This window comes from Nycticebus coucang, chromosome 10 (genome assembly GCF_027406575.1).
Source record: "Nycticebus coucang isolate mNycCou1 chromosome 10, mNycCou1.pri, whole genome shotgun sequence".
Taxonomy (NCBI): domain Eukaryota; kingdom Metazoa; phylum Chordata; class Mammalia; order Primates; family Lorisidae; genus Nycticebus; species Nycticebus coucang.
Genome location: NC_069789.1, coordinates 111,431,980 through 111,504,068, shown reverse-complemented (window position 1 = coordinate 111,504,068; position 72,089 = coordinate 111,431,980). Strand labels below are relative to the sequence as shown.

Below are 72,089 nucleotides of genomic sequence, written 5' to 3'. Positions count from 1 at the left end.
ACTTTTTTTTTGCAGTTTTTGGCCGGGGCTGAATTTGAACCTGCCACCTCCAGCATATGGGGCCAGCACCCTACCCCTTTGAGCCACATGCACTGCCCTGAACAATTCTTTGTCCAGATAAAATTTGTTTTGGTTGATCTACTGAAATCATAATTTGTATGAGATGTTAAACTGCTTCTGCCTAATAATAAGTCGACTGAATCAGGAGGTATAGGGCCATAAATGCCTATTTTTAGCCATTTCACTCCCATTTTAGGAAATAGTAAAACATTATCACAGGCTGGAAGATCTAAAGTGGCACTTCCTGGTGTGGTGTGTAAAAGGGATTGGACAGGTTTAACTTGCTGGTCAGTGGGTACATCCCCATACCCATATTGTTTGTCTGAGGGCCCCAGGTTGGGCCCAACTGATAGTTTCCCTGCTGGAGGGGTGTCCCTTTGAGATGGGATTGAGAGTGGCATTCGTTTGCCCAATGAAATCCTTTTTTTACACCTAGGACAAACACCTGGAAGCTTGCGTCCACCCTGTCTTTGTTGGTTATTGGTAGTAAAGCTTCTCTTATTGCTATCATTATTACTCTTTCCTTTATGGCACTTCTTCCTGACATGGCCTAATTTTCCACAATTGTGACACTTGATAAAATTTGATTTGAATCCATCCTTCAAGGCAGCAGCAAGATTAGCTTTATATGGTTCAGTCCCAACATCTGAACATACCCTTATATATTCTTCTAAAGGGGCATTCTGGGCCTTTAAAGGACATAAAACCTTTTGGCATTCTGAATTGGCATTTTCAAAAGCTAAGTTTGAAAAAGCATATCCCTAAGTTCAGGTTGTGCCATAGCCTTAGCGACTGAAGTTTTCAGTTGTGCCAAGAAATCAGTATAAGGTTCATTCCTTGATTGCATTACCTTAATAAAAGACTTAGAAATATCTCCGGGAGCCTGAACTTTCTCCCATGCTCTAAGGCAGCATGAACTGGTTTGTACTATGGCTGTATCATCATATTGTACTTGTCATGGTATTCCCATCCATTGTCCAGACCCAGTGAGTTGTTCCAATGTTATAGGAACATTTCTTTGCTGGTTCTGTCTACTCATTAAATCAGCCTCTTCTCTCCACCATGTTTTAAATTGTAAATATTGCCTTGATTGTAGGCGGAGCCTGTGGCCCAGTGAGCAGGGCTTTGGCCCCATATACCAAGGGTGGCAGGTTCAAGCCCAGCCGCAGCCAAACTGGAACCAAAAATCGCCAGGCCTTGTGGCAGGCATCTGTGGTCCCAGCTACTCGGGAGGCTGAGGCAAGAGAATCACCTAAGCCCAAGAGCTGGAGGTTGCTGTGAGCTATGACAATATACCACAGCACTCTACCAAGGGCGACAAAGTGAAACTCTGCCACTACAAAAAAAAAAAAAATTGCCCTCATTCTAGAATTGTTCTGGCTATCATATTACAATCATAGGGAATAAGATGCTATTCTTGCACTAGTCCTTGTAATATGCCTCTAGAAAAAGGGGATTGCATGCCATATTGTGTTACAGCCTGTCTTTTTTTTTTTTTATTTGCAGTTTTTGGCCAGGGCTGGGTTTGAATCCACCACCTCTGGCATACAGGGCCAGTGCCCCACTCCTTTGAGCCACAGGTGCCGCCCCAGCCCGTTTTAAGTCCTTTAAGTTTTTAAAAGTAATCATATGATGGTCATATTGTTGTCTCTCTTGGGGAGACTGTGGACTGGGTGAAATATCAGTCACAACAGAAAAAGTCCCAAAGTGTCCTCAAAAGTAAAATCTCCTGTTTTCCTGCCTTCTAGTAAAGCCTTCATGACAGATGTTGTAGAGGAATTATCCCGGTTTGAAGGCTTGTCTGGATGTGAAGGCACTGGAGGAGTCGTGTTTTTTATTGTTAGGTTATTTAATCGACTTTCTAACTGTTTGATTTGAGTGGCCATAATGGCAACAGCTGTGTTTTCCCTTTTCCTTATGTTTCTGCTACTTAATGCTTTCCTGAGGAGGAATCAGAGGAGTTTTCATTACATCTATGGTCCTCCTTTTCTGTTGCATTCTCCTCATCCCCTAGTTTCTTATTAACAGATGGAAGAGGCAACAGGTGAGAAGGCACAGGGTCAGTAGGCTCATAGCCTCTTAGAGTTTTTTCTTGCTTTTTACTGTCTTCCTCTGAGTGAGTTTTATGCACTATAACATTCCCTTCTTCATCAGTTTCTGACTGAAGAGGTTGCAATGCTAAAGTAATTAAGTTACATAGGGACCATACCTGTAATGGTATCATGTCCCCTAATTGATGAGCTCTACAGAGAGCTCTCTCACAACCTGTTTCCAGACCTTTACATTAAGAACTGCCCTTCCTGTAGGCTAGAACCAATAACAATGTTTCTTAACATGTTTAAATAATTCTTCAAAAAAAATTTTGTTTCACTTTCACTCCCTTCGACTTCAATAATGTTTTTAAAAGCCAGAGATGTTGTGATTCAATGGATGGGGACTTACCCATTGCTTCCCCGTAATCTCCCTCTTGTGTTTGCCAAAGGCTTCACTTACCCACAAGTGTTTATTCCCTTTTGGTCCATAGCCCGATTCAGGTCCTGCCGACTGCGCCAGATGTTGAGACAGCATAAATAATCATGCAAGACACAGATTGACAGTACACGCTGCAAGAGGTGAGGCTAACCATAGGTGCAGGATAGCCCCAAGCACTTCTCACAGAGTCCTTTTATTGAGAAGATACATAATGGGCAGAAAGATTACTAAGCAAACACATGCAGGGGCATGTGCTCAGGGAAATGTTCTCATAGATGGCAAAAGAGTATGTACTCAAGGAAATGATCTTCAAGGGTGGTAAGAGAAATGATCTCCAAAATACTACATGCAATTTTTCTCTACTAATCCTTCAAGGAACTGCCATAAAATGCTTAATATTTAACATTAGCCTTACTACTACAGGACTGAACTTTGCTCCTCCGGGATTACTGAGTCACTTGGTGGCTTGCCTTCCAAGTCACAAGATATTTCCAGGCTTGCCAGGAGAATGTCTTGTTCTCAGTAATTCCTCAGATGAGTTATGATATTGGTAGCTATTATAGTAAGTATGATGTTTAATCCTCTATATAGAAATCAGTTTCAGGTAGTAGGTATATTGGAGACCAAATGATTAAATCTGTATATTACATTCTTACAGAGCCAGTGGTCATTTGAAATATGATGCTATGGAGACGGTAGGCATATTCAAAATATTTTCATATAGAAATGGCCAGATTACTGGAGTAAGAAAAAAGAGAACACAAAAATGTTTTAGATAATTTCATAAAAACAAAAATGTTGACAATTTAAAAGGATAGGATGTCTGGGACAAAATAGCATGGCTTTGGCATCTATAGAAGGCAGAATTCTTTGTATAATGTAAAGATGCCAGTCGACCATGTTGGAAGGAAAGATATTTGTGAAAGAATCTAGCATCTCATAGGTGAGGAATTATGTGGATCCTTCATTACACTCAGAGCAGTAGAGGAATAACCATTGGAAGGTGGAAGTTTGAAACCTATTTGCACAAGTAATTTCCACAGGAGCAAAATAGTTCTTAAATATTTTGATATACTTATCTGTGCAATTACATTACAAAGCTGATGCAAAGTATTAAGGAGTCCATAAATAGAAAAGTAAAAGATATGATAAACATACAAATATGTATACATATGGGGGTTTGTATATATCTCTCTAAATTTAGATATAAACTTTGTGGCACAATAACAGAAAAACATATTTTTAGCTTCCTAAAATACACTTAGAAATACTTACAGACTTTTTGGACCATAAATCAAAATTATACACAAACACACACACACACACATAGGGTGTGTAATAAGTTAGATTGTGTTTATTATCCATCAAGTAATAGTATTAGAAAATTGTACCTTACTAAATACAATAATAGTACTACTTACTTGTAATAATTACAATAATGAAAACCTACTTTAAATTTAAAGTCTATTTTATCTGATATTTACATTACCATATTAGGGTTTTGTTTTTTTTTTTTTTTTTGGAGACAGAGTCTCATTTTCTTGCCCCTGGTAAAATGCTATGGCATCATAGTTCACAATAATCTCAAACTCTTGGGCTCAAGCATCCTCTTGCCTCAGCCTCCCAAGTAGCTGGGACCTGCTGCAACACCCAGTTATATATCTATATCTATCTATCTATCTATATATATATATATATTTTTTTTTTTTTTTTTTTTTTTTGTAGAGACACAGTCGCACTTTATAACCCTCAGTAGAGTGCCATGGTGTCACACAGCTCACAGCAACCTCCAACTCCTAGGCTTAGGTTGATTCTCTTGCCTCAGCCTCCTGAGTAGCTGGGACCACAGGTGCCCACCACAACGTCCAGCTATTTTTTGTTGCAGTTTGGCTGGGCCAGGTTTGAACTCGCCACCCTCGGTATATTGGGCTGGCGCCCTACTCACTGAGCCACAGGCGCCACTCAGCATCCTGCTATTTTTTTAGAGACAGGGTCTCCATCTTGTTTAGGCTAGTCTGGAACTCCTAAACTCAAGCAATCCACTTGCCTTGGCCTCCCAGAGTGCTGGGATTATAGGTGTGAACCACCTCGCCCAGCCTATATTAGTTGTTTAATAAGATAGCTTGGAATGTAAATTTCACCACTCTTTAATCCTAATGTTTTAACTGTATTTCTTGGAAAAAAAATTCAGTTGAATAGGGTCAATGTTAGACCTTAACAGGAGAAATCAGTCTACTTATGTTTAGTGATAGATATACTTGGGGTTAGGTTTACCAATTTGTTACATGTACTTCATTACCCCAGTATATTTCCTTATTCTTTCCATGTTAATTTATTTTTTTTATTTTTGTTTTGTAGAGACAGAGTCTCACTTTATCACCCTCAGAAGAGTGCCGTGGTGTCACAGCAACCTCCAACTCCTGGACTTAGGCTATTCTCTTGCCTCAGCCTCCCGAGCAGCCAGGACCACAGGCGCTGGCCACCACGCCCGGCTGTTTTTTTGTTGCAGTTTGGCCAAGGCTGGGCTCGAACCCGCTACCCTCGATATATGGGGCCGGCTCCCTACCTACTGAGCCACAGGTACCGCCCTCCATGTTAATTTTTAATAATTACGTTTTTAAATTATATTATCCCTTTACTTACAAGCCTTCATAGTCAATATACCTTAGTTTTTAACCTAGAAATTACAGCATATTTTTAAAAATAAATTACAATCCAAAGATACGTAATATGTTTAACCTCTACCTTGACAACATAAAAACATTAAAGCCCAGTTCCGGGACGGCGTTCAAAATTAGCCCCGCAGAGAGAGAGAAAGAGAGACAGAGACGAAGGGTGGAGCATGTGCATAGACAGCCCCTCCCGCACCAGGGAGCCAGGGAGACTGCGCAGGCGTGGTCCCACAGTTGCCAGGAATTCCTTCTCACCCTCCCTATTGCTGGGCCTGCAGTTACAGGAGTAGAAAAGAAAGACCTCACTATCTCTTCCCCATCTTCATTTATGGATACCCACTTACCTGATAACCACTGTTCTGGTTAACAACATTGGATACTATATGGTTTTCGGTACAACCTTTCTGAGGAAATGTAGAAATGTCGCAGAGTTTCCTGAACTATAAATGAGTCTGTGACATCTATGATTATCACCTATATGAAACACTTTATCCTAAAACTGTTAGATAGTGAAGGGTTAACTCAAGATGTCTAGGAAATTCAAACCCTGCAGCTTCCACAGTAGCTAGCTTGTTACCAGCCCCAGGGAGATAACCTGTAACCCACTGGAATGCCCTTCCTGATTAGAGTGTCCTTGTATACCTAGTGTCCTTGGACCCCACCAGCTGGCTTATATTAACAGTATAATGTACGGTGAGTGGCCACACTTGAGCCACACTGTATCCGTTTGAGCTATGGAGGGCTAAAGACTGGGTGCTACATACCTCCATGACTAACCCGCAATATAAACCTTGAACACCAATGGTCAGATGAGCCTTCCTGGTTGGCAATACTGTGTACATATTGTCATACATCATTGCTGAGAGAATTAAATGCCATCCATACAACTACGCTGGAAGTGGACATCTGGCAGCTTGCACCTGGTCTCTCCTGGATTTTCCACCATGTGCCTTTGCTATGCTAATTTGAAACTGTATTCTCTCACTATAACCAAGAATTAAAAAAAAAAAACATTAAAGCCCAGCTCAGTGCCCATAGCACAGTGGTTACGCTGCCAGCCACATACACTGAGGCTGGCGGGTTCGAACCTGGCCCCGGCCAGTTAAACAATAATGACAATTGCAACAAAAAAATAGCTGGGCATTGTGGCAGGCACCTGTAGTCCCAGCTACTCGGGAGGCTGAGCAAGAGAATCAGTTGAGCCCAAGAGTTTGAGGTTGCTGTGAGCTGTGAGGCCACAGCACTCTACTCAGGGCAACATAGTGAGACTCTGTTTCTAAAACAAAGAATCGACAACAACAAAAAACCCATTAAAGCCTTGATCTACATATCATTTCCAACTTTTTTAAAATTGCTGACTGGTATGAGAAAATATTAAAAGTAAATGTGTATTTAAAAGAAATAACTGCTCAAAAATAACATTTGATACCCCCAAATTCAGGAGTATTTGAGGTATACTCTCAATGTTTTTTATGCAAGACTATCTTTGAGTTTGATATGAGCTCAATTTGAAGATCTGAAGAAATAAAAGGTTTTCTTTGTAAACTTGAAAGAAATAATTATACAATTTTTGTATGCTATGAAATCTGAAAAGAGCTGAATAAATTCTATAAAGACACATACAAATTCACTTAGAAGAATAGGGAAAAACCTACTACGAACCTAGAATTCTATTGTTGCTGGACCGGTGAATCAAAACCAACCCTCACACCAAGAGTAGCAGTAATTCTCAACCTTCCTAATGCCATGGCCCTTTAATACAGTTCCTGTGGGTCGCAATCCACAGGATGAGAACCACTGGTATAGAGGAAGGAATTTTGTTAGCTGGTGGGGACTTAACAGACCATGAGCTTTAAAGCACTGATCCCCCTGTATTTCTTTCCTACAAAACTCTTTTGTATTATTCCAGCTCAGTTATAGTTACAGAATTACAGTTACGTATGTTATGTCATGGAAAATTTTTAGTTAGTAGGCAACAAAAGTTATAAAGTTAATGATTATATTTCTCAAGAAACTAGAAAGATATTTGTTACATAGTTTCTTTCAAGGTTATTCTTCTTTAGTGTATTTCTTAAAGTTCTTTATCTTTGGAGACTGAGTTCTTCTGCAGCTGTTTTGCTGCACTCTCATGACCACCAGGAAGTGTAAGATTTATTTCTCCTTTCCCTCATTATGAGAGGCCACCCTGCATTAATATTCTACTATCAGGGTAACAGCAGCCTCAGTCATGTACAGAATTTGTTTACTTTGTGAATAAAAGATGTGTTTCCTGTAAATCAATTTTTAAGTCTCAAATGACAATAATGGCTTTAGTGATACTGATGAAAGCAATGCTATTGAATTCGAAGACCAATGAAGAGTTTCGGGTAGGATTAATTCTGAAGAAGCCATTTACAGTGAATCAATGAGAACATTTTATAGAAAAAAGAACTAAACAAATATTAGAAAAATTCTTCCATATGAACATCTGATGCTGGCTCAGCACCCGTAGCACAGTGATTATGGCGCCAGTCACATACACCAAAGGTGGCGGGTTTGAGCTTGGCCTGGGCCAGCTAACCAACAATGACAACTGCAACAAAAAATAGTCAGACGTGGCAGGCACCTGTGGTCCCAGCTGCTTGGGAGGCTGAGGCAAGAGAATCGCTTAAGCCCAAAAGTTGGAGATTGCCGTGAGCTGTGATGCCATGGCACTCTACCAAGAGTGACATGGCAAGATTCTGTCTCAAAAAGATCTGATGCCTTTCTTGGAACTAATGTTTTGCTAACTACCATTCTACAGTGAAAAGAAATTCTTTCAGGGTGGGACCCATAGCTCAGTGGTTAGGATACCAACCACATACACCGGGGCTGGCCCGTTCAAACCCGGCCCAGCCTGATAAATAACAATGACAACTACAACAAAAAAATAGCCTTGATGTTTTGGCGGGCACTATTGTGTAGTCCCAGCTACTTGGGAGGCTGAGGCAAGAGAATCCCTTAAGCCCAAGAGTTGGAGGTTGCTGTGAGCTGTGACACCACAGCACTCTACCGAGGGTGACATAGGGAAACTCTGTCTCAAAAAAAAGAAGAAAGAAAAGAAATTCTTTTAGAGTAAACAAAGAGTGTGTAAATATTCAAAGTATTGCAATGTGGAAGTAAGGTCCTTACTAAGATGTGGAAAGCTAATTCTGCATTTTAGACTGTTCATAACAGTGTTAACTGCCTAGGGTTTTAGAAATGCAAGTCCAAACACAAATATTGTAACCTCTTTATACCCTCAAATTCACCTGAAACAATAAAAACGCAAGTAGTTCTCTGAAAGATGAACTGTAGAGTATTAAACAGAGTACTTGAATTTTTCTGAATCAAACTGTTATACCTGAAGGGAGTGGAATAGAGAAATGCCAGCACACTGAGTTCAAATTAAGCAAGGGTTCTTTTTTTTTTTCTTTGAAACAGAGTCTCACTATGTGACCCTCGGTAGAATGCTGTGGCTTCACAGCTCATAGCAACCTCAAACTCTTGGGCTTAAGCGATTCTTTTGGCTCAGCCTCCCAAGTAGCTGGGACTACAGGCGCCCACTGCAACGCCCGGCTATTTTTTGTTGCAGTTTGGCCAGGGCCAGATTCAAACCCACCATCCTCGGTACATCGGGCCGGTGCCCTACTCACTGAGCCACAGGCATTGCCCGGAAAGTTACTTCTTCAATCCAGAGCTTTTTTTTTCTTTTGAGACAGAGTGTCACTACGTCACCCTTGGTATAGTGCGGTGGCCTCAAAGCTCATAGCAACCTCAAACTCTTGGACTTAAGAGATTCTCTTGCCTCAGCCTCCCCAGTAGCTGGGACTACAGGTGCCTGCCACAACGCCTGGCTATTTTTTGGTTGTAGTTGTTGTTGTTTGGCAGGCCTGGGCTGGGTTTGAACCTGCCAACTCTGGTATATGTGGCTGGCGCCCTAGCTACTGAGCTACAGGTGCAGAGCCTAATCCAGAGCTTTTCATACTTACCCTGGCCTCTCAACAGCACAATGTGTGATAGAGGTAAGGCAGCTGCTGCTCTTTACTACTTACTTTGGATTACCTACAGTGTTACTACTTATTGAAAATTTTTAAAATAATTTATTTGATTCAATATGACATATCTACATTAGTATCAGATAAATTAAAAAATTTGTACATCTACAGTTTTTTTTTTTTTTGTAGAGACAGAGTCTCACTGTACCGCCCTCGGGTAGAGTGCCGTGGCGTCACACGGCTCACAGCAACCTCTAACTCTTGGGCTTACGCTATTCTCTTGCCTCAGCCTCCCCAGCAGCTGGGACTACAGGCGCCCGCCACAACGCCCGGCTATTTTTTTGTTGCAGTTTGGCCGGGGCTGGGTTTGAACCTGCCACCCTCGGCATATGGGGCCGGCGCCCTACTCACTGAGCCACAGGCGCCGCCCTGTACATCTACAATTTTTAACAAATTTTATGTTCTCAAAAGAAACAGCATCGGCTCGGTGCCCATGCTGAGTGAGTAGGGTGCCCATAGCTCAGTGAGTAGGGTGCAGGCCACATACACCGAAGGTGGCAGGTTGGAGCTCTGCCCGGGCCGCCAAACAACAATGACGACTGCAACCAAAAAATAGCTGGGCATGGCGGTGGGCGCCTATAGTCCCAGCTACTTGGAAGGCTGAGGCAAGAGAATCGCCTAAGCCCAAGAGTTGCTGTGAGCTGTGATGCCACAACACTCTACTGAGTGCGACATAGTGAGATTCTGTCTCAAAAAAAAAAAAAGAAAACAGCATCATTCTATTCTTATCAGATGAGAATTACAATTACACATACATAGAGACAGAATTTCACAAGCACACGTGGTAGTTTATGATCATCACAATTGCTCCTCCCCAGCTACAGGCACTCATGACTCAGTTGCCATTTGACAAACCGGCTCACGGGCTCCACGTGTGTAACTGCCAGAAAATGCACACTACAGCACAACAATCAAAACGAAAACACATTCAGAGACATACAATCTCACCTGTGTCATCGTCCAGGTCAAAACCTCCCAGGCGCCCTCAGTGCCTTAAGGCTCCCTAATGATTCCACACACAATCAAAAATCCAGTCGCCGCCACTAATTGTTCTCTCCCAACAAACACGTATACGTGTCTTTTCTAAGACAAAGCATCTCATGCCCAACACAACAAAAGAATCTCACAGGCAGACAAACACACCACCGCAGGCAACCTCCCGGTCACAAAGTCAGTCTCCAGGTTAACACTCAAACAGAGCTGAAGCAGCATCAGGGAACAAAACACAAAGAAGTCGGATCCTGGTCACAAACCCAATCACCTCCCACAGTCTCTCCACAGGATCCCACCACCTGCGAGCCTTGAGCTCGGGAATCTACTTAACGCGGGATGAAACTCCCTCAAATCTCAAAGCACCAATGGCAAACTGTGAGTTCTCCGATCAGCCTAGCTTACATTTCCTGAAGATGTTTTCGGCTGTGGCCTGCATTTCCAAGAATTGTCTGGAGCCACAACTCTTTTAGAAGTAGGCCCGTCTGGCATGCTGGGAAAATTTTGAACTGTCCCAAATCAGAGCCTAGAAGCCTGGGAGTTTTGACTCCTTTTCCCAGAAGGCAAGGGGACAGACACACGTCCCTTTACGACGGGGTCCGTAGTGCAAGTTGGGAACAATCAGGTCTGTTGCCTCCCTGACTCTGAACTACAGCTCTCAGGAGTGTGTGGCGTGTCCTAAGCAGTTAGCCAAGTATCAAACTGGGAGAAATCTGAAGGGCCGACAGGGCTTCTAGTATTTAAGGATTCTCCTGCCCTGAAATATATTTCCCTGTAGTCTCCGGAAAACATCTCCTTTAGCAGTGGTACCAGGCGCATACGAAGGGCGTTTCCAGTGCCAAGAATTCCCGCAACTTGGACTACATTTCCCAGAGGCCTCTGAGGCATGGCTCCCTTCGGACCGTGTAGAGTTGCATGCTGGGAAACACGGCCGGGAGCTCTTTTTTTTTTTTTTTTGCCAGGGCTGGGTTTGAACCCACCACCTCTGGTATATGGGGCCAGCACCCTACTCCTTGAGCCACATGAGCTGCCCCTGGCCGGGACCTCTTAAGGCCTGGCGGATTCTTGGGGCAAAGGACTACATTTCCCAGAGGTCTCTGGGGCACAGTAGAATGAGGAATGTGCCGGCTTGCGCGCTCAGAGCCGTGCTTCCTGCTGGCGGAATTTTTAAAAGTGGTTTTGCGTGAACGTCGTCCTAAAGTACTCCTGGAAGCATGCTTCTCCTCCTGGTGTCCTGGGTGTTGTTAGGCCTTGAGAGGAGCGTTGTTCGCTTTCCAGGAAGAAGCCAGCACGAAGATCCTCGAGGAATGGTGGTGAGGGAGTCACCCAGACGAGGAGACCCTAAACGAAGTCTCCTCCTGAGGCTTTGGGAGCCGCGAAGAGAGAAGTGAGTGTGTGTGTGTGCCCGCGCGCGCGCGCGTGAAAGAGAGACTGTCTGCCTGACGGGGTCCCTCCACATCCCCGTGACTGAGATATGATCATGTGAGCATCTCTTAAGTATAAGTACGTGTGCGGGGCCGACGCGGCCGGGTTCTATCCCCATGATTGCGACACAGGTGTGTACGATGGCCCCGGGCTGTGTGAGCATCTGTAGGGATAAGGCAGCCGGGCTGTGTCAGCACTTCTGCTCTAGTGAGGTAGTGCTGTGGACTCTGCGGAGCGGCACCGCCAGAATGCATCTCCCTGTCAGTGAACTTGGCTTTTATCTGAGTTCCTAGCTTCCTCTTTTGAAGGTTGCTCATTTCACCCCATCCCTCATACCCCGTGACCTGAGGTGTCATCCAGATTTTCTTGGTTCTGTTCCTTTGTCCCTGTTCAGCTCCCCCATGGAGGCCTTTCCTTGGTGGCAGTTCATGCTATCTGGTTTCGTTACCCTCTTCCCATACTTTTTGCTGAATATTTGCTCTCACTGTTTGAGGATGTTTCTTAACTCACCTTGCAATCCTTTCTTACTTTGGCAGCAGAAGCCACCCTGGCTGAGAGTGAGATTTCCAGTCACTCACAATTGACTAAGCGGCCTGGTACCAGCTGAGCGGCTTTAAGCAGTTCACTTCATCTCTCAATCCTTCAGTTTCTTTTTCTTTCTTTATTTATTTTTTTTTCCTCGTAGAGACAGACTCTCACTTTATCACCCTCAGTAGAGTGCCGTGGCATCACAGCTCACCCTCCAACTCCTGGGTTTAGGCGGTTCTCTTTCCTCAGCCTCCCGAGTAGCTGGGACTACAGGCCGGTCACAAGGCCCAGCCATTTTTTTGTTGCAGTTTGGCTGGGGCTGGGTTTGAACCCGCCACCCTGGATATATAGGGCTGAGCCACAGGAACCGCCCAATCCTTCAGTTTCTTTATTTTGTATGATGGGGATACTAGCAACTCTTCTGAAAATAAAGTGAGATAATATATAAAGTACTTAGCACCTTTATAATACAATCTTAAATGGATGGTTTATAATTGTTTTTTTTTTGTTTGTTTGTTTGTTTTTGAGACAGAGCCTTAAGCTGTTGCCCTGGGTAGAGTGCCGTGGCATCACAGGTCACAGCAACCTCCAGCTCCTGGGCTCAAGCTATCCTCCTGCCTCCACCTCCCAAATAGCTGGGACTACGGGTGCCCACCACAATGCCCAGCTATTTTTTGGTTGCCGCCATCATTGTTGTTTGGCAGGCCCGGGCCAGATTCGAACCCGCCAGCTCAGGTGTATGTGGCTGGCGCCTTAGCTGTTTGAGCCACAGGCGCGGAGCCAATGGTTTATAATCTTAAACAATAATAAATTCCCCATCCTCACTGCTACCTTCACAACTATTGCTTTTCTTAATATTCCTTGACTTCTTTAACTTAGGCATTCCAAACCCATATTCCCTTCCTGCCATTCATAAGCATAGTAAAACCTTTGACTTTTCATATGGGAACTAGCCAGTTTCTGAAGTCTTAAACTTGGATATAGCTGTCTAGCATCATAACTTCCTATTCTTTCCATTTCACTTTTTGTACACCACTGCTTATGCTGTAGAACCTCTCCGGTGCTTCTGGCCTCTTTCAGGCCAGCATGGATTTATTCCTTGTTAAACTAGTCAAGGCCTCAGGTTATATTCTTTTGGGGATTTGTTTTTAGGTGGAATCAAAGACCAAGTATCTCTGGTCTTTGCCAGGGACCTGATTTTCAGAACACAGCAGGAAAGGAGATAATTTGATTGTTTTTGTTAGCAAACGACACAGTTGTCAGCTTTTAAGAGTGGGATCTGAGCAGGAGGCAGGGATTTTTTTTTTCCTAGTGACGAATAAAGAGCAATTTATTTATTTATTTTGAGACAGAGCCTCAAGCTGTCACCCTGGGTAGATTGTCGTGGCATCACATTTCACAGCAACCTCCAACTCCTGGGCTTAAGCAATTCTCTTGCCTCAGCCTCCCAAGTAGCTGGGACTACAGACTCCCACCACAACATACAGCTATTTTTTGGTTGTAGTTGTCATTGTTTGGCAGGCCCAGGCTGGATTCAAACTGGCCAACTCTGGTGTATGTGGCTGGCACCTTAGGCGCTTGAGCTGCAGGCACTGAGCCAAAAGAAATTTATTCTGATAACCAAGTCTTCTTTGAGGCAGACTGCCTCAGACTTTTTCATTTGTTTCTTTGTATGAAGTCTGAGAAGCAATATGGTTTGATGCTGAATATTAATTCTGGATCTAGGACAAGGCAAGTTTTTCTGTAAAGATTCAGGTGGTGGACATTTATGATCTGTACACCCTGTATGCTTGCATAGTTTTGTTCTTTTTAAAGATTTTTTTTTTTAAGTTTTAGATTTACAGGAAAAGATAGTACACAGAGTTCCCAGATACCCTGCACCCAGTTTTCTCTGTTAATTTCTTAAATTAGTACAGGGCATTTGTTACAATTAATGAACCATTTTTAATGTATTAAATCTATGCTTTATGCTGTTCTCCTTAATTTTTAGTTAATTTTATTCAGGATGCTATTGAGGATACTACATTACATTTTGTTGTAATGTCTCCTTAAATTCCTTTTGGCTGGACAATTTCTGAGACTTACCTTGCTTTTGATGACCTTGACAGTTTGAGAGGTTATTTTGCAGGCTGTCTTGCTTTTGGAATTTGTCTGATATTTTTGTCAGGATTACACTGGATCTATATAAGTTTGAGGAATGGTGATCACAGAGGTAAATTACTTTCACCACATCATAAAAAGGACACATACTGTCAACACAATTTATGGCATTTATTACCTAGCAGAGCCAGTGTTAATCAGCATTCTCCACTGTGCAATTACTCCTTTTTACCTTCTTTGGCAGAAAGTGACAACACTAGCTCACAGTTGCCGACTGGGGAGTTAAGATCCTTCCTTGTTTCTTTGTTTCTTGTTCTTTGTTTCTTTTAAATGTTTCTTTTAAAACATTTATAAAACTATTTAAAAATGTAAAAAATATTCATGGCTCTTTGGCATAGAAAACAGGCCTCAGGCTAGATTTGGCGTGTGATCCATAGTTTGCTGAGCCTGATCTGCAGGTCAGGATTTCAATGCTGTTTCTGCCTGCTAGCTTTTTGGACTTCTATAATAAATAAGCAGAGATTTTGGTGGTTTAAAAACAACACAAGTTGGCTTGGCACCCATAGCACAGTGGTTATGGTGCCAGCCACATAACACCGAGGCTGGCAGATTCAAATCTAGCCCGGGCCAGCTAAAACAACAAAGATAACTGCAACAAAAAATAGCGGGGCACTGTGGCAAGTGCCTGTAGTCCTAGCTACTAGGAGGCTGAGGCAAGAGAATTGCTTAAGCCTGGGAGTTTGAGGTTGCTGTGATCTGTGACACCATGGCACTCTACCTAGGGTGACATAGTGAGACTGTCTCAAAAAAAAAAAAAAAATACCCACAAGTTTATTGTCTTACAGTCCTAAAGATCCAAAATCTGAAGTGATTCTCTAGGCTGACACAACACTATTGGAGGCTGGAGGAGGCATTCTTTTCCCTGTCTTGCCCAGCTTCACTCCTCCTTCTACCTTTAAAGCTGGCAAAATCAAGTCTAGTCCTTATCACATCTCTAACTTGACCCCGCTTCTATCATCACATCCTTCTTTCTCTTCTTAGGAGCCATCTCATCTACTTTTTTTCTAATTGGACAAAACAGGTAGTATTTACTGTGTACAACACGTCCCCTAGCCTACTTTCAAGGACCCCAGCCTGCCTGGATAATTCAGAGAAATCGCTCTATCTTTAAGGTCAGCTGATTAGCTAACTGATCACGTAAAAGAGCTGAAAACTCTCCAAATCTTAGCTTGTACAAGGAATCTGTTCCAGCCATGAGTCACTTAACATCTGTGTATATATGGGGTAAGAGAGAGTATACCAATGATATAAAATTTCTGACATACAGAGAGGTTGCCCAAAAAATGTGTACACATTTTAAGAAAGGAAAAAACTGCATTGAAATCGCATGACCACATTTATTGAACACATTCTTTGTATCAAATACTATTCTGTCTGCTTTGCCTGATTTCAGTCTTCACAGGCAACTTAGCCAAGTTATTGTGCTCTGGGGTTTATTGTATTGCTGAGACACACCTAACAATAGAGAGGTGACATTTGTTTCAATCACACTGTTTTTCAATAGCATGGCTTGTGTCTGTTTCCTTTTGCTACTGTTAATTAAGCCCATTACAGGGGCAGTGCCTGTGGCTCAGTGAGTATGGCACCGGCCCCATATACCAAGGGTGGCTGGTTTGAACCTGGTCCCAGCCAAACTGTAACAACAACAACAAAAGCCCATTACAAATTTAGTGGTTTAAAACAATATAAATTTATTGTCTTGCAGGCCTATAAGTCAAAAATCTAAACCAGCCTCACTAAGCTAAAACTGAGATGTTTGTGACTGCATTCCTTTTTGGAGACCTTGGAAGGCATTCTGTTTCCTTTCTAGTTCTAGAGCAGTGATTTTCAAATTTTTTTATGTGACAGCAGACTTGAACCTTAATTATAGATTAAGTTCCATAACACATTTATGTTGATAAAATAAAAAAAGAGAGAGAGAGTAAAAACAAGAATGTACTTACTATTCTTTGAACTTCTCTCAAATAATTTAATTATCTTTAAGAATTTTCATGGCACACTTGTTCAAAATCACTAGAGGCTACAAGCATTCCTTGACTCATGACCCTTCTCTACATCATCAAAGTCAGCAAAGACAAGTCCTTCCCACATCACCTCACTCTGTTCCTGCTTATGTCATAACATCTATCTCTTCTTCTGACCCCCACCCAATCCACTTTTTTTTGGTGGGGGGACAGAGTCTAACTACGTTGCCCTTGGCAGAGTGCCATGGCGTCACAGCTCACAGCAACTCCAACTCTTAGGCTTTTAGCAATTCTCTTGCCTCAGGCTCCCCAGTAGATGGAACTACAGGCTAGTTTTTGGTTGTAGTTGTCGTTGTTTGGCAGGCCTGGGCTGCAGTTGAACCTGCCAGCTCTGGTGTATGTGGCAGGTGCCTTAGCTGCTGAGCTACAGGCACTGAGTCCACTTTTTTTTTTAATTGTTTGGGATTCATCGGGGGTACAAAAGGTTAGGTTACACTGATTGCATTTGTTAGGTAAAGTCCCTCTTATAATTGTATCCCACTTCTAAGAGGTGCACCATACACTGTGACTGCCCCGCTTCTCTTCCCTTCTCTTTTGTTCCCACTCCCTCACTCTTCTACCCCCCACCTTGTATTAGATCATCTCCTGCCTTCATATTAGAATTGAGTACACTGGATTCTTGCTTCTCCATTCCTATGATGCTTTACTAAGAAGAATATGTTTCACCCCAATCCAGGTTAATACAAAAGATGTAAAGTCTCCATCTTTTTTTTTGATGGCTAAATAGTATTTCATGGTACACATCTACCACAGCTTGTTAATCCATTCCTGGGTTGGTGGGCATTTAGGTTGTTTCTACATTTTGGCAATTGTAAATTGAGCTTTGATAAATAGTCTACTGTAAATGTCCTTGTGATAAAAGGGTTTTTTTTCTTCTCAGTAGATGCCTAGTAATGGGATTGCAGGATCAAATGGGAGGTCTAATTTGAGTTCTTTAAGAATTTTCTATACTTCCTTCCTAAAAGGTTGTACTAGTTTGCAGTCCCACCAGCAGTATAAAAGTGATCCCTTCTTTCCACATCCATGCCAGCATCTGCAGTTTTGAGATGTTGTAATGTGGACCATTCATACCTGTGTTAGGGGATAGCTCAGGGTGGTTTTGATTTGCATTTCTCTGATGAGTAGGGACCATGAGCTTTTTTTCATGTGTTTGTTAGCCATTTTTTTTTTTTTTTTTTAAATAGAGTTTCACTTTGGCGTTACAGCTCACAGCAACCTCCAGCTCTCGGGCTTAGGCAATTCTCTTGCCTCAGCCTCCTGAGTAGCTGGGACTACAGGTGCCCGCCACAACTCCCAGCTAGCCATTTGTCTTCTTTTTTTTTTTTTTTTTGTAGAGACAGAGTCTCACGGCACCGCCCTCGGGTAGAGGGCCATGGCGTCACATGGCTCACAGCAACCTCCAACTCTTGGGCTTAGGCGATTCTCTTGCCTCAGCCTCACCGAGCAGCTGGGACCACAGGCGCCCGCCACAACGCCCGGCCATTTTTCTGTTGCAGTTTGGCAGGGGCTGGGTCTGAACCCGCCACCCTCGGCATATGGGGCCGGCGCCCTGCTCACTGAGCCACAGGTGCCGCCCAGCCATTTGTCTTCTTTAGAGAAGGTTCTCTTCATGTCTTTTGCCAAGTGATATGTGAAATTGTTGGCTCTTTCTTTGTTGATTAATTTGAGTCCTCTGTAGATCTTAGGTATCAAGCTTTTGTCTGATTCATAATATGCAAATATCTTTTCCGTTCTGAAGGTTGTCTGTTTGCTTTGGTGGTTGTTTCCTTAGTTGTACAGAAGCTTTTCAGTTTAACTAAGTCCCATTTGTTTATTTTTGTTATTGCTTTTTTTTTTTTTTTTGTAGAGACAGAGTCTCACTTTATGGCCCTCGGTAGAGTGCCGTGGTCTCACACAGCTCACAGCAACCTCCAACTCCTGGGCTTAAGCGATGCTCTTGCCTCAGCCTCCCGAGTAGCTGGGACTACAGGCGCCCGCCACAACGCCCGGCTATTTTTTGGTTGCAGTTCGGCCGGGGCCGGGTTTGAACCCGCCACCCTTGGTATATGGGGCCGGCACCTTACTGACTGAGCCATAGGCGCCGCCCTATTTTTGTTATTGCAATAGCCATGGAAGTCTTCTTCATAAAGTCTTTCCCTTGGCCGATATCTTCAAGTGTTTTCCCCACACTTTCTTCTAGAATTTTTATTGTTTCATGCCTTAGATTTAAATCTTTTATCCATCTTGATCAATTTTTGTAAGTGGCGAAAGGTGCAGGTCCAGATGCAGTCTTTTAGATGTGGCCATCCAGTTCTCCCAGCATGATTTATTGGAATTCTTTTCCCCAGCGTATGTTCTTCTTTGGTTTATCAAAGATTAGGTGGCTGTAAGAAGTTAGTTTCATCTCAAGGTTTTCTCTTTGGTTCCAAATGTTTATGCCTCTATTTTTGTGCCAATCCTGTTTTGATCACTATGGCCTTGTAGTATAGCCTAGCAGGGGTCCTCAAACTTTTTAAACAGAGGGCCAGTTCACTGTCCGTCACACTGTTGGAGGGCCGGACCGTAGTATAAAAAAAAACAAACTATGAACAAATTCCTATGCACACTGCACATATCTTATTTTGAAGTAAAAAAACAAAACGGGAACAAATATAATCGCACCACCTCATGTGGTCCGCGGGCCATAGTTTGAGGACCCCTGAAGTCTGGTAGGGTGATACCCTTAGCTTTGTTTTTATTACTAAGAATTGCGTGGGCTATATAGGGTCTTGTCTGGTTCTATACAAAATAAAGAATTATTTTTTCCAAATCCTAAAAGTACTATGTTGGTTTTTTAATGGGGATTGCATTGAATCTGTAGGTTACTTTGGGAAGTATAGACATTTTCATAATGTTGATTCTTCCTCATAATGAGCATGGTATATTTTTCCATTTGTTAATATCATCTGCTATTTCTTTTCTTAGGATTTGGTAATTTTATTTGTAGAGTTCCTTCACCGCTTTTGTTAGATATATTCCTAGGTATTTCATTTTTTTAAGATATTATGAAGGGAATTGTGTCCTTGATCAACTTCCCATCTTGGCCGTTACTGGCGTGTACAAAGACTACTGATTTGTGCACATTGATTTTATATCCTGAGACATTACTGTATTTTTGATCACTTCCAGGAGTCTTGTGGTTGAGTCTTTGGGTTTCTCTAAGTAAAAGATGATGTCATGGGCAAAGAGCGAGAGTTTGATCTCCTCTGCCCCCATTTGGATGCCTTTTTTTTCCTTCTTTTGCCTGATTGTATTGGCTAGAACTTCCACCACTATGTTGAATAATAGTGGTGATAGAGGACAACTTTGGTTCCAGTTCTAAGTGGAAAAGCTTTCAGTTTTACCTCATTTATTATAATATTAGCTGTGGGGTTGTTGTAGATGGCTTCAATCAGTTTCAGAAATGTGCCACTTATGGCTATATTCTTAAGTGTTCTAATTAGAAAAGGATGGTGGCTCCTGCCTATAATCCTAGCACTCTCAGACGCCAAGGTGGGTGGATTGCCTGAGCTCACAGTTTCAAGACTAGTCTGAGCCAGAGCAAGACTTCATCTCTAAAAAATAGCCAGGCATTGTGGTGGGTGCCTATAGTCCCAGCTACTTGGAAGGTTAAGGCAAAAGAATCACTTGAGCCCAAGAATTTGAGGTTACTGTGAGCTATGACGCCACAGCACTCTACCAAGGGTGACAAAGTGAGACTCTGTCTCAAAAAAAAAAAACAAAAAACAAAGAAAAAGCAGAAAAGGATGCTGAATTTTATTGAATGCTTTTTCTGCATCTATTGAGAGGATCATGGATCATATGGTCTCTGTTTTCACTTCCGTTGATATGATGAATTATGTTTATGGACTTATATTTGTTAAATTAGCCTTGCATCCAAAAGATATTTGTACCAGATTATTCATTGCAGCTCAATTTGTAATAGCCAAGTCATGGAAGAAGCCCAACTGCCCATTGACCCATGAATGGATTAATAAATTGTAGTATATGTATACCATGGAATACTATGCAGCCTTTAACTCTTTTATGTTTACATGGAGAGACCTGTAACATATTCTCCTGAGTAAAGTATCTCAAGGGAAAAAGTATCTAATGTACTCAGTACTTCTATGAAACCAACTTACATTTACTCACACTTTCTTATGAAAGATAGAACACAACTATAGCCCAGGATGAAGGAGAGAAATGGAGTAGGAAGTCGGGGGTGAGGTTTGATGGAGGATAAAAGGCGGGACCACACCTCTGGAGCATATTACAAGGAAGTCAAATCTGTCAAGTGTAGAACATAAATGTCTTAACACAGTAATCAAGTAAATGAGGCAAAAGCTATGTTGATTGGTTTGATATAAGCATGTCAGATTGTATAAAAAAATCAACACATTGTACCCCACATATGCATAAATGTATTCATGATTTAAAAAATAAAAAAAAATAGCCTTGCATCCATGGGGTAAAAAATACTTGATCGTGATTAATTATTTTCTTTTTTTAGAGGGATAATCACAAACTTGCGATTATCTTTTTTTTTTTTTTTGCTGCTTTTGTCCGGGGCTGGGTTTGAACCCGCCACCTCCGGTACATGGGGCTGGCACCCTACTCCTTTGAACCACAGGTGCCACGCTGAATGATTTTTTTTAATGTGTAGCTGTAATCCAGCAATTCTCAACCTGTGGGTCACAACCCCTTTGGACTGTATTAAAGATTCCCAGCATTAGGAAGGTTGAGAACCACTGCTGTAATCTATTGGCCAGGATTTTATTGAGAATTTTTGCATCTATATTCATTAGTGAAATTGGCCTGAAGTTCCCCTGTTTGGTTGGATCTTTTCCTGGTTTTGGTATCAGAGTGATATTTGCTTTGTAGAATGTGTTGGGGAACATTTCTTCTCAATATTTTTATTTTTTATTTTTTTTTTAGAGACAGAGTCTCACTTTGTCACCCTCCGTAGAGTGCTGTGGCATCACCACTCATAGCAACCTCCAGCTCTTGGGCTTAGGCAAGTCTCTTGCCTCAGCCTCCTGAGTAGCTGGGACTACAGGCACTTGCCACAATGCCTGGCTATTTTTGTTGTTGTTGTTGCAGTTTGGCCGGGGCCAGGTTTGAACCTGCCACCCTTGGTATATGGGGCTGGTGCCCTACTCATTGAGCCACAGGCACCGCCCCATTCCTTTTCAATTTTTTGAAATAATTTCTGCACTACAGGTATAAGCTCTTCTTTGAATGTTTGATGGAATTCTGGTATGAAGCCATGTAGGGCACAGCACAGTCGTTGTGGTGCCAGCCACATACACCAAGGCTGGTGGGTTCAAGCCTGGCCCAGGCCAGCTAAACAACAATGACAGCTGCAACAAGAAAATAGCCAGGTGTTGTGGCAAGTGCCTGTAGTCCCAGCTATTTGGGAGGCTGAGGCAGGAGAATTGCTTACGCCCAAGAATTTGAGGAGGCTGTGAGCTACAATGCCACGGCACTATACTGAGGGTGACAAAGTGAGATTCTGTCTCAAACAAAAAATAAATAAATAAAAATGCCATGTGGATCAGGGCATTTTTTTGTTGGGAGATTTTTTTTTTTTTATTGTTTCTTCGATCTCAGTGCTTGTAATCAATCTGTTCAAGAGACCTATTTCTTCTTGATTAAGTCTAGGGAGAGGGTGTGATTCCAGGTATTGGTCCATTTCCTCCACATTGTCAAAGGTCTGGGCATAGAGTTTCTTGTAGTACTCAGAGATAATCTCTTGTATCTCTATTGTTATTTCCCCTTTATCATTTCTGATTCAGGTTATTAGAGATTTTACTTTTCTGTTTCTAGTTAAAATGGCCAAAGTTTTATAGATTTTATTTTTTCGAAAACCCAACTTTTTGTTTTGTTTATTTTCTGAATGATCCTTTTCTTTTCAGTTTCATTCATCTCTGGTTTAATTTTAGTTATTTCTACTGCTATGTTTGGGATTAGATTGTTCTTTTTCCAACTCCATAAGATAATTCATGAGTTTGTTGATGCACTCTCTGTTTTTTGAGTGTAGGCATCTAAAGCAATAAATGACCCTGTTGGGTCTTCATTGTTGTTATGTTTGAGGAATTTACCAATTTCCTCTTTTATCTCTTGCGGAACCCAACTATCATTCAGTGTAAGGTTGTTTAATTTCCATGCCTTTGTGTAGGGATAGATTTTTTTTTTTGGAGTTGAGTTCTATCTTAGTTGCCTTTTAGTCTGAGAAGATACAAGGTATAATTTCTGTTTTTTAAATTTTGCTGAGATTTGATGTGTATCCTAGGATGTGATATATTTGGAGTATGTGCGATGGGCTGACAAAAAAAAATAAATGTCATTAGTACATTTGTTCTAGGGTCAAAGTCCTTTGTATCTTTGTTTAGTTTCTGTTTAGAGAAGCGGTTCTCAACCTGTGGGTTGTGAACCCTTTTGGGGGGGGTCAAACGACCCTTTCACAGGGGTCACCTAAATATATCCTGCATATCAGATATTTACATTATAATTCATAACAGTAGCAAAATTACAGTTATGAAGTAACAATGAAAATAATTTTATGGTTGGGGATTACCACTACATGAGGAACTGTATTAAAGGGTCGTGGCATTAGGAAGATTGAGAACCACTGGTTTAGAGGATCTGTCCAGTTCTGTCAGAGGGGTGTTAAAGTCCCTGACTATTATGGTGTTATGTGTTAAAGTCCCCGACTATTATGATGTTATGGGATATCATATTGCTCAGACCAATCAAAGTTTCATAAATCTGGAAGCATTGAAGTTTCAGGCATAAATATTTAAAATTGAAATGACTTCTTGTTGTATTCTTCTCTTGGCCGGTATAAAGTGTCCATCTTTGCTACTTGAGAGGCTGAGGCCAGAAGATCACTTGAACCCAGGAGTTTGAGGTTGCTATTAGCTATGCTGATGCCATGGCACTCTACCCAGGGTGACACAGTGAAAAAAATAAAAAAGTGTCCATCTTTGTCTTTCTTAACTTTTGTTGCTTTAAGTCCACTTTTATTTAAAAATAAAATTGCAACCCCTCCTTTCTTCTTAGTTCCATTTGCTTGAAATACTGTTTTCCATTCCTTTACCCTGAATCTTGATTTGTCCTTCAAGGCTAGGTGCATTTCCTACAGACAGCATATGGGTGGCTTGTGCTGTTTGTTATACAGTCAATCAGCTTGTGCCTCTTCAATCCATTGACATTTAGTAAGAGTACTGATAAGTGTGGTGGAATTCTATTCATCTTATTTTGTTAAAATCTGTTGTGTAGTGTTATCCTTTGCACCATTGTGGAAGCTAAATTTTGACTTTTAGCTTCTGTTGGGCCATTGTGATGGTCAGTGTTGAGAATAAATCTAAGTATTTCCTATAGAGCTGGTCTTGTTGTGGAGAATTTCCTCACTGTTTGTATATCTGCAAAAGATTTGATTTCTTAATCAATTTTGAAGCTTAGTTTAGCAGGATACAAAATTCTGTGTGTGGGGTGGCACCTATGGCTTAGTGACCGGGACACTGGCCCCATATACCAAGGGTGGCTGGTTCAAACTTGGCCCCAGCCAAACTGCAACAAAAAAATAGCCAGATGTTGCGGTCACCTGTAGTCCAGCTACTCGGAAGGCTGAGGCAAGAAAATCACCTAAGCCCAACAGCTGGAGGTTGCTGTGAGCTGTGATGCCACAGCATTCTACCGAGGGGGACAAAATGAAACTCTGTCTCTTTAAAAAAAAAAAAAAAAAAAATTCTGGGGTGAAAATTGTTTTTTTTTAAGAATGTTGAAGGTAGGCTCAGCACCTGTAGCACAGCCACATACGCCAAGGCTGGTGGGTTTGAACCCAGCCTGGGTCTGCCAAACAACAATGACAACTACAACAAAAAAATAGCCAGGCATTGTGGCAGGCACCTGTAGTCCCAGCTACTTGGGAACCTGAGGCAAGAGAATTGCTTAAGCCCAAGAGTTGGAGATTGCTATGAGCTATGATGCCACACTATTCTACTGAGGACAACATAATGAGACTCTGTCTCAGAAAAAAAAAAAAGGTTGAAGGCAGATGACCATTCTCTTCTGGCTTTGTAAGTTTCTTTTTTTTAAATTGCATGCAATTGCTTATTAACTTTTTTTTTTTTTGAGACAGAGCCTCAAAAAGGTTGCCCTGGGTAGAGTACTGTGGTGTCACAGCTCACAGCAACCTCCAATTCCTGGGCTTAAGTGATTCTCTTGCCTCAGCCTCCCAAGTAGTTGAGACTACAGGTGCCTGCCACAACGCCCAGCTATTTTTAGGTTGTAGTTGTCATTGTTGTTTGGCAGGCCTGGGCTGGATTTGTTTGGCAGCTCTGGTGTATGTGGCTGGCGCCTTAGCCACTTGAGGTACAGGTGCCTAGCCTGCTTATTAACATTTAGAAATTTCACTAAGTTCATAGCATTACTCACAAATAAGCTTTAATAATTAACTATGCCTTATGAAAATGCATCAAATCACTAAAATTTGTTATAGCCATTTTTCAGGGTCCTTAACAACTTCAGCATCTGTAAGGCTCGTAAAATGGCTTTACTATTGCCATTTTTTTCTTTTTTGCAGTTTTTGGCCAGGGCCGGGTTTGAACCCGCCACCTCTGGTATATGGGGCCGATACCCTACTCCTTTGAGCCACAGGTACCGCCCCTATTGCCAGCTTTTAAAATTTTTCTGCAAAGGGCGGCGCCTGTGGCTCAGTCGGTGGGGCGCTGGCCCCATATACCGAGGGTGGCGGGTTCAAACCCAGCCCCGGCCAAACTGCAACCAAAAAATAGCCGGGCGTTGTGGCGGGCGCCTGTAGTCCCAGCTACTCGGGAGGCTGAGGCAAGAGAATCGCTTAAGCCCAGGAGTTGGAGGTTGCTGTAAGCTGTGTGAGGCCACGGCACTCTACCGAGGGCCATAAAGTGAAACTCTGTCTCTACAAAAAAAAAAAAAAAATTTCTGCAGAAACACATTCAGGGAAGCAGATTATTTGGCAGGCTTGGCTTTGTAAGTTTTGGTTGAAAAGTCTGCTGTCATCCTAATGGCTCTGCTTCTGTATGTCAGTTAGCACTTACTCCTGGCTGCTTGCAGAATTTCTTCTTTTGTCTTGACTTTGGATAGATTCATTACAATGTGTCTTGGAGAAGTTCTGTTTGAGTTGAGATGACTTGATATCCATCTGAAAGGAGTGTGTCAGGGTCTTTAGTGAAACTTGGGAAGTTTTCATTTATGACAGTCTCCAGTAGGGCCTCCATTCCTTTGGGACAATCTTCCCCTTCAGGGATCTCTATTATTCATATGTTTGAATGCTTCATGGACTCCTGTAGTTCTCTGAGTGACTGTTCTGCTTTTTGTTCTTTCCTACCTTTTTAGCTACCCAAGTTAATTCAAATATTTTATTCTCTAGTTCTGAGGTTCTTTCTTCTCCATGGTCTAATCTATTTTTGATACTTTCTACTGCCTCTTTACATTCACTGATTGTCTCCTTCATTTCCTTAAGCTCTACCATATCCTTTCTTGACCCGGCCCGCAGGTCAGTCGACCGGGATACCTGGAGGAGGGGGTGAGAATGAAAAGGGGCAAGGGGCGCAAAGAATGGAGACAAGACAGGAGTCTGATCAAGTCTCATTTATTGCAAAGTTCTTCCAGGGTATATAAGGGTAGGTGAAGGAGGAGGTTTACATCACCAGGTATCCAAGCAACCTGGCCTAGGTGGAGATAAGTTCCAAACGGCAAGCTTCCAAATTTCGCTCACGTGATTTACGAGAAGAGGCCTGGCGTTTGCAGGGAAATAGAAACTTAGGCCTAGCATTTGTAGGGAAATAGAAACTTAAGTCTGTTAGTACCAGAAATAGCACTTGGCCTACAAAATAGATGCTGTGGTGTCAGCCTTCCACACTTTCTATATTCTTTTTTTTTGTGTGTGTGTGTAGAGACAGAGTCTCACTTTATGGCCCTCAGTAGAGTGCCATGGCATCACACAGCTCACAGCAACCTCCAACTCCTGGGCTTAAGTGATTCTCTTGCCTCAGCCTCCCGAGTAGCTGGGACTACAGGCGCCTGCCACAACGCCTGGCTATTTTTTGGTTGCAGTTCAGCCGGGGCCGGATTTGAACCCGCTACCCTTGGTATATGGGACCGGCGCCTTACCGACTGAGCCACAGGCGCTGCCCTCTTTCTATATTTTACGTATCTCTTGTCCAGCTTTTGGGTCTGTCTTTCCATTTTCTCACCCATTCCCTTTATTGTCTTTATCATCCATATTTTAAATTCCCTTTCTGTCAAATCCATTCATTCTTTATAGATGGAGTCTTTGGAGTCTTCTGTAGTAGCTGCCTCATGGTTCTTTAAGGGAATTACTCTGTTTGGGTTTCTCATGTTGCCCCAGTTTTTCTGTTGGTTCCTCGTGTGTGTGTGTTTTTTGTTTTGGGGGGTTTTTTCGAGGAATAAAAACACTTCATCTATGTATTCAGAATCACACAGTTACCTTTACAGTTCAATTTACTATGTAGAAATCACTTGGGTTTTATATTTTCAGTTAAATTTTGAACTGAGATTACAATATTGTAACAAAATTTATATTAGTTCAGTACTTTTTAGCATACCAAATTGAAATACATAGGTCTCGTGTTTTTTTGTTGTTGTTGTTGTTGTTCAACTCCTTGGCCTCTTTACTTTTCACTTCCTCCTTTGCTTCAAATTACCTTATATCAGAGCTTAGGTCTTGAAGTGGCCTGTTGGTATAAGGCCAAAAAAAGAGAAGGGTAAAGAGAAAGCAGGGAGAAACCAGAGGAAAAGAAAGAAAGAAGGAAAAAGAAGGAAAGAGAAAAAGGAAACAAAAAAGTGGAAGGAGTAAGAAAGAAAAGAATAGGAGGGAAGGAAGACAGAAAGGAGAATGAGAATGATAAAAGAGATGGTATTCATTGGCACAGTGCTAAGGCCACACCTGTAATTCAGGAATTTTGAGAGGCTGGGCTGGGTGGGTTCCTCAAAATCAAGAGTTCTTTACCAGCCTGAGCAAAGCTGAACTTTTCCTGTGCCAAAAATAGGCAGAGAAAGAAAAGAGTAAAAACCAAAAAAGTGGAAAAAATAAATAAAGATGAAAAAGAACTAAAAAAATTCTACAGTGTGGACTTGCCAATACTGTCTTCCCAGGCTCAAAGGTAGAAGGGCTCTGTAGACAAATGATCTCTTGGCCTCCTTGAGCCAGACTGCTTCCATGATTTCCCTGCTAGACCACAACTGTGCCACTAAGCTCTCAGCAAAAAGAGAAAAAAAGAAGAAAATAATAATAATAAAAAACAAGATGAGATAAAGGAAATTAAAAATATAGTTGTATCAAATAAAAGTGAGAGAGGGAAGAAGAAAAAGGAAAGACAGAAGGAACAAAGAAAGGAGAGGATATCTTAGCTATTGCATGAACGATTTATGTGGGAAAGATGAGAAAAGTAGAAGAGTCTCTATTAAGAAAGAATGAAGAGAGTGAAATAGAGAATAAATGAAGCTAAAATACCATAACCAAAAATACAGGAGCCTTTGCTCTTGATGAAAGTAAAAATGGGAAATTAAGAATAGAACCAACCAAACAAATTAACAAAAAGAAAACACAACAACATAAAGCAAAAAAAGGTCAAAGAGCTAAAAATAGCAGCAACATTAGCATAGCAAATAAGAAATAAAAATACTTAAAAAATGGAATATATTGCCTCAGCACCTGTAGCTCAAGCAGCTAAGGCACCAGCCACATACACTGAAGCTGGTGGTTCAAATCCAGCCCAGGCCCACCAACGACAATGACAACTATAACCAAATAATAGCTAGACATTGTGGTGGGCACTTGTAGTCCCAGCTACTTGAGAGGCTGAGGCAAGAGGATTGCTTAAGCCCAAGGGTTTGAGATTGCTGTGAGCAGTAACTCCACGGCACTCTACCCAGGGCAACAGCTTGATACTCTGTCTCAAAAAAAGTGGGGGAGAAATATTTTATATATATATGCACACATATATATAGAGAGAGAGCATGGAAGGGACCAACTTTAATAGTGATATATATTGTAATCCAGGGACACCAGGGGGCACTGTGGTTTTTAAGAGACGGAAAACATAGCTGGCAACCTTTATGGTCCTTATTCCTACCTTAGTTGCTCTCTATGTTCACCTGATTGTTTCCTGAGCATTCAGACCCTGCTAGGCTGGGATCTTTTTTTGTTTGTTTGTTTTAACTTTATTCAAATTAATATTAGGGTACAATATTTACATTACATTGTTCTCACTTTCAGGGCAAAGTTCCAATTGTAGAAAAGCCCTTCACCCAGGAGGCATGTTATACACCCTCACAATGTGCACATTAGGTGAGATCCCACTTCATGCCTTCCTTCCCTCTGCCATATTTCCTCCCCCGACCCCCTACCACCTGGATTGAAATCTTAAAGCTCTCCAGAACTCTTCAGTGGCAAGTCTCATAGCAGCCCCTGACAGTAGTTCCCACAGGGTGCAGGAATCACTCAGCCTGTCCCAGGAGTGGAGGTCTGATACTGGCAGGTGGAACTAAGACAGCCGTGCTTTAGGACTCTGATAAATGGCCCACCCTCATGACCTTCTCAAGACCTTCCCACAGTGTCAGCCCCCTGGCAGCTGTGACCTTCCCAGTATGGCTACTTCACCAGCCACCACACTGATATAAAATCCACTCCAACCAGTACTCAAATCTGGCTGCTATATCCTGTTCAAGTCTGCTCACTCTTTCAAGCTTTCCACTTAATGCACAGCTTCCCCCTAAACCATAAGCTGCAGAAAGGCTTCCTCCCATTCCTCAGACCTGGGGGGCATGGGAGGGGGGTGCTGGCTATTCCTGCCAGCTCCCAATTACTTGACTAATGAGTCATATCTCCACTGTTCTGGATCACATGTGGTATCCTCCACTCCACCACCATGTTGTGCTCCCTGAGCTACTATGCCAGGTATGGCTGGGTTCTCTATTTTTTCTCCAGTCATACTAGGAAAGCTCATCTGAAGGATCCTTCTGGTCTGCCATCTTGCTCTGCCCCCTTGAACTGAATTCCCTCCATCCACTTTTAATGACTTCTGTGATTACACTGGGCTACAGGGATAATTTAGGATAATATCCCTTTCTTAAGATTAGCTGATTATCAACTTAAGTCCATCTACAACCAAAATCCCCTTTGCCTTGTTACATAACATATTCCCAAGGTCATGAATTAGGATATGGGCATTTTTGAGGTACGGTTATTACGACAACCATAGACCTATTCAGTTCGAACATTCCATAATGGCCACAAGGTTCCAGCTTCCCCATAACTGTGGTCCTTTTTCTTGTAATCATTTTGTTAAATATAGGTCTCCCTTAAGTTGTATTTCTTATAATAGAATTAAGGCAGCCCCAAGGAGCTCATAAGAAGAAACTTAAAATTATTCATAATATCTGGATGTAATTACTTTAATATTTCACATGATGTCTCCAGTTCTCCACTGCCCCATTAAATGTGTGTTTTTCTTTCTGGAATATTAAATCCTGCTAATTGATCATGTAAACAAGTTAAAGACACTTCAGGCTCGGTGCCTATAGCACAGTGGTTATGGTGCCAGCCACATACACCGAAGGTGGCAGGTTTGAACGTGGCCCAGGCCTGCTAAACAACTGCAACAAAAAAATAGCCAGACATTGTGGCAGGTACCTGTAGTACCAGCTACTTGGGAGGCTGAGTCAAGAGAATCACTTAAGCCCAAGAGTTGGAGGTTGCTGTGGGCTGTGACACCACTATACTCTACTAAGGGCAACAACGTGAGACTATGTCTCCCTCCCCCCCCAAAAAAAGACTCTTCAAATCTTAGTTGTAAAAGGAATCCAACCAAGCCATGGGTCACATTATACTTCTACACATGTGGGGAGAAGAGGGGTATGCCAACGACCTTTCTTGTGCTTTGAAAAATCTCATGTTTATAACTTGTAAAATGAGAGAGCCAGCATTTAAAACCAATCCCATGACAGCAATTAACAAGAGAAACAGCATCTAAGAATTAGATTTTCTATAAATTTAATGTTTCTTTTTTTTTTTTTTTTTTAAGGAATTTATTTCTTACAGTTGCAGAGGTCGAGAAGTCCAGGGTTGAAGGGCCATATCTGGTAAGGCCTTCTTGATGACGGGAACTGTCTGCAAAGTCCTGAGGCAGTTCAGGGCATCAGATGGTGAGGGGGGCTGAGAGGGTTAGTTCAGGTCTCTCTTCCTGTTTTTTTTTTTTTTTGAGACAGAGTCTTACTTTGTCATTCTTGGTAGGGTGCCATGGCATCATAGCTCACAGCAACCTCAAACTCCTGGGCTAAAGAGATTCTCTTGCCTCAGCCTCCCGAGTAGCTGAGACTACAGGTGCCCACCACAATGCCTGGCTATTTTTTTTTGTAGAGACAGAGTCTCACTGTACTGCCCTCGGGTAGAGTGTCGTGGCGTCACATGGCTCACAGCAACCTCTAACTCTTGGGCTTACGCAATTCTCTTGCCTCAGCCTCCCAAGCAGCTGGGACTACAGGCGCCTGGCTATTTTTTGTTGCAGTTTGGCCGGGGCTGGGTTTGAACCCGCCACCCTCGGCATATGGGGCCGGTTCCCTACTCACTGAACCACAGGCGCCACCCAAATTTAATGTTTCTTTCATAGAAAACAGTAATAATCACTGATGTCTGATGCCTTACAAATATGTACTACATAAATAACATTTCTATGATTATAAGAGATGGGGGTCATTTCTATGATTATACAAGTAGCAAATACTATGCAAGTAACAAATACAAGTTATATAAAAATGATTCAGATGGTAATAATTTAAAATATTAACATAAATTTCTCATATCACATAGAACACACAATTCGCCCTCTTGCTAATATCCTCAGTTTAGCATCTTCTCAGATTAGACTCTTTGAGCTTAATTTTTTATGCAGAATCACATCTCTGTTTCTCTAGTTACTAGTAGAGAGGGAACATTTCCTCCTTCTGTGTCTTAGAATCTTTTTTGCTAATTAAATTCACTCTGAACATCAGGCTTGGAAAGTTGTTTTTTAGTTAGCATTAATGATATTGGCATCTGATTCAAGGAACATTTTAGCATAAGAAAAAATGGTAGACTAGAGTTACTTTTATAAAAATGGATTAAGGGATATGTAAGGTTATTGATCTTCAATAATAACTAATTTACATTAAGTAATTGTTATATGTTACTGTGTGTTTTATATAGATTAACATAATAGCTGAGACCATTATGTCTTGTATTTTTATTCTAGTTTTACCAGTGAGTAAGCAGCCACTGATTTTAGAGCTCAGATACACATCCTGAAACACACCACAGAGTTTGTGTTGTTAATTTCACCAAAAACACCTTTGCCCAGCCAGGCCTAGTGGCTCACAACTATAATCCTAGAGCTCTGGGAGACTGAGACAGGCAGATTGCTTGAACTCAGGAGTTTGAGATGAGCCTGAGCAAGAGTGACACTCCCATCTCTTAACAAACAAACAAAAATCTGGGTGTTGTGGCTGGTGCCTATAGTCCCAGCTACTTGGGAGGCTGAGGCAAGAGAATTGCTTGAGCCCAAGTGTTTAAGATTGCTATGAGCTGTGACACCACTACATTCTACTAAGGGTGACAAAGTGAGACTATGTCTCAAAAAAAAAAAAAAAAAAATCTCTGCCCAAATTGTACATACCTTTTTTTTGTGTGATTTTTTTGGCCGGGGCTGGGTTTGAACCCGCCACCTCCAGCATATGGGACCGGCGCCCTACTCCTTGAGCCACAGGCGCCGCCCTGTACATACCTTTTTAAACAAACCTCCTTCACTTGAGAATTCATCATAAATTCTTTCTTTAATATGAATCAGTATCATTATTAAATGCACTCTATGCCATTATACAGTGGACCATAATTGATTTAATCTGACCTCTACTGTGAGCTATTTCTTTTTGTTGTTGTTGTTTTTGTTTTTTGTTTTTTGAGACAGAGCCTCAACCTGTCTTCCTGAGTAGAGTGCTCTGACATCACAGCTCACAGCAACTTCCAACTCCAGGGCTCAAGCGATTCTCCTGCCTCCACCTCCCCAAGTAGCTGGGACTACAGGCACCCGCCACAATGCCCAGCTGTTTTTTGGTTGCAGTCATCATTGTTGTTTGGCAGGCCCAGGCCAGATTCGAACCTGCCAGCTGAGGTGTATGTGGCTGGCGCCTTAGCCACTTGAGCCACAGGTGCCGAGCCAACTGTGAGCTAATTCTATTTTATTTTTTTTAATTATTATCTAAGCTCAGCACCTGTAGTACAATGGTTACAACACCAGCCACACACACCGAAGTTGGCCAGGTGGCCAGCTAACCAACAATGGCAACTGCAACAAAAAGTAGCCAGGTATTATGGCGGGCACTTGTAGTCCCAGCTACTTGGGAGGCTGAGGCAAGAGAATCACTTGAGCCCAAGAGTTTGAGGTTGCTGTGAGCTGTGATGCCATGGTACTCTACTGAGGATGACTTAGTGAGACTCTGTCTCAAATAAATTATTATCTAGAGAATTGGGTTGTATCAGGGATTATATAAGTGTCAGATCCTTATGTTAAGGTCCTATAGTTTTGCAGTGATGACCCTTGGTATAAATAGGGTATTTCTTGTAATTATATGTGAATCTGTAACTATCTCAATTTTTTTAAAATCCAATAAAAATATATACTCTGAATATTCTTCTATAAACATTTATGTATTATTATACATAAGTCCTTTAGATAAATTCTGAAAAGTGAAATTTTGAGCCAAAATCAGACTTTTTTGTTAAGTGCCTGCAATATATGAAACCCTACAATACTAGTACTTGAGATGAAAGTTAATTAAAAGGACAACTGCGATCTGTACATTGTTTATAATATAGCAAGGAGAGGAAACTGACTAGAGGAAGCTCAAGACAACCTGTGATCTAGGCCTGTAGAGCATTGCAAGTGGCACACCTGAGATGCTAGAAAGGAGAAAGCATTCTGACAACACCTACTTGGTCAGGTCACAACAATATAATTCTGAATTTACAAGTTCTTTGTGGAGTAAATGGAATTTATTTTCTAAGTTTCATACTTTGTATTTTTCTTTCTTTCTTTCTTTCTTTTTTTTTTTTATTTGAGACAGAACCTCAATCTGTCCCTTTGGGTAGGGTACCATGGCATCACAGCTCACAGCAACCTCCAACTCCTGGGCTCAAGCAATTCTCCTGCCTCCATCTCCCAAGTAGCTGGGACTATAGGCGCCCATCACAATGCCCAGCTATTTTTTGGTTGCAGCCATCATTGTTTGGCGGGCCCAGGCTGGATTCGAACCCGCCAGCTCAGGTGTCTGTGGCTGGCGCCTTAGCCACTTGAGCCACAGGCACTGAGCCATCCTTGTATTTTTCTAATAATGTTTGATGCAAAGTAAAGACTAGTAGGTAAATTAGCCCTTGTCTGCAGACCATCGAGGCTTAAAGTTCACAAGTAAAATTGACACTCCCAATCAAGACATAAAAGAAAGTAGCTTTCAGATGACTTTCAGTATTTACAGGCATCATGTAGAATTTTAGCCATTTTTGTCAATCAGTGCTGCAATACTTGTGGGCATATGTGTGTCTGTGATGAGGGAGGGCACACTCCCTCTGCTTATTGACTCTGGGACTGAGATGTGTGCTCAGGCACATTAGTGTCCGTAGGAATGATGGGGACTGGGCATGTGCAAGCTTGATGCAGCTGGCTCTGTCTCTGTGTGCATGTGAGTGTCATTGGGGGCAATAGAGGCAGTACAGGGTGAGCATCAGTATGAGGGGAAAAGGACATACATAACACACCCTAGACCCAAGTAAATCTCTGAAACATGCAGATCTCAGTAGCCTCTTTATTTCTGATTGTAACAGATAATGATTGGGGGCAGGTATGTCTTGTTTTTTGTTTGTTTGTTTTTCTTTTAAACAGAGTCTCACTAGGTCGCCCTCAGTAGATTGCTGTGCCATCACAGCTCACAACAACCTCCAACTCTTGGGCTTAAGCAATTCTCTTGCCTCAGCCTCTCAAGTAGCTGGGACTACAGGAGGCTGCCACAACGCCTGGCTTTTTTTTTGTTGCAGTTGTTTACGTGGCCCAGCCAGGTTCAAACCTGCCACTTTCTGTGTATGTGGCTGGCACTGTAACCACTGTGCTATAGGCGCCAAGCCTGGTAACAGTCTCACTCTGTTACCCTGGGTAGAATCCCATGGCGTCATAGCACACAGCAACCTCAAACTCCTGGGCTCAAGTGATCCTCTTCCCTCAACCTCCTAAGTAGCTGGGACTACTGGTACCTGCCATAATGCTCAGCTAGTTTTTCTACTTTTAGTAAAGACAGGGTCTTAATCTCTTGGTCAGGTTGGTCTTGAACTGTTACTGAGCTCAAGCAGTTCCCCCACCTAGGCCTCCCAAGCTTGCTAGGATTACAGTGTGAGCCACTACACTCAGTCTTCTAATGTGACCTGAGCTCCTGAGAGACCCCCTCGTGTCTTCCTCTTTCCCCCAGGCTAGTTGTCCTTAAGAGATGCATCCTTGAAGAATTGTTGTGGGCGGTGCCTGTGGCTCAGTGAGTAGGACACCGGCCCTTATACCCAGGGTGGTGGGTTTGAACCCAGCTCCATCCAAACTGCAACAAAAAATAGCTGGACATTGTGGCTAGCACCTGTAGTCCCAGCTACTCCGGAGACTGAAGCAAGACAATCGCCTAAACCCAAGAGCTAGAGGTTGCTGTGAGCTATTACATCAGCACTATACTGAGGTTGGCAAAGTAAGACTCTCTCTCTTAAAAAAAAAAAAAAAAAAAAAAGAATTGTTACACATCTTAAAAATCAAAGTTCAGGTGAGTTGCATTTTTGTTTGTTAAATAGTTTGTCTTTAGAAGACTTAAAACTATTTTCCTTGTCCCTAAATATTTTCACTAATAGCAGTTTATCCCATTAATTCCTCCCTGAGGGATGTGACAGGGTCGTACAGGCCTGTTCTTCAGTGTACTACTAAGCCTCTCCTCTGAGTGTTATTTATAGATACATTTGGGAAACTGTTTAAGTCCTTCTATCTGCTCTGCATATCTCCTGGGGTTAATATTAGTGCATTGTAATATATTAAAGTGTTCACATAGAGTGTAATTTGCTAAGGACGAGATAAGTTTTTTTTGTTTGTTTGTTTTTGTTTTGTTTTGTTTTATTTTTGAGCCTAAGAGCTTCAGTATCTCTCAGTTGCTTTGAACTGTGAAAAGCAATGTGGTTGGACATTGGGTATGGATTTTGGGTCTACAACACAGGCTGACAGACTTTCTCTGTAAAAGATAAGGTAGTAAATATCTTGTGATTTATGAATGAGCTATGTTTCCACATTTTCTTTCTTTCTTTGGATTATGTGATCCTCCTACTTCAGCATTCCAAAGTGCTAGGATTACAGGTGTGAGCCATCAGATGGCAAGGGCAGTATTTCAAAGACGACTATTGTGATATTCAGCAGTGAGGTATGTACCACTTTTTCTAGGATGAGTTTGCAAACTTAATTGTCCAATATAGTATATCTCCCATATGATAAAGAGGACAAGTTTTAGGCTCCTGTTAATGTTCTGAATTTTTATGCAGAATCCTGTCTCAGTCCCTGTCCTTACTGCGGGATGGGGAACATTTCCTATTCCTATGTCTTAGAATCCTTTTGCAGACAAACAAAAAGAATTTCATTCAAACATCATGACATTGACAGATGATATGAAACTGACGTGTTTTGGAGAAGAAAGAAAGGAAATGTAAGACTTCAGATACTTTTATACAGATAGGTTAAGGAATGTATAATGTTACTGATTTTTAATACTAACAGCTGACTCATACTAAGTCATTGTTACAGAGTGCTGCATGTTTTATGTAGACTTTTATGTAGATCGTCAGACTTGCTTACACAGTCATATGTTACACCATTTTTATTCCAATTTTGCCAGTAAGGAAACAGTGAGATTAATAACTGTCAAGAGTTGAGAATCACATCTTGAAGGTAGAACACAGAGCCTGGGTTTGTAACTTCACCAAAACATCTATGTGTATTATACAGATCTTTTAACTTTACTGTCATTTATCATGGTAATTCGTCATAAATTATTTCTCAATTCATATGAATTTCATTCCAAGTATTCTATTCCCTGATGTACCATACTACAATTTATTTCATTTGTCCTCTACTGTGAAATTTATAGTCATTCTTAAAATTTACTCTCTGGAAATACAGGATAATGTCAATGGATTCTATCATTGTTAGTGTCCCGGCTGTGACATGACACTACGCTGTTACCTGATCACCAGTGAGGGTGACCGGGTGGACAGTACGCGGGATCTCTTGGTATTAGTTCTCGAAGGGAAATATGAACCTACCGTTTTATCAATTTAGAAGAGTAAAACTTTCATATGGAAATGTTCTGTGAACGTACTTTGGGCGTGTGTTTGTGTCTTACATAGGATGTCCTTCACGTGGAATTTTGAGTCAAAATCGGACTTTTATGCCGTGTGTACATAAGTGTTATCAATTAGCGAGTGAGTGGCCTGACCGGGCAGCGACCTGGGCCTCGTTTCCATGCAGCGAGGAGGGTGAGCGCCTGAGCACAGTGTGTCCTCCCCAAGTGCTCAGGCCAGGGGTCACGCGAGTGCGACTTGGGTGACACAGGACCTGCTCTGTAGGACCCGTCCACCCAGCAGCCTTCCACTCTGGGGCCGGCGCCCGAAGAACCTTCTGGACTCCATTTCCCAGGGGCCTGCGGGCCCCGTGCCTGCGGAGAGCCGGGTTGCATGCCGGGACAGGCGGGGGCTTCCGGCAGGTGTCCCAGGACACCATCCGGGGTCTTCCAGCACTTGTGTCCCCTGCCCAAGTCTGGGTGGTGGTGGGGCCTCAGGGAAATCGTCCGCATCCCCAGAGGGGACCAGAACCCGTGGTGTGGTGACATGGCGGTGAGGGAGCTGCCCGGGTGAGGGGGGACGACACAGAGCCTCAACCTGCAGCCTCGAGGTGGGGGCGCGTACGAGTTTGTGTATATCCGTGTGTGAGTGTATCTGTGTGTCCATGTAACGTATCTGTGTCTGTGCGCGCATGTATCTGCGTGTACCTTTGTGTCTCGCTATCTGTGTGTGCCATGCAGACTTGCGTATGTCTGCGCGCAGCTGTGAGGAGATTCTGCGCGTGCGCGGTGGCGGTGTCGGGGGTCCGGGTTTTGAGAGGCCAGACCGTGCTGCAGGGCCTGTGTGCATGCGCATTAGTCGCAGTGGGGGCTAGCCGGAGCTGGTGTGTATGACGCACTTGCGTGGGAGTGTGCGAGCTCGACGTAGCAGCCTGTGTCCCCGTAATTGTGACACAGATGTGTGCGTGAGCGTCATTAGGGGTGATGAGGGCCGTGCTGCGTGAGTATCTGCAGCGGTGACGCAGCCACTGAGTCTCCGCGACTCCGAGCTGGGCGAGATACGTGTGTATGAGCTGTTTGGGGGCTGGGGGCGCAGGACGTGTGGCCGAGTGACGCAGTTGCTGAAGAGGTGCGGGGGAGGTGATGCGACTGGGCCTTGTCTCCATAGCTGTGACGCAGTGGTGCTCCAGAGGCCTTGAGGCTGCGGGGCCGGCGCTTGTGAGCATCTGCGGATTGGACGTGGCTGGCAGCGTCTCCGGATTCTGCTCCTGAAGGTGTGTTTCTGCGGGGTGGCACAGCCGGGACGTGTCCGGGTGGCCGCCAGTTGAGTCTTTTCACTTATGTGGGGTGACAGGACGGGTGTCTCGAGAGGCCGTGGGTTGTACCAGGTTGTACTTGAGCAACCGAGTAACGAGTGGTGGCCTCGCGTGTGAGCACAGGTGTTGGGAGGGTGTGACCCGCATCTCAAGCGTCTCTATTGCCTCCCTTCTTTGTCTCCTAACCGAGTGGTGCCTCCTGGAGAAGGTGGCTGCAGAGGGGCAAGAGGGCCTGGCCGGTGTTGTGAAAATGATTGACAAGAAAGGCAAAGGCTTGGGCTTGAGGGGGGCAGTTTAAAGGTCCGAAGTGCGGTCCACTCGGGCCACTTGAATGGCAGGAGGGGGCCCGGGTAGAATTGCTTAGTAGAGAGAGGGTAGGAGGTGGGTGGTCCAGAATCTCGGAGTCATAACTTAGTCTGCAGGATTCTTCCTGCAGCCCCAGATCTGGGGCCAGAGCGTCCTAGAGACCCTTTTCTAATGCTGCCTGCATTCCAGAAAGGCCCTGATGACTCTTTCCCTTCCTTTTCCCCAGGTCAGCGTTGTTCAGAGCAGGCAGCCCTGCATAGGAAGCATCATCACTGGACGTGTTAAAGACTCAAGTGAGTTTCCTGTTCTGTTACCTGATTTGTGATTAGGAGATTAACCCAGACCCCAGCTGTAGATCACCAGGCTTTTCTTCTCTCTCTGCCTTTACCTGGCTTTTTGCATTTTCTGAATATAGGGCTCATGAGAGTGAAGTGCCTTAATATATGAAAAGCCCTCCTAGGGCAGCCCTGTGAATTTTGGCTGCAGGTATGTGGTCAGTCTGGCTGTCTCTACTCTGGGAACATAACATATGAAGGTAGCTGTGATGGGTACTTGGAAGTTCACAAAGTGAACCAGAGCCTCATATGGTCTAGAACAGGACTCTTTAACCTGTGTTTCTTCTTTTAACTATGTGTGTTACTTTCCAGGGGGAAATGTACAACACTCAGTGTACATGTTCCACAGTGGGGTTTGTTTTTTCCCCCAAGGACATGCTCCTTTGTTACCTCGCATAAAGAATCGTGTACATACCCCAAAGACTTTTAAACCCATTGGTCTTGTCTGCTGGAATCAAAGACTTTTTCCTTGACCAAGGTTAGTTTTCAGGATGATGGAAATGTTGAAGTCATCATACTACATTCATTTGATGGAATAACGCAGGTTCAGAGAAGTATGTTTAGAGATAGAAGATATAAAAATGCATGGGAGACTCAAGAATGGAAGAAAAAGTATCCAATGGACTCAGCCCTACTATGAAACTAATTTATAGCTTTCATATGAAAGTTATAACCCAATTATAGCCTAAGAATATGGGGAAAGGGGAGAAAGAGGGGAGGGGAGGAGGGGGGAGGGAAGGTAATTGGTGGGACCACACCTATGGTTCATCTTACAAGGGTACATGTGAAACTTAATAAATTTAGAATGTAATTGTTTAACAATAACTAAGAAAAAGCCAGAAAGGCTATGTTAACCAGTATGGTAAAAATATTTCCAATTGTATATAAAATCAGCGCATGATACCCCCTGATTGCATTAATGCACACAGCTATGATTTACTAAAAAAAAATGTATGGGACATAGTATTAAGTACTCCTGATAGTTATCAACACATATGTGGGAAATGTTTTATTTACCTAGAAATCTCATTTAAGAAGACACTTTTTAAATATCCAATCCAACATGACAATTCATTGGTTATTCAATGGAAGAAAGGAGGAATGTGGCTATATTTATTGAGCACATTCTGTATCAGACTCTCTCCTGTATGAGAGAGAGTATGTGGCACATACTTGTTCATTTATTCTTGTCTTAGTCATTTTGGGCTGCTGTAAGAAAGTACTGTCAACTGGGTGACTGAAACAAAGATATATTTTTCCTAGTTCTAGAGGATGGAAGTTCCAAAGTCAGGGTGCTAGCATGGTCAGAATCTGGTGAGGATCCTCTTCCACGTTGCACATTGCCACATTCTTGTGGTGTCTTCACTGTTGGAAAGGGAACTGAGAGCTCCCTGGAATCATTTGCATAAGGCACAATCCCATTCATGAGGACTCTGCCTTCAAAAACCATATTTCTTAATACCATCACATTGAGGGCTAGCATTTTGAAATAGGAATTGGGGGAAAACAAAGCATTTAGTTGATTGGGACTCTGCAGAGGTAATTTACCTACTTTATTATGTTCTGGATCACATTGTATTACTGAAACCCAGTGAAAGGCTGTTTCAGAATGGGAAATTAATACTTGTTTCAGTGACTTTTTTTTTTTTTTTTTTTCATTTTAGTCCTGTCTCAGTTTCCTTTTTATTGCTATAAGAAATCACAGATTGGGGTGGCACCTGTGGCTCAGTGAGTAGGGCGCCAGCCCCATAAAGCAAGGTTGGCTGGTTCAAACCCGGCCCTGGCCAAACTGCAGCAAAAAAATAGCTGAGTGTTGTGGCGGGCACCCATAGTCCCAGCTACTCAGGATGCTGAAGCAAGAGGATCGCCTAAGCCCAAGAAGTGGAGGTTGCTGTGAGCTGTGATGCTATGGCACTCTGCCGAGGGCGACAAAATGAAACTCTGTCTCAAAACAAAAATAAGAAAGAAATCATAGATTTATTGGCTTGACGCAACACAAAGGTATTGTGTTACAATCCTAGAGGTCAGAAATCTGAAGTGGGTTTCACTGGGCTAAAACCAAGGTGCTGGTAGGGCTTTAGTAGGTGTTCCTTCTTAGTGACTTAAAAGCCTCCTATTTACTTGTCTTTCCCAGTTTCTAGATGCTGCCGTACACCTCGGCCGATAACCCTTTCTTCCATCTTCACAGCCAGCAAAGACAAGTCCTATTTTGATCACACCACTTTAACCTGGCTTCTGTCTTCAAATCTTTCTCTTCTTCCAACCCTTTTCTAATTTTATGGACCCAAGTGACTACATTGGGCCCACTGGGATAATTCAGGATAATCTTCCCTATGTAAAGTCAGCTGATAAACAATTTTCAGGTCCATGTACAACCTTAAGTCCTCTTTGCCATGTAAAAGGAATATATTCCAGGTGCCAGAATTCTCATACGATCATATTAATTTGTTACCACAAGCCTATTCATTCAGAGTTTCCTAAATAACAACAATATACCTCCTCCCCCATAACTATAGTACTTTTTGTTGTTTAATTATTTAATTTTGGACTGTCTTGTTTTATTTCTTAGAATGATACTAATACAGGACTGCTGAAAGAAAAAAAATCAGTCCCTGAGTAGCTCTTAGAGAAGAATCCCTAAATGACCCATAATCATAACTATTCAGAGATAATTATTGTTAACATTTTGGTATGTATGTTCTCTTCATCTCTACGCATACGTGTGTGTTGTTTCTGGAACATTGAATCTTAATAATTGTGTAAAAGAACCAAAACCCTCTTGCCCATCTTAGTTTGTCAAAGGAATCTAACCCAGTGATAGATCACATAATACCTGTGTGGATGTTGGTAGTGAGGAGTGGGCAGGTGGTCTTTGTCTTCCTCACATATTTCCACCTTGCAAGATTAGATATACTTCATGCTTGGCGCCCGTTGCACGATGGTTATAGCACCAGCCACATACACTGAGGCTGGTGGGTTTGAATCTGGCCCAGGCTAGCTAAACAGCAATGGCAACTGCAACAAAACATAGCCAGGCACCTCATAACCTCTCACTCAGAGGTTAGGGCGCCAATCACATACACTGGAGTTGGTGGCTTTGAGCCCAGCGTGAGCCTGCAAAACAACAATGACAACTTCAACCAAAACATAGCCAGCAGTTGTAGCGGACACCTGTAGTCCCAGCTAATTAAGAGGTTGAGGCAAGAGAATCCCTTAAGCCCAAGAGTTTGAGGTTGCTGTGAGCTGTGATGCCACAGCATTCTACTGGGGCAACATAGTAAGACACCATCTGGAAAAAAAGAAAAAAAATAGCCGGGAATGGTGGCAGGCACCTATAGTCCCAGCTACTTGGGAGGCTGAGGCAAGAGACTCACATAAGCCCAGGAATACGAGGTTGCTGTGCACTCTACCAAGGGCGACAAAAAACAAACAAACAAAAAAAAAGATTAGAGATACTTCATTGGAATCTAATCCATGGCAACAGATTATCAAGAAAAATAGCCATTGCTAGACCCGTAGCTCAGTGGTTAGGACACCAGCCACATACACTGAGGCTGGCAGTTCAGTCCTGTCTCGGGCTAGCTAAATGACAAGTGCAACAAAAAAATAGCTGAGCGGGCGCCGCCTGTGGCTCAGTCTATAGGGCACTGGCCCCGTATACCGAGGGTGGTGGGTTCAAACCTGGCCTTGGCCAAACTGCAACCAAAAAATAACCGGGCGTTGTGGCGGGTGCCTGTAGTCCCAGCTACTCGGGAGGCTGAGGCAAGAGAATCGCTTGAGCCCAGGAGTTGGAGGTTGCTGTGAGCTGTGTGAGGCCACGACACTCTACCGAGGGCCATAAAGTGAGACTCTGTCTCTACAAAAAAAGAAAATTCCCACCAGATAATCAAGCCTGCGGTGGCGCCTGTGGCTCAGTGAGTAGGGCACCGGCCCCATATACCAAGGGTGGCAGGTTCAAACCCATCCCCAGTTGAACTGCAACAAAAAAATAGCCAGGCGTTGTGGCGGGTGCCTGTAGTCCCAGCTGCTCAGGAGGCTGAGGCAGGAGAATCGCAGAAGCCCAAGAGCTAGAGGTTGCTGTGAGTCCTGTGATGCTATGGCACTCTACCGAGGGCGGTAAAGTAAGACTCTGTGTCTACCAAAAAAAAAAAAAAAAAGCTGAGCATGCGGCTCCTGTGGCTCAGTGAGCAGGGTACTGGCCCCATATACTGAGGGTGGTGAGTTCGAACCTGGCCACAGCCAGACTGCAGCAAAAAAAATAGCCAGGCATTGGGACTGTGCCTGTGGCTCAAAGGAGTGGGGCGCCAGCTCCATATGCTGGAGGTGGCAGGTTCAAACCAAGCCCTGGCCAAAAAAAAAAAAAGCCAGGCATTATGATGGGTGCCTGTAGTCTCAGCTACTCGGGAGGCTGAGGCAAGAGAATCACCTAAGCCCAGGAGTTGGAGGTTGGTGTAAACTGTGATGCCAATGCCATAAAGTGAGACTCTTGTCCTTTTTTTTTTTTTTTTTTGCAGTTTTTGGCCGGGGCTGGGTTTGAGCCCACCACCTCCGGCATATGGGGCCAGCGCCCTAATCCATTGAGCCACGGGCGCCGCTGAGACTCTGTCTCTAAAATATATATATATAAATAAATATATAGATAGATATAGTTGGGTGTTGTGGTGGGCACTACTAGTCACAGTTACTTGGGAGGCTGAGGTAAGAAAATTGCTTAAGCCCAAGAGTTTCAGGTTGCTGTGAGCTGTGATGCTACAACACTCTACCCAGGGCAACAGCTTAAGACTCTGTCTCAAATGAAAAAAAAAAAAGTGATTTAGAATTAGAGATTCTAGGATTTTAATGTTTGTTTCACAGGACATGGCAGTAATTACTGATGAACACTGCAGTGATCACTGGTGCCTTAAGTATGAACTTTTCAAATAACATTAGCATGGATATATACGTAAGTGACACGTATGAAGTGTATTAAGTAACATTTCCAATATACAAGAAAAAGAATAAGATGGCAGTAGTTTAAAATGTTAACAAGTATCTCCCATTTCATATAGAATACAAAATTCAGCCACATTAGCCTCTTGATAATGTTCTCAAAGTGGCATCTTCTCCAATTAGATTTGTTAAGTTAGATTTCTTTCTTTTTTTTTTTTTTTTTTTTTTGCAGTTTTTGGCTGGGGCTGGGTTTGAACCCACCACCTCCAGCGTAGGGGGGGCTAGTACCCTACTCTGTTGAGCCACAGGTACCACCCAAGTTAGATTTCTTTTTGAGACACTCTCACTATGTCACCCTCCGTAGAGTGCCTTGGCATCACAACTCAGAGCAACCTCCAACTCTTGGGCTTAAGTGATTCTCTTGCCTCAGCCTCCCTAGTAGCTGGGATTACAGGCGCCTGCCACAATGCCTGGCCATTTTTTTGTTGCAGTTATTTAGCTGGCCTAGCCAGCTTCGAACCATCCACCCTTAGTGTTTGTGGCTTGGTACCATGACTACTGTGCTATGGGCGCTGAGGCTGGATTTCTTGTTTGTTTGTTTTGTTTTGTGACAGTCTCACTCTGTTACTCTGGGTAGAATCCCATGGCATCATATACACAGCAATTTCAAACTCCTGGCCTCAAGTGATCCTCTTGCCTCAGCCTCATGAGTAGCTGGGACTATTGGTGCCTGACATAACACTCAGCTAGTTTTTCTACTTTTAGTAGAGACGGGGTCCTAATCTCTTGGTCAGGTTGGTCTCGAAGTATTACTGAGCTCAAGCAATCCCTCTACCTAGGCCTCCCAGATTGCTAGGATTACAGTGTGAGCCGCTACACTCAGTCTTCTAATGTGACCTGAACTCCTGAGAGACCCCCTAGTATCTTCCTCTTTCCCCCAGGCCAGTTGTCCTTCAGAGATGCATCCTTGAAGAAGAATTGTTATATGGGTGGTGCCTGTGGCTCAGTGAGTAGGGTGCCAGCCCCTTAAACCCAGGATGGCAGGTTTGAACCCAACAAAAAATAGCCAGGCATTATGGCAAACACCTGTAGTCCCAGCTACTCAGGAACTGAGGCAAGACAATCGCCTAAGCCCAAGAGCTAGAGTTTGCTGTGAGCTGTGACATCATAGCACTCTACCGAGGGTGACAAAGTAAGACTCTCTCCTAAAAAAAAAGAAAAAAGAAACGGCTCAGCGCCTCTGGCTCACGTGGCTAAGGCGCCAGCCACATGCACCTGAGCTGGCAGGTTGGAATGCAGCCTGAGCCTGCCACACAACAATGAGGGCTGTAACCAAAGAATAGCGGGGCCTTGTGGCAAGCGCCTGTAGTCCCAGCTACTTGGGAGGCGAAGGCAGGAAAATGGCTTGAGCCCAGGAGTTGGAGGTTGCCGTGAGCTCTGATGCTACAGCACTCTACCCAGGGCGACAGCTTGAGACTCTGTCTCAAAAAAAAAAAAAAGTTAATATTAAAAATCAAGGTTCAGGTGAGTTACATTTTTGTTTGTTAAATACTTTGTCTTTAGAAGACTTAAAACCATTTCCCTGGTCCCTAAATATTTTCATTAATAGCAGGTTATCCCCGTAATTCCTCCCTGAGGGATGTGACAGGGTCACACAGGCCTGTTCTGCAATGTACTCCCCAGTGACTAAACCTCTCCTCTGAGTGTTATTTATAGATGCATTCGGGAAACTGTTCAAGTCCTTCCATCTGCTCTGCTTTCCTAAGTATCTCTTGGTATAGAAAAATATCTCCTGGTGTTAATATTAGAGTGTTGATATAGAGTGTAATTTGTTAAGGAGGAGATACGGTTATTTTGTTTTTGTTTTTGTTTTGTTTTTGAGCCTGAGCTTCAGTATCTCTCAGTTGCTTTGTTTCAACTGTGAAAAGCAGTGTGGTTGGATATTGGGTATGGATTTTGGGTCTACAACACAGGCTGACAGACTTTCTCTGTAAAAGATAAGATAATAAATACCTTGTGATTTATGAACCAGCTATGTTTCCACATTTTCTTTCTTTGGATTAAGTGATCCTGCTTCAGCATTCCAAAGTGCTAGGATTACAGGTGTGAGCCACCACCTTGTTTGTTTTTGTTTTGTTTTTGAGACAATCTCACTTACTGTTTAACCCTCGGTAGAGTGCTATGATGTCACAGCTCACAGCAACCTCCAAATCCTTGGGCTTAGGGGATTCTCTTGCCTCAGCCTCTGGAGTAGCTGGGACTACAGGCGCCTGCCACAACGCCGGGCTTTTTATTTGTTGCAGTTAGACTGGAGCGAGGTTTGAGCCACCACCTTCAGTATATGGGCCCTGCACCCTACTCACTGAGGCACAGGCGCCACCCGGCAAGGGTAGTATTTCAAAGACAACTATAGTGACATTCAGCAGTGAGGTATGTACCACTTTTTCTAGGATGAGTTTGCAAACTTAATCGTCCAATATCGTGTATCTCCCATATAAAGAGGATAAGTTTTAGGCTCCTGTTAATGTTCTGAATTTTTAAGCAGAATCCTGTCTCAGTCCCTGTCCTTACTGCGGGATGGGGAACATTTCCTGTTTCTATGTCTTAGAATCCTTTTGCAGACAAACAAAAAGAATTTCATTCAAACATCATGACATTGACAGATGATATGAAACTGACGTGTTTTGGAGAAGAAAGAAAGGAAATGTAAGACTTCAGATACTTTTATACAGATAGGTTAAGGAATGTATAATGTTACTGATTTTTAATACTAACAGCTGACTCATACTAAGTCATTGTTACAGAGTGCTGCATGTTTTATGTAGACTTTTATGTAGATCGTCAGACTTGCTTACACAGTCATATGTTACACCATTTTTATTCCAATTTTGCCAGTAAGGAAACAGTGAGATTAATAACTGTCAAAAGTTGAGAATCACATCGTGAAGGTAGAACACAGAGCCTGGGTTTGTAACTTCACCAAAACATCTATGTGTATTATACAGATCTTTTAACTTTACTGTCATTTATCATGGTAATTCGTCATAAATTATTTCTCAATTCATATGAATTTCATTCCAAGTATTCTATTCCCTGATGTACCATACTACAATTTATTTCATTTGTCCTCTACTGTGAAATTTATAGTCATTCTTAAAATTTACTCTCTGGAAATACAGGATAATGTCAATGGATTCTATCATTGTTAGTGTCCCGGCTGTGACATGACACTACGCTGTTACCTGATCACCAGTGAGGGTGACCGGGTGGACAGTACGCGGGATCTCTTGGTATTAGTTCTCGAAGGGAAATATGAACCTACCGTTTTATCAATTTAGAAGAGTAAAACTTTCATATGGAAATGTTCTGTGAACGTACTTTGGGCGTGTGTTTGTGTCTTACATAGGATGTCCTTCACGTGGAATTTTGAGTCAAAATCGGACTTTTATGCCGTGTGTACATAAGTGTTATCAATTAGCGAGTGAGTGGCCTGACCGGGCAGCGACCTGGGCCTCGTTTCCATGCAGCGAGGAGGGTGAGCGCCTGAGCACAGTGTGTCCTCCCCAAGTGCTCAGGCCAGGGGTCACGCGAGTGCGACTTGGGTGACACAGGACCTGCTCTGTAGGACCCGTCCACCGAGCAGCCTTCCACTCTGGGGCCGGCGCCCGAAGAACCTTCTGGACTCCATTTCCCAGGGGCCTGCGGGCCCCGTGCCTGCGGAGAGCCGGGTTGCATGCCGGGACAGGCGGGGGCTTCCGGCAGGTGTCCCAGGACACCATCCGGGGTCTTCCAGCACTTGTGTCCTCTGCCCAAGTCTGGGTGGTGGTGGGGCCTCAGGGAAATCGTCCGCATCCCCAGAGGGGACCAGAACCCGTGGTGTGGTGACATGGCGGTGAGGGAGCTGCCCGGGTGAGGGGGGACGACACAGAGCCTCAACCTGCAGCCTCGAGGTGGGGGCGCGTACGAGTTTGTGTATATCCGTGTGTGAGTGTATCTGTGTGTCCATGTAACGTATCTGTGTCTGTGCGCGTGTGTATTTGTATCTGCGTGTACCTTTGTGTCTCGCTATCTGTGTGTGCCATGCAGACTTGCGTATGTCTGCGCGCAGCTGTGAGGAGATTCTGCGCGTGCGCGGTGGCGGTGTCGGGGGTCCGGGTTTTGAGAGGCCAGACCGTGCTGCAGGGCCTGTGTGCATGCGCATTAGTCGCAGTGGGGGCTAGCCGGAGCTGGTGTGTATGACGCACTTGCGTGGGAGTGTGCGAGCTCGACGTAGCAGCCTGTGTCCCCGTAATTGTGACACAGATGTGTGCGTGAGCGTCATTAGGGGTGATGAGGGCCGTGCTGCGTGAGTATCTGCAGCGGTGACGCAGCCACTGAGTCTCCGCGACTCCGAGCTGGGCGAGATACGTGTGTATGAGTTGTTTGGGGGCTGGGGGCGCAGGACGTGTGGCCGAGTGACGCAGTTGCTGAAGAGGTGCGGGGGAGGTGATGCGACTGGGCCTTGTCTCCATAGCTGTGACGCAGTGGTGCTCCAGAGGTCTTGAGGCTGCGGGGCCGGCGCTTGTGAGCATCTGCGGATTGGACGTGGCTGGCAGCGTCTCCGGATTCTGCTCCTGAAGGTGTGTTTCTGCGGGGTGGCACAGCCGGGACGTGTTCGGGTGGCCGCCAGTTGAGTCTTTTCACTTATGTGGGGTGACAGGACGGGTGTCTCGAGAGGCCGTGGGTTGTATCAGGTTGTACTTGAGCAACCGAGTAACGAGTGGTGGCCTCGCGTGTGAGCACAGGTGTTGGGAGGGTGTGACCCGCATCTCAAGCGTCTCTATTGCCTCCCTTCTTTGTCTCCTAACCGAGTGGTGCCTCCTGGAGAAGGTGGCTGCAGAGGGGCAAGAGGGCCTGGCCGGTGTTGTGAAAATGATTGACAAGAAAGGCAAAGGCTTGGGCTTGAGGGGGGCAGTTTAAAGGTCCGAAGTGCGGTCCACTCGGGCCACTTGAATGGCAGGAGGGGGCCCGGGTAGAATTGCTTAGTAGAGAGAGGGTAGGAGGTGGGTGGTCCAGAATCTCGGAGTCATAACTTAGTCTGCAGGATTCTTCCTGCAGCCCCAGATCTGGGGCCAGAGCGTCCTAGAGACCCTTTTCTAATGCTGCCTGCATTCCAGAAAGGCCCTGATGACTCTTTCCCTTCCTTTTCCCCAGGTCAGCGTTGTTCAGAGCAGGCAGCCCTGCATAGGAAGCATCATCACTGGACGTGTTAAAGACTCAAGTGAGTTTCCTGTTCTGTTACCTGATTTGTGATTAGGAGATTAACCCAGACCCCAGCTGTAGATCACCAGGCTTTTCTTCTCTCTCTGCCTTTACCTGGCTTTTTGCATTTTCTGAATATAGGGCTCATGAGAGTGAAGTGCCTTAATATATGAAAAGCCTTCCTAGGGCAGCCCTGTGAATTTTGGCTGCAGGTATGTGGTCAGTCTGGCTGTCTCTACTCTGGGAACATAACATATGAAGGTAGCTGTGATGGGTACTTGGAAGTTCACAAAGTGAACCAGAGCCTCAGATGGTCTATAACCAGGAGTCTTATGGGGCGAGTTTTTTCCTTAAACTCCATTTGTTTCTTTCCAAGGGAAATTGTATACACACTTACTTCATATGTTTCAGTGGGAGGTGGGGAGATTGTATATATGTGTGTGAGGAGGTACCCTATAATTACAAGGCACTGAAATTAGATCCCTTAGTCTAAAATCAAAGAATGTTACTTTGACCACAGTTTATGTTCAAAATGATGGAAATTTTTAAGTAATCATACCATATTATGGAATAATATGTAGGTAGAAAGATGTTTGGAGGTAGACTAAAAATGCATGGGATGTAATATTAATCACTAATAATTTAATAATTAATATTAATAACAGCACATGTGGAAAGTGCTTTAACTACCTAGAAATCTCATTTGAGAAGACACTCTGTAAATGTCTTGTCCAACATGACAATTGCATTGATTATTCAGTGAAAGAAGGAAGGGAGGTATCTCAAAGAATGGAAGAAAAAGTATCCAATGTACTCAGAACTACTATGAAACCAATTCATGAAAGCTATAACCCAATTGTAGCCCAAAAATATGGGGAAAGGGGACAGGGAGGAGAGGGACAGGGGACAATGGTTGGAGGGAGGGTAATTGGTGGGACCACACCTATGGTGCATCTTACAAGGGTACATGTGAAATTTACTAAATGTAAAATATAAATGCCTTAACACAATAACTAAGAAAATGCCGTGAAGGCTATGTTAACCAGTTTGATGAAAATATTTCAAATTGTATATAAAACCAGCACATTGTACCCCATGATTGCATTAATGTACACAGTTGTGATTTAATAAAAAAAAAAAGAAAAGAAAGAAGGGAGGAATGTGGCTGTGTTCACTGAGCACATTCTCTACATCAAACTCTCCTCTATTTGGTGGACACACTCATAATTTATTCTTGTTTTAGTTAGTTTGGGCTACAAATTCCATTGACTGTGTGGCTGAAATAACAAACATTTATTTCTCAGAGTTTTTGAGAATGGAAGTCCAAAATCAGGGTACCAGTGTGTTCAGGTTCTGGTGAACGTCGTCCTCTAGGTAGTCTGCTGCCATGTTCTTACTGTGTCCTCACATGAAAAGGGATAAAAGAGCTCTCTGGGATCATTTTTACAAGGTAACCAATCCCATTCATGAGGACTAGGCCCTCATAGCCTAGTCACTTCCCAAAAGTGCCACCTCCTGATAACTCTTCACATTGGGATTTCAATACAGGATTTTTGGTGAGACAAAGCATTCAGTTCATTTTAAGTCTACAGATGAATTGTGTTCAGGGTCTGTATATGAAAGAAAAACTCAAACTGTGATTTCTTTGTTGTCATATCACAACAGCAATCAACACAGAAGACTTTTGTGACCAAATGTGTGGGGCTTTCTCCCCACACATCAACCAAGAAATCTGCAGCAGACACCAGCTGAGTATCCTGTAATTTTGACACTGTCTACTTAGAGAAATCACCATAAACCGCAGGTTGAGCGTTCAGTTCCACAATGCCACCCCCTCCTTATCAGTACCAAGTACAGACCTCCGGAGGAACATACACGGTCTTCAAGTTGGGGCTCTCATAACCCCTTCTATTTGTTTAATTTGTCACAGGGACTCGCAGAACATGGAAATACATTTATTTCAAATAAATGGTTTATTACAAATAAAATTCTAAAGGATAAAAATAACTAAATGAAGAGATACATGGGGAAAGATCTGGAAGGGTCCTGAGCACAGGTCTGTCCCCAGGGAGTTGCAGTGCACCGTCCTCCTGGCTTGTGGATAAGTTCTTTTTCACTTTCCTATCAGCCTCCACATGTTTGGCTATCTGGAAGTTGCCTGAATCCTGTTTTTTGAGCTTGTTAAGGCAACTTCATTAAATAGGCATAATTGAAGTATGGACAGCAGTGTTGAAATGTGATCAGACAAAAAGGATGTGATCTAATACTAATAGAAGGAATAGGAAACCCACCCTGGCTTCTCTGTGCACCATTCCTTCCTTCAGAGTGTGAGACAGGACCCTCTCTGGAATGAGAGTCTTAATGACCCACCATCAATTTACAGTCTGGTAGGAGAGAAGGAGGTTGTCAGAAGAGACTTTCTTAAACCCTGCTTGTGAGGCCTAAAGTACCCCAACATTATAGCAAAAGACTATATAACAAGGACTATAGGAGTTAAGAACCAGGAACTGGGCGGCGCCTGTGGCTCAGTCGGTAGGGCGCCGGCCCCATATGCCGAGGGTGGTGGGTTCAAACCTGGCCCCGGCCAAACTGCAACCAAAAAAATAGCCAGGCGTTGTGGCGGGTGCCTGTAGTCCCAGCTACTCGGGAGGCTGAGGCAAGAGAATCGCCTAAGCCCAGGAGTTGGAGGTTGCTGTGAGCTGTGTGATGCCATGGCACTCTACTGAGGGCCATAAAGTGAGACTCTGTCTCTACAAAAAAAAAAAAAAAAAGAACCAGGAACCACAGTTGAAAGCCCATAAATTTATAGAAAAAATACACATTTGTAAACCCATAAAATTTTTTTTTTCTTGGAGACAGTCTTAGTCGCCCTGGAGTTGAGTGCCATCACAGCAACCTCAAACTCTTGGGCTCAAGTGATTCTCTTTCCTCAGCTTCCCTAGTAGCTGGGACTATAGGCACCTGCCACAATACCTGCTATTTTTTTTTTTTTTTTAGCAGGCCCAGGCTGGGTTTGAACCCACCAGCCCTGGTGCATGTAGCCAGTGCCCTAATCACTGGGCTACGAGTGCCCATCCAGAAACAGGATGTTTCAGACCAGGAAATGGTACTTCTTTCTGTGATACTTCTTTTACTAATAGGCCTTGTATTAGTGGTAAATCATTAACACAAATATATTATTTTACAGTCCTAGAGGTCAGAAGTCTGAAGTGGGTCTCAGTGGGCTAAGGTGCTGGTAGGGCTCTGGGAGGTGTTCCTGTTTAGGGACTTGGAAGCATCCTGTCTCCTTATCTTTTTAATTTCTAGACCCTGCCCCTGCACCTTGGCTCACACTTCCTTCTTTCAGTCAGAGCCAGCAAAGGTAAGTTCTTTATCCATCACATCATTCTAACCCATTTTCTGTCTTCAAATCTTTCTCTTCTTACCCTTTTCTAATTTTATGGACCCTGCTGATTTTTTTTTTTTTTTTGGTAGAGACAGTTTCACTTTATTGCCCTCAGTAGAATGCCGTGGCATCACACAGCTCACAGCAACCTCCAACTCCTGGGCTTAGGCTATTCTCCTGCCTCAGCCTCCCGAGTAGCTGGGACTACAGGCGCCCGCCACAGCGCCCAGCTATTTTTTTTGTTGTTGCAGTTTGGCCGGGGCTGGGTTTGAACGCGCCACCCTCGGCATCTGGGGCCGGCGCCCTGCTCACTGAGCCACAGGCGCCGCCCGACCCTGCTGATTTTTAAATTCATCTGCAACCTTAATTCCTCTTCACCATGTGAAGGGAACATATGCACAGGTGCCAGAATTCCCATGTGATCATATTTGAGAGGTGATTATTTTGTCTACCACAGGCCTATTCATTCAGTTTCCTGAATGACAACAATATATCTCCTCCTCCGTATTATAGTCCTTTTTATTGTTTATTTAATTTTGAACTATCTTGTTCTGTTTCTTATAATGGCATTAATATAGGCCTGCTTAAAGAAAAAAGAAAATCAGTCCCTGAGGAACTTTAGAGAAGAATCCCTAAATGACATAACCATCGAGAGAGAATTACTGTTAAAATTTTGCTATGTATGTTCTCTTTACGCATGTGTATTTCTGAAACATTGAATCTTAACTAATCTTGTAAAAGAACCAAACACTTTTGCCTATCTTTGTTTATTTATTTATTTGAGTCTCACTTTGTTGCCCTTGGTAGAGTGCCATGGCGTCACATCTCACAGCAACCTCCAGCTCTTGAGCTTAGGCAATTGTCTTGCCTCAGCCTATTAAGTAGCTGGGACTATAGGCACCCGCCACAACACCTAGCTATATTTTTGTTGCAGTTTGGCCGGGGCTGGGTTTGAATCCGCCACCTTCGGTATATGGGGCCGGAACCCTACTCACTGAGCCACAGGCACCGTCCCCCACCTTAGTTTATTAAAGGAATCTAACCCAGTGATGGATTACATAATACCCGTTGTACATATTGGGAGGGGAGGGATGTGTAGGTGATACTTGTCTGTCTTCAAAATATCACTCACATTTCTACCTTACAGGATTAGAAATACCTCATTGGAATCTAATCCATGGCAACAAATTAACAAGAAAGACAACCTTGGCAGGTGGTGCAGTGGTTCACATATGTAATGCTGACACTCTGGGAAGCAGAGTTGGGAAGATCCCTCGAGCTCAGGAGTTCTAGAGCAGTCTGAGCAAGAGCAAGACCCCCATCTCTGCTAAAAATAGAAATATTGGCTCGGCGCCAGTAGCTCAGTGGCTAGGGCGCCAGCCATACACACTGGAGCTGGTAGGTTCAAATCCAACCCAGGCTTGCCAAACAACAGTGGCAACTACAACCAAAAATAGCCAGGTATTGTGGTGGGTGCCTGTAAGTAACAGCTACTTGGGAGGCCAAGGCAAGAGAATTGCTTAAGCCTAAGAGTTTGAGGTTGCTGAATTGCTTAAGCCTAAGAGTTTGAGGTTGCTGTGAGCTGTGACGCCATGGCATTCTATACAGGCCAACAGCTTGAGACTCTTATCTCTAAATAAATAAATAATTAATTAAAAACAAAAATACTAGCTGGGTATTGTGGCAGATGCCTACAGGCTCAGGTATTTGGGGAGTTGTGGTAGGAGGATCTCTTGAACCGTGAGTTTGAGCTTGCCATGAGCTAAGCTGAGGCCATATACTCTAGCATAGGGCAACAGAGTGAGATTCTGTCTCCAAAAAAATTAAAAAGACAGCCTTTTAGTATTAGAGAGTCTAGGATTTTAATGTTCATATCACAGGGCATGGCAGATGGCAGTAATCAGTGGTGCCTTACAAATACAGACTTTCAAATAACATGTACAAGTAACATATGTGCACTATATAAGCAACACTTCCAAGATGCAAGAAAAAGAACAAGATGGCAGTAATTTAAAATGATCACAAATACTTCCATTTCACATAGAACACGATTCATCCTATTGCTCAGGGGTCCTTAAACTTTTTAAAGGGGGCTAGTTCACTGTCCCTCAGACCATTGGAGGGTCGGACTGTAGTTTAAAAAGAAAAACTATGAACAAATTCCTATGCACACTGCACATATCTTATTTTGAAGTGAAAAAACAAAACGGGAACAAATACAATCACACCGCCACATGTGGCCCGCGGGCCCTAGTTTGAGGACCCCTGCAATTGTCTCAAATTGGCATCTTCTCCAATTAGATTTGTTAAGGTAGATTTCTTATGCAGAATCATGTCTCTGTTTCCCTAGTTGCTAGTGGGGAGGGAACATTTCCTTCTTATGTGCCTTAGAATCTTTTTTGCTAGTTTTTTTTTTTTTCTTGAGACAGTCTATGTCACTCTTGGTAGAGCGCTATGGCATCACAGCTCACAGCAACTTCAAATTCTTGGGCTTAAGCAATTGAGACAGTCTATGTCACTCTCGGTAGAGTGTCATGGCACCACAGCTCACAGCAACCTCAAACTCTTGGGCTTAAGCAATCATCTTGCCTCAGCCTCCTCCCGCCACATCGCCTGGCTGTTTTTGGTTGCAGTTATCGTTGTTTAGCAGGCCTGGGCTGGGCTGGAACCTGCCACCCTCCATGTATGTGGCTGGCGCTCTTACTCACTGAGCTATGAGCGCCAAGCCCCTTTTTTTGCTAGTTTTGCTAATGAAAGAATTTCATTTTTGCCGGGCACGGTGGCTCACGCCTGTAATCCCAGCACTGTGGGAGGCTGAGGCGGGAGGATTGCTTGAGCTCAGGAGTTCGAGGCTTGTCTGTGCGAGAGTGAGACCCCGACTCATGAAAAAAATGGAAAAACCCAGCCGGGCTTGGTGGCGAGCGTCTGTAATCCCAGCGGCTTCGGAGGCTGAGGCAGGATGCCCACAGCCGGAGGCTGAGGTTGCAGTGAGCTACGACGCCATTGCCCTCTGCTCAGGGCATAGGGTAGAGTGTCTTGACAAAAAAAAAAAAAAACAAGGAAAAAAAATTTCATTTTTAACATCGGGCTCTGAAAATTTTTAATTAGCAGTCATTATGTTTACATATGGTTTAAGAAGCAGGTATTTTAGTATAAGAAAAATAAAACAGACTTAAGGTTTTTTTTTTTTTTTATAAAAATGGATTAAAGGGGGCAGCGCCTGTGGCTCAGTCGGTAAGGCGCCGGCCCCATATACCGAGGGTGACGGGTTCAAACCCAGCCCCAGCCAAACTGCAACCAAAAAATAGCCGGGTGTTGTGGCGGGCACCTGTAGTCCCAGCTACTCGGGAGGCTGAGGCAAAAGAATCGCTTAAGCCCAGGAGTTGGAGGTTGCTGTGAGCTGTGTGAGGCCACAGCACTCTACCGAGGGCCATAAAGTGAGACCCTGTCTCTACAAAAAAAAAAAAAAAAAATGGATTAAAGGATGCAAAGTATTAACCGATCATTCATAAATAGCTAAATTATATTTAAGTATTTATTATATAGTACTGCATGCTTTAGAAATACCATCTTAATTTTTTTTTCTTTTTTTTTTTTTTGCTTTTGGCCGGGGGCATATGGGGCCGGTGCCCTACTCTTTTGAGCCACAGGTGCCACCCCCATCTTAACTTTTTTTGAGACAGTCTCACTTTGTCACCCTTGGTAGGATGCCATGGTGTCGTAGCTCACACTCTTGGGCGTAAGTGATTCTCTTGCCTCAGCCTCGCAAATAGCTGGGACAACAGGCACTTGCCACAACGCCTGGCTATTTTTAGAGGCGGGTTTTTGCTCTTGCTCAGGCTGGTCTTGAACCCATGAGGTCAGGCAGTTCACCTGTCTTGGCCTCCCAGAATGCTAGGATTACAGGCACAAGCCACTGTGCCCAACCTTAGAAATATTATCTTGGTTTGGTACCCATAGCGCAGTGGTTATGGTGCTGGCCACATGAACAGAGGCTGGCAGGCTCAAACCCACCCCAGGCCAGCTAAACAACAAGGACAAATGCAATTTAAAAAAAAGCCAGTGGTTGTGGTGAGCACCTATAGTCCCAGCTACTTGGGAGGCTGAGGCAAGAGAATCTTTTACTCCCAAGAGTTTGAGGTTGCTATGAGCTGTGACACCACAGCAGTCTACCGAGGGAGACATAATAAGACTCTGTCTCAAAGAAAGAAAAGAAATATTACCTTAATTATTAAGACAGTCATACCTTGTAGTATTTTTCTCCGGTTTTACCAGAGAAGAAACAGACATTGTGAAGGTAGTACCCATCAGAGCTCAGATTCAAATCTTACAGATGACAGGCCCCACGTTTCACCAAAACATCTTCATTCAAATTATATATACCTTTTAAAATCTATCTTCTCTTTGGCAATTAACATGAGTCAATATTATTAATAAATGTACTCTGTTTCATTATATAGCAGGCCATGATTTATATGTCCTCTACTATAAGATATTTCTATTTTCTAATTTTTTCGTTTTTAAGCATTTTTTTTTCACTAGAAAATCTGGACAAGATCAGTGGGTTATATCTATGTCCTGGTTGTGATATTTTACCTTAGTTTTGTAAGATCAGAATTGGCATAAATCAGGTAAAGAGCACAAAGAATTGCTCTGTTACTTACAACTACAGGTTAATCTGCCTTTATCTCAATTTAGAAAACGGTCTTTTCAAGGAAAAAAACATTCTCTGAACATTCTAGGGAATACATATGTATAGTACTATAGCTGTTACCTTTGCATAAATTCTGAATAGTCAGATTTTGAGTCAGATCATATCAAATGATACTTAAGTGCTTTGCGTACACCAGACACTATGATACTAGTGGATTACTTGGATTGAGAGTATGACTAAAGTGACACCATTGCTACCTGTACGTTGTTTGTAATCCAGCAAGGAAGGGAAACTCTAGGTAGAAGCAGCTTAAGGCGACATTTGATGGAGACCTCTGGAGACTACTAAGTTATATCCCCTGAGAGGTGCTAGGCATGGTTCTGGGAATAGCCAGTGAGGTCAGGTCATGGTCATAATAATTCTGAATGCACAGGCTCTTTATTGACATCAGTGAGATTTACTTTCTAAGTTTTATACTTTACGTATTTTTTTTCTGATACTTGGTACAAGGCGAAGACTTACTAGGTGAGATGATTTAGCAATTGTGAACAAATTCAGTCATATCAAGACATAAAAGGAAGTAGTCTCAAGGTAACCATCGGCAGTGTCTATAGGCATCCTAGCTAATCAGTGCTCCAACATATATGGACATCAGAGTTGGTTTAGGTTTGGGTAAGTGAAAGGAAACAAGGGGAACAGTTTATGTATTCTGAGCTTTTTCTACAAAGTCAGAAGTAGACTTTTTATGGAAAAAGAAACATTCTCTGTTTGAGAGTCTGCCTCTGAATAAATTTAAATGAAAGACAATGTATTTGTTAAGGCAGTGGATGGCCATTAAAATAACTAGTAAGGTATACTTAAAAGCAAGAAAATCAACATTAGAAGATGTGTCTAGTTGAGAGGACGGCCACCAGATGTGGTGATTATCCATGAAGATTCAAAGGACTCAGCCTGTAGTCCTTCCTATTCATTACTGATTTATTCCAGTGAAAAGGGTACAAAGCAAAATCAGATTTTTTTGCATAGACAAGTTGGAAGGAAACCAGGCTCAGTGTTATCTCTCAGTGGAACCACACAAGATGTGCTTCATTCATCCAGCCATGCACAATAACAACACCTATTCATTGTTGTCTACAAGGGTGCTCACCATAGTCTGTGGTCCAGGGTTTTTATCAAGGTTCATTCATTTACATATACGCATTCTGCTTAGCACAATCTGAACTTCTAGACTTCCCAGAGAAAAGCAAGTATTCAGCATAATCTGTAGTGTTTATACAAGCAGTTTAGGTACAGGAAATCACTCTTACATGTTAAGGAATAGTGAGGGCTGGTCATGGTGGCTCCTGCCTATAATCCTAGCACACTAGGAGGTTGAGGTGGGTAGATTGCTTGAGCTCAGGAGTTCAAGAACAGTCTTGAGCAAGAGTGAAACCCCATCTCTACTAAAAATAGAACAACTAGCCTAGAGTTGTGGTGGGTGCCTGTAGTCCCACTTACTGGGTAGCCTAAGGCAAGAGGATCACTTAAGCCCAAGAGTTTGAGGTTACTGTGAGCTGCGATACCACGGAACTTTATCCAGGGCGACAGAGTCACACTCTGTCTCAAAAAAAAAAAAAAAAAAAAGGGAATAGGGAGAATACTCCAGAGTCTGGTTCCCAGGTACCACGGGCCAATATTGTGAGCAGGTCTAAGGATAGCAATTTCAAGACTCACTATGTTGAGCAGGTGAGGTGGTTCAGCCTGTAATCCTAGCACTCTGGGAAGCTGAAGTAGGTGGATTGCTTGAGGTCATGAATTCGACACCAGCCTGAGCAAAAGCAAGACCCTGTCTCTGCTAAAAATAAAAAAAAATGGGTGCCTATAACTCAATGGTTAGAGCCCTGGCCCTGTGCACTAGGGCTGGTGAGTTCAAACCTGGTCTGGGCCTACTAAACGACAATTAAAAAAAAAAAAAAAATAGAAAAACTGAGGCAAGAGGACCACTTGAGCCCAAAAGTTGGAGGTTGTTGTGAGCTGTAATGCCATAGCACTCTACACAGGTGACAAGACAGCTTGAGACTCAATCTAGAAAAAAGAAACAAAAAAAAGACTCGTTATGTTAACTTTTCTTTGTAAGGGAAATACAACTTTCCAGACTTTTTCTTTCTGTTTTCTGTTTCTTTCTGTTGGTAGCATATGATTGGTTTGTCAGCATCTGTATCTCTTCTCTGTGTCCCCTCCCTCCCTCTCTTGCTCTCTCCTTTCCTTCCTACCTCTCTCATTGGCTTTCCAAATATAGAAATGTGTATGTGTATACATAGATACATACAAATATTTACAGTTACATACAGAATTTTACAAATGTATCATATCTTGTTTTGGTAACTTTTCTGCCTGTAGGGTGTCTGAAATGACTCGGATCTTTATTCCTGGATCTTTATTCCTTTCCGGTCTTTAAGTGTTCCTTTCAACTTAGAATTCATTTACCACTTTTTTACTCTAATAACTCTGCATGTAATTATGCAGTCAGCTTCTCTGAACTCCAGGGTATTGTGCGAAACCAGAGCAGTTCCATATCCACTCTGTCCTCCTGCCATGTTTTGAGTAACATCACCTGATCTAGAGGCTAGAGGAGGTCCAGGTTTAGAAATGCAGCCCCTCTTCATCATGAAAGGTTGTCCCGGCAGAGCAGGATGTGTTCATAGTGAGACTAGACACTCCAAGCACCCACTCTCAGATCCAGATCGCAATCCCCCTGTGCACAGTTAGCCTGCAAGATTTTAGGGCACCATCTCCACACAAAACCACCCACATTCCCAAAACCAGTTGCTTGTTTGAGGAGTTCCCCACAAACACCCTCAGGTTCAGCAGTTCACTGGAAGGACTCACAGGACTCCCACTGAGAGATGTACCCATGATTAGTCTGTTAAAGGATATAGATAAATCAGCTAGGAAAAGCAGCATGTAAGTTAAAGTTTAGGACAGCGGTTCTCAATCTGTGAGTCACGACTACTTTGGACTGTATTAAAGGTCTGTGGCATTAGGAAAGTTGAGAACCACTGGTCTAGGAGGTTCCAGACATGCAGCTCTTGGTGTCTTCTCTCTGTGGAATTAAGACTTGTTACTTTGCGGGCGGCACCTGTGGCTCAGTCGGTAAGGCGCCAGCCCCATATACCGAGGGTGGCGGGTTCAAACCCGGCCCCGGCCAAACTGCAACCAAAAAATAGCCGGGTGTTGTGGCGGGCGCCTGTAGTCCCAGCTACTCGGGAGGCTGAGGCAAGAGAATCGCTTAAGCCCAGGAGTTGGAGGTTGCTGTGAGCTGTGTGAGGCCACAGCGCTCTACCCAAGGGCCATAAAGTGAGACTCTGTCTCCTGGGCATCTACCCAGAAGGAAAGAAATCCTTTTATCATAAGGACACTTATACTAGACTGTTTATTGCAGCTCAATTTACAGTCGCCAAAATGTGGAAACAGCCTAAATGCCCACCAACCCAGGAATGGATTAACAAGCTGTGGTATATGTATACCATGGAATACTATTCAGCCATTAAAAAAAATGGAGACTTTACATCCTTCGTATTAACCTGGATGGAAGTGGAAGACATTATTCTTAGTAAAGCATCACAAGAATGGAGAAGCATGAATCCTATGTACTCAATTTTGATATGAGGACAATTAATTACAATTATGGTTATGGGGGGGGGAACAGAAAGAGGGAAGGAGGGAGTGGGGTGGGGCCTTGGTGTGTGTCACACTTTATGGGGGCAAGACATGATTGCAAGAGGGACTTTACCTAACAATTGCAATCAGTGTAACCTGGCTTATTGTACCCTCACTGAATCCCCAACAATAAAAAAAAAAGAATTTAAATCCAAAAAAAAAAAAAAAAAGTGAGACTCTGTCTCTACAAAAAAAAAAAAAGACTTGTTACTTTGCTGTGGGACATGTGACAGTAAGCACCGTCACCAGCTAGGCAAGGGCACCCAAGTGCTCTGATGTCCAGAGTTTTTATTGGGGCTTCAGCACATAGGCATGATTCATGGATTGTCTCCTCTACATGGTTTTCCAGTCTCCAGGTTAGCTGATACTATGTGACCCAAAGACCCCATTCCTTCCCCCAACTCCCAGCCAGAAAGCTTCCTGCAAAGTGTCTGGGTGTATCTTTAGAGGGGAAAAAAAATAACTCTTCTGCTATATACAGCAGGGCTTCCTGGGGTTTTAGGATGGAACTTGGTTTTACCTAGAATCCTCTTAATCTTTCCCAAATGTGTCATTTTGCTTGATTCTGTTGGGAAGCAAAGATGGAGGAGCCAAAAAGTCACATTAAATCATTTTGGGAACCCAAGGTGCACCCACTGTCAAATTTCTCTTTTTCTGCCGCTAGCTCTCTCTGACCTCTTGGAACTTTCCTCTTTGCTGAAGAAACCTCAAGAAGACTGAACAGTTTTTTACTTCTGAAACCATGGCCCAGGTAAATGTATATTGCTTCCCTTCTTGAAGTGTTTTGTGAATATTTTTCTGAATTATTCAAAGCCTTCTACTTAAGTCCCATGTAATTACCTACTTCCCATTTCTATTCTTTTCTTTTTTTCTTTTTTCTTTTTTTGCAGTTTTTGGCTGGGGCTAGGTTTGAACCCAGCCACCTCCAGCATATGGGGCCGGCGCCCTACTCCTTTAAACCACAGGTGCTGCCCCGCATTTCTATTCTTTTCCAGAGAATGATAACACTATATAGTCGTATGTCTATTTGGAGGGTAATGTTTATTTAATCATTGAGCAAAGTATTCAGTATCACCTATTCACTCACTTTTTTGTCAAGAGTAATGTTGGGGTAATGAAGAAACAGTCCCTTGAAGGTTATATTTAAGTCAAGTCTGTGGATGAATTACTTAAATAGGTTAGCCCCATTTGACCACATGAGAAAATTAATTCTCCACTGATAATGTTTTTTAGCTAGATAGTTCATATATATTGGTCTCAGTCTTAGTGTGTGATGAGATCTCAAGCTTTATGACACTTCTAGAATTGGATAGGGTTGTGATTAGGGCCTGTGGATAGAGATCTAAGTGTTCATCTGTAATAGACTAAGCCTGACTTGTCTGTATGATGGAATTAGAATAGGCTTTTTTTCTATACAAAGGAAGGCTACTTTTAAGGTGTGATCTGGCAGGTTGATGAATTTGAGGCTTTGAAAATAGTCAAACATGCAAAACCCTGTTTTCTAAAACAAAAGATCTTATATTAAATCTCAGGATTTATTTTTTCCTTAAAAAAAGAATGCTAGTCAAAACTGCAGATGCTGGCGTGGATGTGGAGAGAAGGGAACACTTTTACACTGCTGGTGGGACTGCAAACTAGTACGACCTTTCTGGAAGGAAGTATGGAGAAACCTCAAAGCACTCAAGCTAGACCTCCCATTTGATCCTGCAGGCCCATTACTGGGCATCTACCCAGAAGGAAAAAAATCCTTTTATCATAAGGACCCTTGTACTAGACTGTTTATTGCAGCTCAATTTACAATCGCCAAAATGTGGAAACAGCCTAAATGCCCACCAACCCAGGAATGGATTAACAAGCTGTGGTATATGTATACCATGGAATACTATTCAGCCATTAAAAAAAATGGAGACTTCACATCCTTCGTAATAACCTGGATGGAAGTGGAAGACATTATTCTTAGTAAAGCATCACAAGAATGGAGAAGCATGAATCCTATGTACTCAATTTTGATATGAGGACAATTAATGACAATTAAGGTTATGGGGGGGAGCAGAAAGAGGGATGGAGGGAGGGGGTGGGGCCTTGGTGTGTGTCACACTTTATGGGGGCAAGACATGATTGCAAGAGGGACTTTACCTAACAATTGCAATCAGTGTAACCTGGCTTATTGTACCCTCAATGAATCCCCAACAATAAAAAATATATATATGTATAAAAAAAAAAAGAAAAAACACATGCAAAAGTTAAAAAAAAAAGAATGCTAGGCATCCACACTTGTTGAGAATTTACAAGGCAGGCACATAGCAGACTGTGCTTATAAATAAGAGGAAAACTCAGATTGTGTATCTGCTTCTTGGAAAGTTTGAATGACTAAGAATTCTGCAGAGTGCAGGTCATTTCCTCTACAGCAGTAGGGCCCTGTGTAACACAGCTCGGTCACAGTTGATGACGATGTCCTCAGTGCCCCTACACATCCCTGTATTGTCTCCCACTCAGAAGGTACCTTTTGTCTCCCTTCATCTTGAAGCTGTTTTTCTCATCACTTTATCAGGAACATGTGGATTTATGTTTTCAGGGTATGGTGACATTCTCTGATGTAGCCATAGACTTCTCTCAGGAGGAATGGGCCTGCCTGGATTCTGCTCAGAGGGACCTCTACTGGGATGTGATGTTGGAGAACTATAGTAACTTGGTCTCTCTGGGTAAGTTGCATGCCTCAAATAACTTAAACTCTGTTTCTGGGAATATCACTCTCCACTAGAATTCAGGTCCCTCTTTTAAGAAACTAGTTGAATTTCTTCTTCCTGTTTCCAAGGAATGTTTTGAGTTTGGGTCAGTATAGAAATGGACATTATACACCTTCATTTCCTATCAGTCATTTGTCCTACCATATTTTTTTTTTTTTTTCTCTTGCCTCCTAAGTAGCCTCCTAAGTAGCTGGGACTACAGGCACCTTTCACAACACTTTGCTAGGTTATCTATTTTTAGTAGAGACAGGTTTTTGGTCTTAGTCTGGTCTCGAACTCCTGAGGTCAAGTGATATACCCGCCTCAACCTCCCAGAGTGCTATGATTATAGGCATGAGCCACCATGCCCACCCAAAGTGGTGGTGGCAGTGGTCCAAAGCAGAGCATTTCAATTCTAAGCCAGGCACAGCAGTCTTTTGGAAGCAAAGGAAAGAGCCGTGATGATTGTGAGGGAAGGAAAAAACAAGAAAACACTACAAAGGAGAATGAGAAATAGAAATAGTCTGGCAACAGCAAGTCATTCTTTTTTTTGGAGACGGAGTCTCACTTGGTCTCCCTCAGTAGAGTGCTGTGTCATCTTAGCTCACAGCAACCGCAAACTCTTGGGCTCAAGCAATTCTCTTGCCTCAGCTTCCCAAGTAGCTGGGACTACAGGTGCCCGCCACAACACTGGCTATTTTTTAAAGAATTTTTTAGAGACGTGGTCTCGCTCCTCCTCAGACTGGTATCAAACTCATGAGCTGAGGCGATCTACCCATCTCAGCCTCCCAAGTGCTGGGATTATAGGCATGAGCCACCACGCCAAGCCCCCAGCAAGGCATTTTTACAAAGAACAGCCCAGCTGGGCAAGGAGTAGGCACACCGCTGAACTGTTTGGAAAGCTCCCAACAAAGATTTAGGCCCAAAGCCTTTAGTAAAGAATACAAAAGATGTCACCATGAATTTGATCTTCACCACATTTCCCTTTTACCTTGTTTTTCTGCTCCTATTTAACCCCTGTACGCATATTGCTCATGCTGCTGGTCTGTAGACCACACATTGGGTAACGGGTATAGGTAACATGATCCTATGCCCTCTACATAGTTCCTGAAAGGTGGTTGTTATCCTAGCTGTGAGTTCTTTTTCCTTTTATCTAGATCTTGGTAATGCTGCTTCCTGGGTGCTGTTACCTTCTTTCATCATGAAGCACCTAGTATCTGGTGATGGCTCTTTGCACCATAGCTGTCATTGCCACTCAGTGCCTATGGTCATCTTTTTCTTTTTTTTTTTTTGGTAGAGACAGAGTTTTACTTTATCATGCACAGTAGAGTGCCATGGTGTCACATAGCTCACAGCAACTTCCAACTCCTGGGCTTAGGCGATTCCCTTGCCTCAGCCTCCTGAGTACCTGGGACTGCAGGTGTCTACCACAATGCCCAGCTATTTTTTGTTGCAGTTTGGCCAGGGCTGGGTTTGAAGCCACCACCCTCGGTAAATGGGGCCCGCGCCCTGCCCACTGAGCCATAGGCGCCACCCTATGGTCATCTTTTCATTGCACATTCAAAACAGTGCTAGTCTGTCATTGCTTCTATGTATTAACTGTCATAATTTAGAGAGAAACTTTGTTTCATCTGCTAATTGCTTATGCAGTGCCTGTTTTTGTTGTGTAAGGAGGTTAAAAATTTGTTTTCCTTTAATATAATGAGTTTTCATAATGAAGGACTGGTTTCCTGGCATGCTCCAAAGTTAGCCATTTAACATTTTTGGGCATCATTAAGATAACTCCCAGATCTGAACGTTTTTCAGTTAGCATCCTCGTTGATGCTTAGTTCTTCTAAACTTTTCCACATTTTATGTTAAATTTAATCTGGCACATTATCTTTTTTTTTTTTTTTTTTTTGTAGAGACAGAGTCTCACTTTATCACCCTCAGTAGAGTGCCGTGGCATCACACAGCTCACAGCAACCTCTAACTCTTGGGCTTAGGCGATTCTCTTGCCTCAGCCTCCCGAGCAGCTGGGACTACAGGCGCCCGCCACAACGCCCGGCTATTTTTTTGTTGCAGTTTGGCCGGGGCTGGGCTTGAACCCACCACCCTCGGCATATGGGGCCGGCGCCTTACTCACTGAGCCACAGGCGCCGCCACGTTATCTTTTTTGTTGCTTTTATCCAGAATCCTTTTGCAAGAAGCACTGAGTTCTCACTCTGTTGTTTGGGATACAACCTCACACTACTGGGCTCAAGTGCTTTTCCTGCCTCAGCCTCCTAAGTAGCTTCAACTACAGGTGTACACCACCATGCCCAACTAAATTTTCCTATTTTTTGTAGAGATGGAGTCTAACTTTTGGCTCAGGCTCAGAATTACTTTTGGTTATGTTACTTACATATACAGAGTTTAGCTTCAGAATAGTTGTTTTTTGTTTGTTTTTTGAGACAGAGCCTCACAGCTCACAGCAACCTCCATCTCCTGGGCTCAAGCGATTCTCCTGCCTCCGCCTCCCAAGTAACTGGGACTACAGGCGCCTGCCATAATGCCCAGCTATTTTTTGGTTGCAGCCATCATTGTTGTTTGGCGGGCCTGGGCTGGATTCGAACCGCCAGCTCAGGTGTATGTGGCTGGCGCAACTTGAGCCACAGGCTCCGAACCAGAATAGTTGTATTTTTTAATACTCTATACATTTTTTTTTAGTTTCCCAGGAATGTCATCACATCATTTATATATTATATTTGTTTCCAACTTTATTTTTAAGGATGACATCATTTATATATTATATTTGTTTCCAACTTTATTTTTAAGGCTTACCCTTCTAATTGCTTTTTCTTAATTTTGTCAACTGAGGCCGGGCGTAGTGGCTCATACCTGTAATCCTAGCACTTTGGGAGGCTGAGGCGGGTGGATTACTTGAGCTCACGAGTTCAAGACCAGCCTGAGCAAGAGCAAGACCCCCCTATCTCTTAAAAAATATATGTGTGTGTGTGTGTGTATTTTTTTAACCTGGGTGTTGTGGCAGCGGCGTGTAGTCCCAGCTACTCGAGAAGTTGAGGCAAGAGAATTGCTTGAGCCCAAGAGCTTGAAGTTGCTGTGAGCTATGATGTCATAGCACTGTACCCAGGGTGACAGAGTGAGACTCTATCTCAAAAAAACTTTTTTTTTCAACTGGTAGGAAAAAACAGGACTAATAGTCAGAACCTTTTTCATGTTTGACTTTAAAACAAATGGCTCCAGTGTATCCTCATTAAGTATTGTGGTGCTAGAAGTAGAACCTACATTTTAACAAGAGCCCTCGGTGATTCACATTTGCTGTGCTAGAGACTTTTTATTTCTACTTGACAACTTCTTGGTTCATGGTTAGGTTTATTTTTGTTTCTCCTAAATGGAACAAAATACATTACTTTTTTCCAGATTTGGAGTCAGCAACATATGAGGCCAAGGGTTTAGCTACAGAAAAGAATATTCCTGGAAGAAATTTTCCCAAAAAGAACTCCGATGAAAAAAGTAAATCCCTTGGCCTCAGCCAGATTCGTAAAGATACACCAGAAGTACCACAACGTTCTCGAGGGAGATACATCAATCAAATGATAATCACCTATGAAAAAAGGCCTCCAAATAGGGAAAGAGAAAGTACACCTCCGAGATCACATCAGAGACTTCAGATTAAGGAGAGTTCCTATGAATGTAAGGAATGTGGGAAGGCCTTTAGTCGTGGCTATCAACTTAGTCAACATCAGAAAATTCATACTGGTGAGAAACCTTATGAATGTAAAGATTGTAAGAAGGCCTTCCGTTGGGGTAATCAGCTTACTCAACATCAGAAAATTCATACTGGTGAAAAGCCTTATGAGTGTAAAGACTGTGGGAAGGCCTTTCGATGGGGCTCCAGCCTTGTTATTCATAGGAGAATTCATACTGGTGAGAAGCCCTATGAATGTAAAGACTGTGGAAAGGCCTTCAGACGTGGTGATGAACTCACACAGCATCAGAGGTTTCATACTGGTGAGAAAGACTATGAATGTAAAGACTGTGGGAAAACCTTTAGTCGTGTGTATAAACTCATTCAGCATAAGAGGATTCATAGTGGAGAGAAACCTTATGAATGTAAAGACTGTGGGAAGGCCTTTATTTGTGGTTCGAGCCTCATTCAGCATAAGCGAATTCACACAGGTGAGAAACCCTATGAATGTCAGGAATGTGGGAAGGCCTTCACTAGGGTCAATTATCTTACTCAACATCAGAAAATTCATACTGGTGAGAAACCTCATGAATGTAAGGAATGTGGGAAGGCCTTTCGTTGGGGTTCGAGTCTGGTTAAGCATGAGAGAATTCATACAGGTGAGAAGCCGTATAAATGTACAGAATGTGGGAAGGCCTTTAATTGTGGCTATCACCTTACTCAGCATGAGAGAATTCACACCGGTGAAACCCCTTATAAATGTAAGGAATGTGGGAAGGCCTTTATTTATGGGTCAAGCCTTGTTAAACATGAGAGAATTCATACAGGGGAGAAACCCTATGGATGCAAAGAATGTGGGAAGTCGTTTAGTCATGGCCATCAACTTACACAGCATCAGAAAACCCACTCAAAATCCTATGACTGCAAGGAATGTGGAAAGGTATATAATAATATAAACCATCTTAGAGAACATCTGAGGGCTCATAACAGTTGAAAAACCTTTGAATACAGTAGTCCCCTCTTACTGGTGGTTTTGCTTTCCACAGTTTAAGTTACCTGTGGTCAACCTGGGTTTGGAAATATTAAATGGAAAACTCCATAAATAAACAATCTGTAAGTTTTAAATCACACACCCTTCTGAGTAGTGTGATAAAATCTCATGCCATCCTGCTGCAGTCAGCTGGGACGTGAATCATCCCTTGGCCTGGCACATCATCCCTTGGCCAGGCACAACCATGCTGTACACTACCTGTCCAGCTGATCACTTAGTAGCTGCCTTGGTTATCAAATTGTCGTGGTGTCACAGTGCTTGTGTTCAAGTAACCCTGACTTTACTCGATAATAACCCCAAAGCTCAAGAGTTGTGATGCTGGCAAATGAAGTATGCCAAAGAGAAGCCATAAAGTGCTTCCTTTTAAATGAAAAGGTAAAAGTTCTCAGCTTAATAAAGGAAAAAAATCATATCCTGAGGTTGCTAAGATCTACATTATAATATATTTTGAGAGAGAGACAGACTATGTTCACATGATTTTATTACACTATTGTTATAATTGTTCTATTTTATTAGTTATTGTTGTAATCTCTGTGCCTAATTTATAAATTAAACTTTGTATATGTATGTACAGGAAGAAACATAGATACTTAGTATATATGTGCCAGAAAAACAATAGTACTATTTACTGTTTCAGGCATCCACCAGGAGTCTTAGAATCTATCCCCCTCAGGTAAAAGGGGGCGGCAGTACAAAGGATGTAAAGCCTCTAAACTACATTCATTCCTTCCTCGACATGAGGAAAATCTGTGATACAGTTTAACATCAGAAAGCCTTTGCTGGTCATTCTTCTGCTTGTAGAATATCAGCACTCATACTTTAGGCAAATTTGTAGAGTGGAAAAATCACTTTTTCTTAATTAATCAACATTGTCAGTGTAGATGTTTTAACTGCGTAAATTAGTATAAAAAATGCATAGAAGCCTACCAAGACCATTCCATTTCACATTTATTCTAGGGAATAACCCTGCTCTAACATCAGTGTGGCCTTTAGTCCTAGCACCTTCTCTACCAATTGCCATCACCTTCCCACCTCTTTCCTCCTCGGGAGACACTGGGCAGCCTGCTCACTATTACCTCTGTGTGTTACTTGTCAGATGCACATTATGTGCAGTATTTGTAAATAGGGATAATCACATCTACTGAAGACTGCTATTGTGGAAATTAAATGTTTGGTACATGTAAAGTCCTTGACAGTGTAACTGGAATATTGTGTAATCTTAGTAAATACTATTGTTCTTATGATCATTACCATTAGTGTTGCCACTGGTAAATTGTTACAAGAAAAACAGCTGTGGATACAATGAGTCTGGGAAAAATTATCAAAATTCTAGAAGAAAACATAGGAGATTATTGTCACAGCCTGAGGTTAGACAATGATTTCTTAGTACATGAAAGACGCTAAACATAAAAGGTGAAGTTAGGCTTCACAAAAAGTGCAATTTATTCATCAAATGATGCCATTAAGGTAGGGAAAAGACAAGATGCAGACTGCAGGAAAATAATATAGACCTAATGAAGGAACTCACATAGAAAATGTGAAGAATTTAAGTTAATAAAAGATCAAATCGGGCGGCGCCTGTGGCTCAGCGGGTAGGGCACCCGCCCCATATGCCAAGGGTGGTGGGTTCAAACCCGGCCCCGGCCAAACTGCAACAACAACAAAAAAAATAGCCGGGCTTCGTGGCAGGCGCCTGTAGTCCCAGCTACTCGGGACGCTGAGGCAAGAGAATCGCCTAAGCCCAGGAGTTGGAGGTTGCTGTGAGCTGTGTGACGCCATGGCACTCTACCAAGGGCAATAAAGTGAGACTCTGTCTCTACCAAAAAAAAAAAAAAAAAGATCAAATCTATTTTTTTGGGGGGGGGGCAAGAGTCTCAAGTTGTTGCCCTTGATAGAGTGCTATGTCGTCACAGCTCACAGCAACCTCAAATTCTTGGGCTTAAGCAGTTCTCTTGCCTCAGCCTCCCAAGTAGCTGGGAGCCCACCACAACGCCCAGCTATTTTTTGGTTTAGTTGTTTGGCAGGCCTGGGCTGGATTTGAATCTGCCAGCTCTGTTGTATGTGTCTGGCACCCTAGCCGTTGAGCTACAGGCACTGAGCCAAGATCAAATCTATTAATGGGAAAACTTGAGCACATCGAAAGAAAAGATCATCAAATAGCCAAGTAAGTGAAAATGTATTGGACACCATAACTCATCAAGGAAATTGAGAGTGAAACCACAATGTGCCGTCATCACTGGACAGTTACCAGAATGGCTAAAATGAAAATCACATAGTATGAAGGCTCAAAGGAGTAGGGCGCTGGGCTTATATGCTGGAGGTGGCAGGTTCAAACCCAGCCCTGCCAAAAAACTGCAAAAAAAAGAAAATCACAAAGTAAATTTCAGATGTCTCACCACAATAAAGCAAGGTGATATGTTAGCTGATTTTAATCATTCCACACTGTATACATAAAACTTCAAATTGTGTAAAACATCTGTAGGTGTAATCCAATTGTCAATTTATTTAAAAATATTAATAAAGAGTAAAATCACATTATGAACCTGTCTCTTTGAATATTCAAACATGACCTGCCAGGAAGGAGCTAGGCCGGCAAACTGTTCCAAAGGTATCTCCCATGAAGGACAGGAAGGGAGGGGAATGGGCTTGCCCTGGAGAAGGGGCAGGGCACAGGGGCGCACCCCAGGACAGTTGCTGGCACATTTAGAGGAGAGGCCTGAACTATCCAAAGATGGTTGTGCAGTGAGGGCAGGATTATCTTAGGAAAAAAGACTAGCATCCATAGTAGGAATCTGAGAATACAGATGAGGGAGGACTAGTCTGTGGGAATGAGTTTGAAAAGGTAGAGGGGCTCATGGGCACCAGGAGGTACCAGGTGGGCCTTGTACGTGGGAAGGAATGGCTGGAGCTCCAGGATGTGTACTGAGAGACTGAAGTAAGGGGTAAAATCTGGGAGGAGAGCCTTTGAGAGCTAAGTTAGGGCCAGAATATTCATGAGATCACTGTGGAGATGTAGGGCAGTTGCTAAAGCCAATGGGAGAACCTTTGGCACAGGGTTGGGATGGTGGGAGTTAGACCCTGGGAGTGTCTTATAAAAGTTGGCAAAGGATCCATGGTATGGGATTTAAGTGCGGCTTTTTTGGTAGACTTACTTCAGTGATAGAGTTTCATTGCAGTTAAAGCTGCTTAAGTCCTTGGGTTACATATACTTTGGCATTAGACCCTTCGGGGTATTAAGGTCAGGGAACATGTTCAGGGAAGGGGTGCCAGGCTCAGATTCAGGCCTTGAATGTCTCTGGACTAGGCTTTAGTACAGCGGTTCTCAACCTGTGGGTCACGACCCACAAACCGTATTAAAGGGTTGCGGCATGAGGAAAGTTGAGAACCACTGCTTTAGTATTTTTTTTTTTGAAAGTTCTCCCACTGTCACCCATGCTGGAGTGCACTGGAATAATTATAGCTCACAGTGACCCCAAATTCCAGGGCTCAAGCAGTTCTCCCACATCACCCTCCCAGATAGCTGGGACTTAGATGCCCACCACCATGCTTAGCTAATTTTTCTTACTCTTTATAGAAGTGAGATCTTCCTGCTGTGTCACCCAAAATAATTTTTTCTGTTTTTTCAAGAGACAGGGTCTTGCTCTTCCTCAGACTGAAAGAAAATAGGTTTTAAATATTTCACCATAGGCTTAGCGCCCATAGCTCAGTGGTTATGGCGCCAGCCACATACACCAAGGGTGGCGTATTCAAACCTGGCCCAGGCCAGCTAAACAACAATGACAACAGCAGCAACAACAACAACAAAATGTCCAAGCATTGTCGGGCGCCTGTAGTCCCAGCTACTTGGGAGGCTGAGGCAAGAGAATCTTTTGAGTCCATGAGTTTGAAGTTGCTGTGAGCTGTGATGCCACAGCACTCTACCAAGGGCAACATGGTGAGACTGTCTTAAAAT

The 72,089-nt window shown here is 43.1% G+C and overlaps 1 protein-coding gene across 10 annotated transcripts; it reads left to right on the top strand.

The window, feature by feature from the left end:
* The first annotated feature begins 37,227 nt into the window (after positions 1–37,227).
* Positions 37,228–70,675, top strand: ZNF331 (zinc finger protein 331). Of its 10 annotated transcripts, none has more exons than XM_053604951.1 (9): positions 37,232–37,395; positions 37,994–38,099; positions 38,674–38,740; positions 48,225–48,330; positions 48,905–48,971; positions 52,259–52,313; positions 61,355–61,441; positions 63,266–63,392; positions 66,819–70,675. In XM_053604951.1, exons 7-9 carry the CDS (start codon positions 61,433–61,435, stop codon positions 68,078–68,080), a joined length of 1,398 nt encoding a protein of 465 aa, XP_053460926.1. In that variant the 5' UTR covers positions 37,232–37,395; positions 37,994–38,099; positions 38,674–38,740; positions 48,225–48,330; positions 48,905–48,971; positions 52,259–52,313; positions 61,355–61,432; the 3' UTR covers positions 68,081–70,675. The 10 variants fall into 10 exon arrangements, 5 of the variants coding, with proteins under 5 accessions (XP_053460926.1, XP_053460923.1, XP_053460924.1 ...); XM_053604948.1 differs by having other exon boundaries at positions 37,232–37,436; XM_053604950.1 differs by lacking the exon at positions 37,232–37,395 and adding an exon at positions 37,575–37,790.
* The last annotated feature ends 1,414 nt before the right edge of the window (positions 70,676–72,089 follow it).

Excerpts from the sequence above, each read along its gene's own strand:
- ZNF331 (XM_053604951.1), top strand. Across the intron at positions 63,393-66,818 it reads TAGTAACTTGGTCTCTCTGG|ATTTGGAGTCAGCAACATAT; the intron begins GTAAGTTGCATG and ends ACTTTTTTCCAG.